Source organism: Leuresthes tenuis, unplaced genomic scaffold, assembly GCF_036924035.1.
Source record: "Leuresthes tenuis unplaced genomic scaffold, fLeuTen1.0.hap1 SCAF_2, whole genome shotgun sequence".
NCBI lineage: Eukaryota > Metazoa > Chordata > Actinopteri > Atheriniformes > Atherinopsidae > Leuresthes > Leuresthes tenuis.
Window position 1 is genome coordinate 39,502,780 of NW_027325356.1, and position 72,089 is coordinate 39,574,868.

Below are 72,089 nucleotides of genomic sequence, written 5' to 3' on the forward strand. Positions count from 1 at the left end.
GATTTTTGACTCTGAGCTTAGTTTTATTCCACATATTATAAACTTAACAAAGATAGGTTTTTACCATCTTAAGAATATAGCCAGAGTCCGCCCGTTTCTCTCTCAGGCCAGCACGGAGGTGCTGATGCATGCTTTTATCTCTTGTCATTTAGATTACTGTAATGCCTTGCTCTCTGGTCTTCCAAAAAAGGGTAATTTTTTTTTTTTTCCCCCTTGTCCTGTTCAGCATTATGGCAGCAGAATTGTAGTCTGAATACCTTTGATGCCAAACAGATTTGCTTTGCCAAGGGAAGTTTTATAAATGTAAAGCTCCCCTTGATGTCCATTTATTTATTTCTGTTTACAATATATGACATGTAATAGAACTGAACCGGACCGGGGGACAAGGAAAGAAGAAGAGGAAAGAAGGGGAAACAGAACAAAAATAGAAACAAAAACCAGACAACCAGCTGTTACACCTGTAAAAAACAAAACAAACAACAATCCATGGCCTCTGAGGGGAATACAGCCTTAGCACCACCAGGAGCACCTGAAAGCAGACAAGAAGAGAAAAAACAAACACACAACCAAACAAAAACATCCACAAGAAGCGGTAATCGCATACAACACAGCTGTGAATATAGATGAATTGAGACGACTACCTGAGCATGATAATACATCAACTGCTTAGCGACCATGCTACTGGGCTAATAAATGTGTGTGTGTGTGTGTGTGTGTGTGAGAACATGCAACACCCATGGCACAGGACCTACATGGTTACCGTGCTTAGTTATGAGTGTATAAGTGTACAGAGCCACAATCCACAGCCCCCCCCCCAGCAATCAGAAGCAGACAGAGAGGGCCACAAGACCCAGGCCACCAGCAGCCCCCACGGAGCACAGAACCCACGAAGCCCACCACAGGGGCAACCACGCATCCACCCAGAAGACTGCAGAGGAAGCCCCCGGTAAGAGCCCCCATAAGCATAGGGCAGAGGCCCTCCGGGAGCCAGGGGCAACAGCCCACCGACCCCGCCAGGCCCCAGACATGGGCCGTGCACTGGCCCGAGCGCCCCCAAACCCCCCGGCAGAGGCCCCACCCAATACCCAGGAGGGCCAAGCGCCCCAGACAGTCACACAGTGGGTCAGCGCCTGCCCCAGCGCCCCTGACAAGTGCCCTGGGAGTCAAGACGTGCCCGCAGGTGGGTGAAGTCGCGAGCAGCGGGGAGAGGCAACGCCGCCCCCCCATCGGGAGAAGCACAAGCAGGCCAGGTGACAGCAAGTCCCAGATCTAGGCCCAATCATCACCACACACACTTTCACGTCCCATACATCCACACGTCCTCCCTCCCTCAACTCCGCTGGGGTGTAGCGCAGCGGGCACACCAGGGGGCCAGCAGCCCCCCAGCCACCACAGACCCCGAACCAGCAGAACAATTAATTAATCCTCTTGGCCCCTCCCGCCCCGAGCAGCAACCAGGAAGCAGGGGTGTGGGAAGAAGACCCCTCCCCTCACCCTTCTGGCTCTTCAATATTTTCTAATAGTGAGCGATTAAAATTGAGGGGCAGCCAAACTTGTAGAACTGGGAGCGTGGCCCTCTGGGCAGCCTACATACCCAAAGAGCCCCGCCCACCAGATGCCACTCAGTGTAACCACCCCCCAAGACCTAATGTGTGTGTGTGTGAGTGTGTTTGATAAGTAGTGATGTCTAAGGTGTAATTAAAACAGGGGCGGGGAACTGCAGAGTGCAATCAAAGGGAACCACCTACGTGGCCCCATCCACTACACCCCACCGAACACACACGCCCCCAAAACCCTTCATGTGTGAGTGTGTGCTGTGTACAGGAGCCAGAAGGGAGAGGGGTATGGGGATATACACCGGGGGAGCTACTCTCCCCCGGAGAGGGCAGCCAGGGACTGGCTGCAATAGGCATCCCCGCTACCTGGGAGCCAACCCAGGGCAGGAGGGGCTGATGTCCACCAGGCTCGGGGCCTGCAACGACCATATTCCGGGAGCTACTGTACCTCCAGAAGGTACCCATCCCGCCTGACCCCACCCCGGAGGACCTCTACAAAAAACAAACAAACAACAACAAAAAACAAACAAACAAACCACCCGGTCACACCAGTCTTGGAGGTCCCAGAGCAACAAGCCTGGCACCAGGACCTGCACTAACCCACCCATACTGTGGCGCGTCCAGGACAACCCAGCCCCCCCAGGCCCAGCACCACAACCCACGCCAGAGCGGCCCGGGTAATTTTTAATCTTCAGCTACTCCAGAATTCAGCCGCACGTGCTGACAAGGACCAGAGTGCAGAAGCACATTACACCAGTTTTAGAATCACTCCATTGGCTCCCCGTACGTTTCAGGATCAATTTTAAGGTTATTTTACTCGTTTTTAGATGTCTTCACAGTCTTGGGCCTTCTTATTTATCTGACTTACTTTTACCATATCGACCCTCACGGACCCTGAGGTCTTCCAGCACTGGCCTTTAAACAAAAACACGTGTTTGATTGAAAACACACGGGGAGGCGGATTTTAGTTATTATGACCCCCGATTGTGGAACAGCCTGCCGGAGAACCTCAGGGCCGCAGAGACTGTTGATGTTTTTAAAAAGACGCTCAAGACTCACCTTTTTAATCAGGCTTTTATTCAATTTTATTGATTCTTTTTATTCCTTTTAATCAATTTTTTTATTTTGTTATCATATTAAATTTTTGTTCTATATTATTTTAATTATATGTTTTAAACTCCATGTTTTAGTTAGACGTTTTAACTTCATGCTGTAGTTACATGTTTTACCTCCATGTCTTAGTTAAACAATTTAACAATATGAGCTGAAAAGCTTTTTATCTATTTTGTTCATTTTACACCTTTTTATCTCATTTTACTGTTTTAGTATTTCAGTTTTTAGCTCCAGTGTTTCCTCATGGGGGCCTACCACACTGGGAGCTGCTTTTGGTCCACTGAGGGGTGGGGTGCTGTCCTGTGAACTGCTCTGGCCCGGGTGGCTGGAGGACTCTGCACCTTGGTGTGGGGCCTCTTGTTTGCCCGGGTCGGGACTGTCTCTGTGGTGGTGCTCCCCGTGGTCGTGGGCCGGGTGCTCTCTCAGTGTGGTCGGCCCCCCCTAAGGTAGCTCTTTCCTTGCCTTATGTCTGGGTGCCTGGCCATGTCTCTGTCTGATAGGTGCAGTGGGTCTGAGCTTGTGTGTGTGTGCGTGTGTGTCTGTTTGTCTTCATGTCTCTCTGGGTATTTATGGGGGTGGGAGGGTTGGTATGTTTTATCATTGTTGTTTTTAGCCTCTGTGAGGCACTTTGTGTTGCTTTTAAAGCATGAAAGGTGCAATATAAGTAAAATTCTATTTGATTTGAGAAATTTGGCTTACCCCAGTCACATCACTTCCGATATTTTCAGATTTTGTTCGAAAAGGTTACCATCCTTTCCCTGAGTTACCTCCAGAGACTACCCTGGATACTCTTCTAGCCACAAAGGCCGGTCCTAGGGGGGTCATCACAACGATCTATAACACATTAAACAATATGTATCGCCTGTCCACTGCCAATGTTAGAACTCTCTGGGAAGAAGATCTTGCCACACCCCTCTCTGATGACCTGTGGAAATCAGTTTTGGAGTGAGTACACTCATCCTCCTCATGTAGTAGATATGGCCTCATACAATTTAAAATGGTCCACCGTGTTCATTCAACCAAGGCCAAACTGGCTAAGATTTACCCCAATATTGATCCCACTTGTGACCGGTGCAAATTTGCACCAGCAACCTTAATGTATATGTTTTGGGCATGTCCCACTCTCCGTACATTCTGGCTTGCAATATTTAACTCCTTGAGTGATGTTTTCAGTATGGTCATTGATCCACATCCCTTGATAGCTTTATTTGGTGTCAGACCTGAGGATTGTGAGTGGCCATTAAATTTGCACAATGTGGTGGCTTTCACATCCTTACTTGCTGGTCGCCAAATATTATTAAATTGGAAGAGCTCGAAACCTCCGTCTCACGTTAAGTGGATTAGGGACATTTTGTTCCACCTCAGGTTGGAGAAGATCAAATTCACTTTGAGAGGCAATAAGGACAATTTTTTCAAGATTTGAACACCCTTTCTGGAGTATTTCGACAACATTATGGATGTGACAAATTGGGACTAGGAGAGTGCATACTTCCACATATTTTGGTGAAGGTGTGTGTTGTTTTTTTAAAAAAAGTTTACACAAAATACACAACATACCATTTATCACAGCCGCTTGTCTCCTTTTCTTTCCTTTTTGCCGCCTCTAGATTGTTGTTGTTGACGCCGCTGCGTTTATATGTCATACGACGTCTTCTCTGGTGATGTGTTAAATGGCTACCGTAATAACTGGTGTTACTTTGAATCTGTGCGCATTTCCCCCCCATTCAGTGTCAAAATCGACGAATGACATTTTCGGGGACAACTTTGTCCAGGGACAGGTCACCGAAAACAGGGACTGTCCCCGGAAATCGGGGACGTATGGTCATTTTATTCTAACTAGGAAAATCGTACTGGTCAATTTCAGCCATTAAAAAAATCTCTATATCACAATTTGTCTAACTTCAGATTTAGGGCCTTTGGACAGGATCTCTTAGTCATTTTGTCATTTGTTTAAACAAAGACTGTAAATATTACCATATATGAATATCACTGGACCATAACACAAAATGGACAGATGCACACAAAATGGACAGATGCAAACTTGATGTTAGCCACATACAGCTAGTCACCAACATTAGCTAGTAAAGTCAATTATCCACACATGCAATCTTCACTATTTTACTCAAATCTATGTAAATCTATTTTGACATTAACTAATGTCGTTATTTAGCATAAAATTGCTTGCACATGTAAGCTAGCTATCAACTTGGTCATGTTAGCCCTTTGTAATTCGGTATTTTAAGGCACAAAACCAAAACAGGGGCTTTCCGCAGTGACTGGCGGACTTTTTACTCTTTTAGGTGTTGTAACAACTCTGGATGAGTACTTTTTACACCACATATATTAACTGAAAATTTACCCCAACACTGGGCAAAATGGGGCGGCTTCTTACACTGGCTGTTGTTGTGATAACTCTGAAAGAGTCCACAACCTCTGACACTGCATATTTGACACTGTGTAGAGAATCTTTAGTAGAGGTGTTAAAGGTACCTACATCCTTTACTTAAGTAGAAGTATAGATACTGTGGTTCGAAATTACTCAATTAAAAGTTGAATTATCAACTCAATATTTTTACTCAAGTAGAAGTGAAAAAGTAAAGGCTTAGAAAGATGCTAGTATAAATGTAAAGTGAAAAAGGTGAAAAACTGTATATGCACTGCATATCTGAATAAAGTATTTTTCTATTTCTATATCTAATTTTAGATACACTAAAAAAAATACAATTGCTCAACTTAAAATAATTGAGGCAACAATTTGCATGGATCTTTTTAAGTATTTCCAGCTCAATTACTGTTGAGTAGATATAGTGAGACTTTTCAAGTTGGACAAACTCATTTTTTTTTCTATGTCCAATAAGCTTTAATTTTACCTATACAAGTTTAATCACATTGTACCAAGTTAATTTTAATTCTAGTGTTTTGGTCAAATAAAGTTACCAAATTACTCTAAGCTATTCTAACTGCTTTTTTGCTCAATTCTACAAAAAATATTTTACTTAAAGGGGAACTCTGGTATTTTTAAACCTAGATCTTATTTCTGGCATGAAATACGTTTATCTACTCACCGAGAGCAGTTTTGTGAAAGTCGGCGTCCTTCAGAAGATATTTAGATTACTCGAGATCCATATAACGGGAGAGAACGGGGGCATTGACAATACAGCCTCTACATAAGGCATTATCTGTCTTTATTTCACCAATATTTTAAGGCGAATGAATGAATGAATGAACGCGTACTATTGCACTGTTGGCTCATAGCTGCTGTGTTGTTGTTATTGGCGGCTATCTGGGGGCTTATAGAGGGCTTTCAACACACTCGCCTACTGGGATGATGTCATCGACGCGCGCTACTGCAGCACAGCTTATTTACTCCGTGCTCTGTGACAGTCGGCTAACTTCACACGTAGTTTGCTACTGATAGTTTTATCCAACATAGTAGGATATTTATTAGATTTTGACGACGTGGACGACAACTTTGAGTATGACGGGCGTGCTTACCGGAGTGAATGAGCTGTGCTGCAGCGACAGGCGTCGATGACGTCATCCCAGTAGACGAGTTACTTTTCAATAACTTTGGGTAGCTGAGGTTCACAGCATGCATCAGGTCCATTAACAATGCACAGGTTGTGGGTAAGTCCAGGTTTTGCAGAACTTCTGTTCCGTCAATGACAATACTTGCTCTGGTTGGATCAGATACTGTGGCTCCTCTAGTGACAATGATCTTCAATGATCGGCTCAAAGAACTTCTTTATCGTTCTTTTAAGTGAAAGATGGGAGCCAGCTCACGTCTGTCCGCAAGCTGCTTTTTTTTTTCACTTTTGGAAAAGTAGCTGCAGGTGTTGGCTCCGGGTGTCACGTACATGCTGTGCAACCAATCATGTGAGGATTGACAAGGATCATACCACCAAGCAGGGAGGGACGGGGGTAGGAGCGCTGAGATGGTAACAGGAGGAGGGAGAGGGAGAGACACGCTGAAGGAGAGAGAGGAGTGAAGACGAGAGAGAAGTGTAGTGCAAAGAAGAGTGAAAACAGAAAAAGAAGTAGTAACACAAAGAAGTAACACGTTTTTTAAACGTACAAATATGTTTATTTAGAACACACAATGGATTACATCATACGACTACCAGAACCCTTCGTTTAGCCACAAAAGTGACAGGAACGTTGGTGCGAGAAAAGGGAGGACCCAGATGCAAACTTCAAACTCGAAAAGGTTTATTCCAAAACCACAAGGCAAAAACAGAAAGTGCGGCTGACCCGGATTATCAAAGATACTTAACGTTTACAAAACAAGACAAGACTATGACTTACAAAAAACAAGACTATGGAAACTAAACGAGACTGTAGACTTAACTTGACTATGGTACTGTGAGGCGGAACCTGACTTGATGTGCATAACAAGGCATGAGAGGTTAGTCATAACAAAGAGCCAGAAAACAAGAATAATCAAAACATAGAGCGTGACAAAAAGAAGCTGATTTTCAAAGTTGTAATCCATACAAACCCGTTTTGGTGTGAAGATCAGTCTTGCTGTATTGAACAGTCTCCTGCAGGCTGCAGAGGCTGGGAGTGCTGTGTTGCGTCTCAATGACGGATTTCAGACTGTTGGGAAAGACTTAAGTACCTCTCCTGTATCACCTGGACACCAAAGGTACATCTCCAGCTTTTTGCCATTTCCTTGGCAACTGGTGTGTTTGACTGCAGAAAAGAAGTCCTCCTCTTCTGCAGAATGGGGGTTCTCAGATTGCCTTTCAACATCGTGGTATTTCAAGTGACATTTTATGTACTCAAGGCCTATGAAATTACATTGGATCATTATTGGATTACAATACTTAAATTGCAACAGTAAATGATGGCGTGATGACTGACACACTTTATAAGCTTAGAATTAAGAAAGGTCAATATATTTCAAATGCAGGCTTTTCCTCTATTGTTATCCTTAGCCTACTCAATTCAACAGTGAAAGTCTTACCAAGTTTCAGGATACAGTCATCGAGGTGAAATAAAAAAATATCGACAAAGCTGACACTGCAAATAACTCGAGCTATAGAACTACCAAGCACCATTGAATACAGTAAAAACATAGCAAATGTATCTAAAACTCTATACTTTGTTATAGAGTACTAGGAAAACATAAAGCATACCTGTATGTGTTTTTTCAAACGGTACGGGGAGTTTTAGAATGCTATAAGCTTGTGCCGCTTCGGTGTGCAAGGTTCTCAGCGCATTCAATATGAGTTGTCTTTTGTTCTAGCGATTTCAACCAACTCTTGCAGGGAACTGCTAGAACAACTGCTTGAATCACTGCTACAGCTTTTCTCCAACACCAACATACTGCCTGTGGAATCCCTTCAACGCTCAAGCGCAAAGGAAGAACGTGCTCTGTATCGTTGGTTACATCAGAACCAATGAGATCTCTGGATTGCATAGTTTATTGCGTTTGAATCTAAACACAGACAGTCCATTGGATGTCACATGCGGGAAGAGACAGCGATACCACTAAAAAAAGAAGAAAAAAGAGAGAAAGAAATAAAAGTAACCATCCCGTTTTTTAAAATGTGAGGAGTAGAAAGTACAGATAATTGTGTTAAAAAAATGAGTAGAAGTAAAAAGTTGCGAGAACAATAAATAATCAAGTAAATACAGATACCAGAAAATTCTACTTAAGTACTGTAGTATTTGTACTTCGTTACTTGACACTTCGGCTCTTTAGATGATCAAGCTCAACTAACCCTAACAATGGAGAGCTTACTAAGAGATACTAAGCCCCTGGTTGTTAACTGGGTAAATCAACTCAGGTTTTTCAATTGTGGGTATGTGTAAAACACATAAAACAAGTGGGAGTGGCATCAGGTCACTATTACATATTTCTAGCAGACAGAAAGGGTGTTGACTTTGTGATTGCCTAAATTGATTTAATAAGTATCACTAAGACATCAGCAAAGCATAATTATGTAGATCTGATAAAGTGCAAGTTTGTATTTTATTACATAAATGTGCTTTCATGAAGCATGTGACTAGGTTTTGGTCTTATTCTGTCAGATGCAAAACTAACTGTTACAGTTGCTCTTTGTATCTAAAACAGGGATGTCAAACTCAATTGTACAAGGGGCCAAAATTCAAAACACACTTTAGGTCGCGGGTCGAACAGGATAAACATTTATTTAACACACCAAAACTAAATGTTTTTGGAACATAAATATGAATAAAAACAGACAGGAATATTATTCTGAAACAAACATAAACCTTAAATTACTTCTATTTAATTTTTTGCTCTGCATAAAAATATCTTGTTAAATATAACATTCAAATTCCTTTGCTCCTATGTCAATGTATATAAAAAAAAAAAAACTTAAATATCCCAAAAGATTTTGCTCTCCTTAAAAATATCTCCTGTCGAAATTATACAAGTTAGAAATATGAACATGCTACAAAACCTGGAAATATACATAAAATGTGTGCTTTTCAGCAATAACAATTTAAATCATTCAGTTTTCTTTGCTCTTATGACTCTGATCTCATTATATGCTCTGATCGCAGCCGGATACCTGGCATCTTTTTTTGGCAACAAGTTCGTTTAAGTTTGGTGTAAAGTCCTGTGTTGTAGAGATTCTCAGGATGGACAGCAGGTGCTCATCAGTGAGACGACTTCTGTGTGCTGTTTTGTTAATCTTCATCACTGAGAAGAGCTTCTCACACAGATATGTGCTCCCAAACATGCACAAGGTTCGAGCCGCATGAAGACGGAGCTGAGGCATTGATGTAGGGATGGAGTGAATGAACTGTGTGGGTCCTGCAGTGTCGTACTTTGCCTTCAGTGTCCCATTACACTGCAGCTCAATCAGTTCCATCTGAATCTCTGCTTGTGCAGTTTCAACATCGACGGCAAATGGGTTGCGAAGCAACTCAAAACTCTTTTTTTGTGCTTCAAAGTCACTAAAACGCCGTGCGAACTCAGCGCGTAGTGTGCTCAGTTTGTCGGCAAAGTCCGTTTTGGGGAACACATTTGTGCTGATTTGGTTCAACATTACTTGGCAACAGGGAAAGTGAGGCAAGTTGCACTTTTGCATTTGTGTCTCCCATAAAAGCAGCTTCACTTGAAATGCCTTCACTGCGTCATACATGTTAGTAATCATGCGGTCACGTCCCTGGAGCTGCAGATTTAAGGCGTTAAGATGAGCTGTTATATCAGCCAGAAACGCCAACTCACACTTCCATTTTTCATCCCTCAAAACGGTGGAGTCTTTTCCTTTACTGTCCATGAACTGACAGATTTCGTTGCTGAGCTCAAAAACTCTGTTGAGAACTTTCCCCCGACTTAGCCAACGCACCTCTGTATGATAAGGAATGTCGGCAAACTCTGAATCTATCTCCCGCATAAAGGACCGAAACTGCCGGTGATTTAACCCTTTAGCTCGGATAAAGTTTACGGTTTGCGTTACAGTGCTCATCACATGGTCCATCTTCAGGACTTTGCCACATAGTGCTTCCTGGTGTATGATGCAGTGATATGCTGTTAACTCACCAGTACAGTTCTCCTCCTGCATCTTCACTCGCATCCTTCCCACTAGTCCACTTTTTGCACTGCACATAGCCGGCGCTCCATCAGTTTTAAGTCCAATGAGTTTGTCCCAGGGCAGTTTCATGTCGGTTACACTTTGACATACGTTTTCAAAAATGTCTTTTCCAGTCGTTGTCCCGTGCATCGATTTAATGTCCATTACTTCCTCCGTTACGCGCAAATTGGAGTCCACTCCACGGATGAAGATAGCCAGTTGTGCAGTATCAGTCATATCAGTACTTTCATCCACAGCAAGAGAGTAGGCAATAAAGTCTTTGCTTCTTTCACTCAACTGTGCTCTTAGATCAGTGGCCATCTCACAAATTCGATCAGTAACCGTATTTCTACTCAGACTTATATTTGCCAGCATCTGCTTTTTGTCTGGACATAACACGTCGAACACCTTGATCATGCAGCTCTTCAAAAATTCTCCCTCCGTAAATGGGCGCGATAAAACTTGCTTTCACAGCAGCTTCACTTTGTGATTTTGCACGGGTAAAAAACGTCTGCTGGAATGCCAGATTCTTCTTTAACTCTTCTGTTTTCTGTTTCTTCTGCTCTGAATCCAGGTCTTTCAGGTTATCCTTGTGTTTTGTCTCAAAGTGCCGTCTTATATTGAATTCTTTAATTACAGCCACATTAGCTCCACAAATGAGACACACGGGTTTACCGGCAATGTCACTAAACATATACTCAGCTTCCCATCGGTTATTAAAGGCTCTGTTTTCAGAATCAACTTTTCTCTTCGGCATCGTGAGGGGTATCTTCGGCTAACGGCTATATTCGTGATATCTTGTAATAGCTAGACTTAATTGACGCGAGAAGTACGCGGCAAGGCAGCTGAAGCGTTGCATTATGGGATCTGTAGTTCTGTGCAGTATTGTGTTATCAGCGCTTCATATCGATGGGCCATGAATAACGATAATGTAAAATGATCTTGCGGGCCAGATATGATTACAAGGCGGGCCGGATGTGGCCCGCGGGCCGTGAGTTTGACACATATGATCTAAAAGAACAAACAGAAAATCAGTCCAGACATGTCTGAGTTTCTTTTATACGACAGGCTATGTAGTATGATATAAATATAATATAATATAATATTATATAAAGTTTTAGAGTAGCCAGTCTCTGTTAAAGGCTAAATATCTCTTCTGCTAGCATATCTCTCATGAGGAATCCTCTCAGTGCAAGTCAAACGCCATCAGTCTTTGACCTTATTTTTTTTTCTTTACTTTTGCATGCGTTGATCTGTTGTCTCAGAACGTAACCTATTGCAGACCAGGGGCCTATGTACAAAGGGTGCGAACGCACAAAAAAGTGGCGTACGCACTTTTTCACGTCAACGATCAGATGTATCAAGAGTGAAATGACCGTGGAAATGTGTGTTGCCTCACACCAACTTCAGGGCTGGCATACACACTTTTCTATAGCCGTTGATTCTTTGGCGACATGTAGAGGTGATGTTGGGAAACTGTTATAATAAATAAATGTGAACACAATTTGTCTTCAGACTGAGTGATGTGCACATCAGAGACACATGAACAATTAACACTGATGAACAATTAACACGTGTCTGTAATTACATGAGTGGATATAAAAGCATGCCCAAAGTGGTGCAATGCATACTATTAAAAACAATGGCTGCTTTAGTGTTATTAGAAGACATTGCAATTGGTGCAATTCAAAGAAAGCGTGTGTTCAGGCACAGAGAGGATATGCTGGCACATGATGATAACTGGCTCAGCAGCCATTTTGAGGGCAATCCTCCTGGAACTGTGCCAGAGCTGCGGCCGGCGTTGGAGAGCAACACAGCGAGGAGCCATGCGCTGCATGAATTTCTATATGTCAACAGAAAACATTTTAATTTGATCAATGTACAGATCATATGTGATACGTAAATGCAATTAACCAACATTGTGGAGAGGTGGCCTGGTTCAAAAAACGATTCATAAATTCTGAGTAACAGCACTGTTGGGAACAGACTACAAGCCGACACTGTACACGATGGGTGGCTCCTTGGTAAGTAACTTTGTTCAGGTAATTGTCCCAATATTATTCCCCGTGACGTGCATTGTGTATGTGCGCCACCAATGTCTAACCCGCCGCACTTCTACAAAAACTCTGGAACGCCTTGCCTCTTTCACTAAAGTACTCTGAATATGTGGACTCCTTTAAGAAGCAGCTGAAAACTTATTTATTTAAGCAAGCTTTTAGTTAGACAGTTGTGACCTATGTCTCCACCTATATTTTATTTATTTTTATCTTGTTATGGTCTTTTTCGTCTTTTATGATTTTTTTATTATTAATTTGTTTTATTGATGGTGTTTTCGTATAACAATTTTTTATGTATTTGATTGTAAAGCACTTTGTGATTTTTTTTTTCTCTGAAAGGTGCTATATAAATAAAGTTTACTTACTTTATTACTTACTTACTTAGGTTACTGTATGAATACATTTGTTGTGAGTTACACAAATACATAGGTATTTACCTTGAGGGTAATCAGAGTCACCCACATGTGCTGCCACCACCCCTGAGAGAGCAGTGTCACCCGTAATGCTCTCGGTTTAAACAGGGTGGGCCCCTCTTCTCCTGTAGAATGTATACTGTCTCTTTAAGGCCAGCCAGGTCGAAAATCTTGGGAGAACAATTAACTTGCATGAGACTTAATATTCGCATGAACAGTAACCAACCTGACTCAAGTGATGGTGAAGGTGTGTGTTTTCCCACGATTGTGTGGATGAGGAGAACCAGGCGAGCCGTGTACTGCAAAAAGAGGGATTGACACAGTAAGAACAGTTAAAATGTAACTGAGCCGATCGACCGGCATTTGTGACTGAAGACTTTGTGTTTGATCCTCGCCGGTAGAGATCAAACTGCCAATCTAGATGACAACGGGGTCAGCAGGGGAGACATAGGGCCATGTGTGCTACGTCCAGAAATATGGCCACTCCTGGGGCCTCATGTACAAAGGGTACGTACGCAGAAAAAAGTGGCGTACACACTTTTTCACGTCAACGATCAGATGTATCAAGAGCGAAATGACCGTGGAAATGTGCGGTGCCTCATGCAAATTTCAGGGCTGTCGTACGCACTTTTCTACAGCGGTTGATTCTTTGGCGACACTTACAGGTGATGTTGGGAAACTGTGATAATGAATAAATTTAAACACAATGTGTCCTCAGAATGAGCGATGTGCACATCTGAGACACATGAACAATTATCACTGATAAACAATTAACACATCCATGTGTCTGCAATTACAGTTAATATAATATAAAAGTATGTGCAAAGTGGTGCAATGCATACTATTAAAAACAATGGCTGCTTTAGCGGTGTTGGAAGACATAGCAAATGGTGCAATAAGGAGAGAGCGTGTATTTAGAGACAGACATAATTTGTTGGCACATGAGGACAAGTGGCTCATCAGCCGCTTTAGGTTCCCGAGGGCAATCCTCATGGAGCTATGCGCAGATCTGCGGCCGGCGTTGTAGCGCAACACAGCGAGGAGCCATGCGCTGCCTGTTCGTTGGGGTTCCTGGCAACCGGGGCATTTCAAAGGGACTGTGCCAGTCGACCCTGAGCCGAGCCATGCCAGCCGTGTGGGACGGGATTATCCGCATCTCAGCCAGGTATATCAAATTCTCATACAATGCAGCTGAACAGGCCAACATTAAAGAGCAATTTGCAGCGACAGCTGGTTTTCCTAATGTAATCGGAGCTATCGACTGCACACACTTTGCTATAAAAGCGCCATCACATGATGAATTTGTGTATGTCAACAGGAAGCAATTCCATTCCATCAATGTACAGATCATTTGTGATGCGCAAATGCACTTAACTAACATTGTGGCGAGGTGGCCTGGTTCAACGCACGACTCATACATTCTGAGTAACAGCATTGTTAGGAACAGACTACAAGATGGCACTGTGCGCGATGGGTGGCTTCTTGGTGAGTAACTTTATCTGTGTAATTGTCCTAATATTATTCCCCATGAAATGCATTGAGCATGTGCGAAGAAAATTTCTATCCCGTCTTCACAGCATCATAGTTGGTGGTTAAAGTTAATAACTTCCTGTTTTTTTGCTGGTTAAACAACAGCTTAAGATCTTTCTAACAAGTCCCTGATCGTCTCTGTGTGCAAATCCTGATAACCCCGTGCTTGTGAAATGTCTCAATGAGTCTCACCTTTTCCCCAGCGCACTTCTGCTCTAGATTACTGTATGAACACGTTTGTTGTGAGTTACACAAATATAGGTATTTACCTTGGGGGTAATCAGAGTCACCCACATTTCCACACCCACCACCCCTGAGAGAGCAGTGTCACCCATAGTTGTGTCGACTCTCTGTTCAACTCCTCAGCATTAAAGGCACTCTTACGTTTGCTGCTTATATCGTAGGACAGCGTGCCAAAGAGCACATTTTTGCGGGCCTCCATTTCAGAAAGTAGCACCTCCATCTCACTTTCCGTTAAGTTATTCTTTTTTCCGTTTTACGCATTCTTTATTCTTTATTTTCTGATCGTGCAGAGAGGGGAATCGCAGGTGCAGGGCTCATTTAAATATGATTTGCATATTTAAGTAGGGGCGTGGACAGGGAGGAGTCGGGTACTCCGACATGTGAGCTCAATTCCACGTTGATTGGGATGTACAAACGAAATGTGCTTGGATTCATGCGTGCGCACACATTGATACATCCGGATATTTTTGTACGTTGGACGGCATTTTGGTTTGAGCGTACGCCATGTTTCAGTAATAAAATCACGCAAGTCTTTGTACATGAGGCCCCTGGTGTCTTTTGTCTGTTTTTGTACAGACAGTAAAGTGAAAGTTAGGAAAGAGAGGATATTGTATTATTTCTTTTTATTTGACTGTGATAAACATTTGCCTCAAAATTAAAAGGTTAATGCTGTCCTTACTCGAGGTCAGTTGGGGGAATAAAGATCCTACAAAATTATATTTATTTTTATCCGGTCCAATGCTTAATGATAATATCGGACCGCTTCTTTTTCACTTCTGCTTGTGTGCGCTTCTTGTGACCCCACAGCATTGACAGCCTCACACACGCTCTCTCACCCACTCCTCTTGCGTTTGTTGCTTATGCCAGTGGACAGCGTGCCAAAGAGCGGGGCTAATTTGAATATGATTTGCATATTTAAGTAGGGGCGTGTACGGGGAGGAGTCGGGTACTCCGACATGTGCACTCAATTCCATGTTGATTGGGATGTACAACAGAAATGTACTTGGATTCATGCGTACGCACAGATTCATACATCCGGATATTTTTGTGAGTAGGAGGGCATTTGGGTTTGAGCGTACACCATGTTTCAGTAGGAAATCAACTCAAGTCTTTGTACATGAGGCCCTAGGACTTTAACATTGTGATTATGTAAAAAGATTTATGTTGTGGACCACAACACACACACTGGGGATGGGATGGTACGCTTAATCACACGATATGATGCATCTCGACATGCCAGGGTCATAATACGATACGTCACGATACGATATAAAAAAAGATAAAAAAATATTACTGCGTAATTACAACTTATTTATTTTTGTTTCAGTTGCACACAAACACAATGCCTAACAGTTCAAACACAAATAAGAACACTCCCTTAGTGCTCTATCCCTAGGTTAACTTATCTCAGCTTCTTTTAAGTAATGGCCCTGGCCTACGACTGGTTCTTCTTCAGAAAAACTAATATATCAACATGTTCTGGTGTAATCAGTGATCTTTTCTGTCTTTCAATACTTTTCTTTTTATACTCCTCTCTCTGACACCTCACACAGACATACACACACTCACTCCCTCTCTCTCTCTCTCTCACACACACACACTCTCTCTCTCATTCACTCGGATTGACTAATTAAAAAAAAAAAAAAACAATCGATATGAGAATGAAGTTTCCAGGCTGTGGCCTACACATGTACAGTTACACATGCACAGCACTCCATTTTTTCTCAATGAAAGTTAGTATACCTGGTTGCGTTGCAAATGAAATCCTGCAGGTTCATTCATTTGTTGTGTACGGAACGATAACTTTGCATAGCTTACACACAGTGTTAGTCTTGTCAGTTACTCCATTGCCATTTTTGTCTCTTTTAATCGGAAAGCCAAAATACTGCTTCACAAATGACCTGTATCCGAAATTGTCGGATACAGGTCCAATGGGAGCAATTTCGACCTCATTCGGCTCCATTGTTTGGCGGTTTGAGGGCTAACCAAAGAAGCTGGTGCTAATGTTAGCTTGCCATTTGAACAGTGTCGTTGTCGCAGCATGCACTGTGACAGGCTGTGACCCAGAGCTATGGAGTAATACAACCAGATGGCGCTGCCAGCCTTCCACCATAGACTGTATGCCTGCCACACATACACTAAATAATTTGTATACTTCACAAATCATGTGGCAGTGCCATCTAATCTTCATTTCGCAACTCACTTTCTCGTCCCATCCCTAACACACACATTCCTCACAAAAAACAATGTTTGAGAAATGCTTCTATACTGATGAGTTAAATCTACCCCATGAATTTAATCCAGGTTAAATTTGTCTATTATCAATATGACCTTAATTGCGTTTCTTGTCATAATACCATTCTAGATTTAGCATTTGTGTTTTAATTTAATCTTAATGTGAATAATTGTCATCTTAGATCTATTATGTCATTTTTATATAAATTGTACTATCAAAACTCAGGATAACTTAGTCTTGTTTTAATAATCTGTAAAGCAGTTGTTTAAATCAAATTGAGATGTTATGATATGAATTCCCACAATGAGCTTCAATTTATGCTGAAAATCTCCAAATTAAAGGTTTTTATGAAGAAAATGAGAGAATTTGTGTTGCAATACAGTCAATGCAACTGAGTCTTTCAACAAAAGAATGATCAAAATCCATAGTTTTACACTTATCACAATCATGAATACACCATAACTCTTCTGGAAAAAATCTGCCATTTTTTTCATGAATGAAACAATAAGTTCAATAACATCAGTAGCTTTAGCATCATCATCATCATCAGCAGCAGCAGCAGCAGCAGCAGCTCTCCCAAATGGACCTTCACAAAATGGGTATTGATTGATTCTTCCCAGAGTGGTGGTGATAATGTGACGAGCGGCAGTCATTTCCCAGTGAAATATCACTTTGGCCCTCCAGTTAAGCCTTTATCACGAGAGTATCTGAGTCTTACTGGAAGTACTCCACCGACCTTAGGGACCTGTCATGCCAATGAACCAGTGGATCAAATGACATTCAGGAAACTGTCTGAATGGAGAAATGACTCTGTCGTATCTCCAAAAAATAACAGTGACATGTCTTGGTTGGAGATGGTGGAGGAAAGGATTAAAAAACTAAATAGCTAAATTTGAAAACGAGTCAGTTAAATGACTATCAATAGAGCTGACCCAAATTTTTTAGGCTGGTGTTTAAATCTACAAACAATGTGTGATCAAAAGAACATAGCTGATGGTAAATTGACACTAATTATATAGTGCTTTTCTGGTTTTAAAGTGCTTTTAACACTATAAGCCACATTCACCCATTGACACACACACTCATACAGCACTTCTTAGTTAATACAGTATTAGTGGCTACACAGTTTTTTTTCCTTTCTTTATCACACACAGCTTAATGGATGCATCTGAGGCAGCATGGGGTTCAGTGTTTTGCCACAGGGACATGTTGTCCAGGGAAGTCAGGAATTGAACCACTGACCATCTGATTGATAGATAACTGCTCTTCCTCCTGACCTATATAAAGCAGAAAATGGTAGTTGGAGGAATTCCTTCCAAAAGGTTGCATGACATGACAACCTGCTCATTCGGTTAATCATCACAGTGCAGGTTTTGTATACACTATCATCTACCTATATACAGATCTAATCGAATATTTTAAGCAAAAATTAAAACTCTTATTCTTTGGTTGTAGGCAAAAGACTAAAATTTGGATTAGTTGAGTGAAAACAGTCAATTATGTTTGAAGGGGATATATTATGGAGAAACCCCTTTTTCCTGTTCTTGGGAACATACTGTATATTAGGGTGTCTGAAATCACTAGAAAGTTCCTTATTTAAGAAGCCAATCTGAATTTAATTTCTAAGAGTTAAGAGTCTAAGAGAGAGCTATGAGTCAACCTTTGAGTCCCACTTACTTGCATCGACTGTGCGATTGTGACTGAGTTCAACAAGTCAAAACTATTTAAACATTTCAAAATATGTCAAACCACCATTGCATATCCTAGCTCTGTTCAGATAATAATGCACCCTGCTGAAAAAGAGATCAGCATAGTGTGTGTGAGGGTCTCTGCATGTGCATGCATGCATCTCTCATCTTGGTCTGTTCATCTCTATGTGTGTCTGTGTGCTCTTAATGCTGATTGATGTATCTCTGGCTTAGTCAGCCCTTTGGCATAGGTGGAACAGGTGTGACTCTGCCACAAAGTGCAGCTCAGACAAGCCATATCATGGCACAATGAGGTCATTGTGCAATGCACACATTCCTGCACAGGGCCCTTGGACTTTTATATTCTGCAGGTAGCCATCTGTGTATGTGTGTTGTTGCAGGTGAGGGGGGATTTGGATGAGATTTTCTGGATGAGATTCTCTGTATGAAAGAGATGTGGGCTCCCCAGCTGCACATTCTGAGAAACCTCCAAGGCTCACACACACAGACTCAAAGAGGAACAGATGGGCCAAGTGATGACTCTCAAGCATTGCTAAATCAGCATCTTGTGTGAGAGAATGGGTGTCAGGTTAAATGGGACTGGTAGGGTTCTTTTTACAATCATGTCCCTCTTTTCTGATACATAGGTTTGTGCTGGGTCATGTGGACCCCAGATCCAAGCTTGCTTTGCTGGAGTTGTTGTTTATCTTCATATAAAGTCCCTTTGCATGCCTTTTTGTTTTTAATTACTGTTATCTAAATGAAAATTAAGTGAACTGAATTAAATACATTAATTTAACATGAATGTTAGTTTGGAGATTAAGTCATCTTGTCTGACTCGTGCAACAAATTCGGTGGCATCTGTATTTGCTCAGATCTTGGCTGACTAAACCTCTGTGTCAGGAGACACAATAAATTCACTGCGTATTTATTTTTCATTCTCTCTTTTCCTGTTTGCAACAAGTTTGTGTCATGTTGTCCCTTTTGGTAAGGGGAGATGAGCCATGTTCTGTGTATCTGGGTGGGTGCATTGTGGAGTGTTACCCTGGGGTTGGGAGTATGACTCGGTCCCTCTTTGCTGCTTCACAGCTTAACCAGCCTTGACTTGCTGTGTGGGGACATGTCTGTACTACACTGAATGGATGACTAGGAGTATCTGCTCCCTGTGTGTGTCTCTGTGTGTGTATGGATCAGAGTGAGTGTAAGGCTGCAGGCTGACTACTGGGCTATGCTTGAAAGACTTCTGGCATGTGCTGGTGCCTGCATTTTTCACCCTTGACTGAAAGCATATGCTGTAGCACAATCGAGACAGTGTTAGACAGGCTTGACGTGAGGGACTCAGGCGTCTTCCTCCACATCTGGCAGCAGTTGGCCTTCATTCCAGGTGAGTCACATCCCATGGGAAGGTGGCGCTGCTGCAGCCCTCAATGCTAGGCATCTGGAAATGTCTTGATCCGTGCCACAGTCATCTTTACATGCATTTCCAATTTCTTCTTGTTCACCACCACCATGTCCTCCTCCACCATTTGCCCCCAGCCACTCACTGACCCCTACTGTGCCCTGATTACCTCCACATTCCAGGTGACAAGATTTTGTCAGGCCAACTATCTGAGAGCAAAGCAGCACTAAATTAATGCAAACAGAACAAGGCCACAAGGTCAGTTTTCCAATAAACTCTCAGAACCTGGTATGAGGTTTGATCAGTAGAAAACCAAACAGAGCTGCCAAAACTTACTTGGAAAGTAGAAATAAAGCTGACAAACAAATTGTCAGTTGTAACATCCATCACAGTTCAAAGTGACTTGTCTGATATTCACTGTTTTTTGGTCTTAGACTGAGAAAAACATGAGAAATCTATGTAATTATTTTGCCACTGAATGCTAAAATATGCTCCCTTTCTGGTCCCTAGGTTTGTGTACAGACTGATGCTGAATAGATATTGTACACAGGAATTATTTCATATTATTGATTTTTTTTCTTTTGTGGCAGATGTTCTACTGCTGCATGAAAAAAAAACTTATTGACAGTGATGAAAATACATAAGATTGCTGTCCACAAAGCCAAAAAATAGGCTAAAAGGCACAAAAACTGTCCAGAGAGCTGAATGAATCTGGAAAGACAGCTATGCACATGTAAACCATTGCAGAGTTATTTCACCCACTGTAAATATAATACTCTTGGATTAGATAGCTTAGATATGGTGATCTAAATGTAGAAATGACACATGCTTATGCACCAATATAATTGTGAAGGTATTGGTGGTTGTGTGAATATACATACTACATAACTTGAAATACAAATATAGGAGAGATGTAGTTCTTCAAACAGATATTTTGATGGCTGAGAACTTCTCTGAAAATCAGGCAGATCCTGTTTCTTGTCCTGTTTGGCTTTAATCCTTTTTTTACACAAGTCGAAAAAATACACTCACACCTGGATTTTGAATCTAGTATAAAAGTGTAGTAGTCACTGCTTTTTATGAGCTTCCTCTCAATAGTGCACTGAACACAGCACATGATCATTTTTATTCAGGATGTTGTGATTGGGGCTAAGAAAATGGACACAGCTCAGTTTTTCCTTTATTGAAACACTCATTTAACGGATGTAATGTTTCACATGGGGTGGCTGTGGCTGAAGTGGAGGAGCAGTTGTCTGCCAATTGGAAAGTCAGGAATCGATTTCTGGCCTCCCTGCATCACATTTCGAAGTGTCCATGGGCAAGACACTTAACCCAGTGTGTCCATCAGTGTGTGAGTATGTGTGATAGAAAAAAAACAACAGTGTCACTGCATAAACTAAGACTATGAGTGTGTGTGGGAATGGGTGAATGTGCCTTGTTGTATAAAAGCACCTTGAGTGGTCAACTACACTAGAAAAAGTGCTGTGTAAGTGTAGTCCATTTACCATTTACATGAAGGCTCTGAAACTGATAGGAACAAGTCACAGACAAAAATAGAGGAGATTGATTATTTTAAAGTCTGTAAAGCCGACTAGAGCTCACTTTGTGTGGGGTTGATGTCCAGTCCCATTGAAAAATACTAACTTAATTATCTCAGAGAGTCATGATCAGGGGCGGTTTTTGCAATAGGTGAAGTAAGCAGTCGCCCAAGGTGCAATCTGTGAAAGAGTGCACCGCGACTGTTCTGTTTTTTCTAGTTCCAACAATATGTAGCAAGTTAAAATTGTACAGCGCATCATGCAGAAGACAGACGCGGATTACATCAGAGGCTTTTCTGCCACAGAGTTGATTCTCAAGTCAAGTGTGTGCTCAAGGAAGGATGGAAAATAAAAGGTCAAATAAGCTGTCAGGTGCCCAGTTCAGGAAAAGAAGGAAATAATAAGAAGAGAAAAGGACAAAAGTTAAAGGTATACTCTATGCTTCTATTCTAATTAAACGTTTTTAAGAGTTTTAAGATTTTCTTTGAAGATTTTTCCATCAACGTAAATATGTCGTATATGAAGAAGTGTGCTTTTGTGCGTGCATACATTCATGCATGCATGTGTGTGTGTGTATGTGTGAGTACCCCTCACCCTTAAACAGGAATATCATAACCAGCCTGGGTAATTCTGTCCTTTAGTCTGATGGCTGACTGGGAGACCCAGATGGTTTGAGGAAGACGAGGGTAAACTGATGGAAATAGCATATGTCACAGTGGATTGATCATGACACAAACAGATGTACATTGGTGGAAAAGAAGTCAGTGTCCATGTGAAATGGGTGTGTCAGGATAAGATGGCATAAGATAAATCTTACTTTGATTAATGGTGGCCTCCCCGTGGATTTGCCAGCTTCGCTAGTATGTGAGTACAAACTGGTTTTCCATTTATGTGCTCCTGGTCAAAAAACTAGTACCCTTCCCCAGCACACATATACACACTCATAAAGTCACACAGCTGCTCTCAGAGTATGTTTAGAAAGGAAGACGTCTCATGTTTCACTAAAAAACACAGAGAAAGAGCTTGAAAAAAAGAAAGCAGAGAAGGAGGAACAAGTGGTAACTCACTTTAATTGATCATCTTATCTGATTTTGTGTGCTATTATTAATCAATAATTGAATCCCTTCAGTACATGTGCTTCTAAATGACATAAGACAACATTCTGGAATACTAAGGATACACTGCATATCACATACAGTGACGGGCAAAGCGTATGCCACATGTTGTGTTTGTGCATGTTTGTATGGGTGTGCCACTTAAAGACCTTTCTTCGTAGTGTTTGGCTTTCTCAGATATGACCACGTTTCTGGGCTCTAAAACACAATAAATAATAGGGATGTGTAACAACAATACAATTCATTAAAAACTACTGGCATTATATCTGTCTTTTTTCTGGCTCAGTATATTTTTTCTGCCCTGACTTTCAATGAAGAAAACAAAGTCAGAAAATGTCTGCAAGGAGTCCGACAAGCAACCACTGAGATGGATCTTGATTGCCGAAAAGTTTACCTGAATTACTCTATTCTGCAACTACAACCTTCCTAATGAAGCACCTCTTCTCTCATGTTGAATTGATAGCCTCAAAGATGTTCTGTCCACCTGCCATCTAAACATGGATCAGTTCAGACATAAAACAGCATACATAATCCAAATTTTTACCTTTCTTTATTTATGTCAAAAACTCCTCCTGATGCCAGCTTAGGTCATGCTTGGTTGACAGCAAAGAAAGTACCCTTGATCCAGAGCCTTTCAACTATCATCGACAGTACTTTAAATGGACAAATTCAATATTATCAATGACTTGACTATTATAGCTAAGAAACAAATCCCATCCAGAACAACTTGTTGACTAAACTGGGTAGCAAAAAAGCAACTAAAACCAAAAAAATGCCTTGCTGATGTTGGGAGCTGGAAACTGTTTGGGTTGAAGCAACTGCTTAGCTAAGATTGTATGATATAGATGATATAACTTACAATGGCAGTTAAAAAAAAACAGCTTGATAGACGCTTCCAGTAAACCTGGCATTTTTTTTCATACTTGTGGATAATCCGACCACCCAAAATTTATAGAAACATTCCAATACATGTAAATTTTTTTTAGGAAGAATACCAGAACTTTTATTAATTAGTTAGAAAAGTTATTTTCTGACATTTTGTATTTATTTTGAATTTTTATATGAAAAGTGAGCAAATTCTTCTCTTTTATTTGCTTTACCCTTATCAACAGCAGAGTGTTACAGTTTCTAACATGACAGGAGCTTTGAACACCAACAGACAAAAGTAAAAAATCATTTATTTACGACATGAAAGTGATACGCTGCTACTGGGCCCAAAGAGCTGAGATGGTGTGGGGAAATTAAGTATAGTATTCAGGTAAAGGTTTGATCCAAGAATTGCAAAAAGACATTACTGACTTGGATGGGTTTTCTTTGTGAGTTTGAATTTACAATTCTCCTCAGAAGTTGGTAGTGGTTGTGCAGAATGGCTTGCAGACCGGTGAATGACTCTTGACTGCAAGTAAACAGGTAACATCAACATCCAAGCTCTGCAAACTCAAGATCTTGAAAATAAAAACTTGACAAGGAGAAATTCAAACCAGGGAAGGGTATTTCCTGAAATGGAGAAAATACGCAAGTTACAAAAAGATCTTCACAGACCTCGAGCTGAAACTAAGTCGGCCAAACAATAGCACATGAAAGCAGACAAGCAGGCACAGACTGGAGAGCAGACACAGGCTTAAGAGCAGGAGGCAATCAGTCCAGTTACAGATGAGCTGCACGATCAATTGGCCACTTCAGGAGCCACGGCTGTGGAAGCCAGGAGCAGAGGGGAAAAACCAAAAGAAAAACCAAAAGAAAATCTACAGATGCTAACATAGGAAAATCTCTGTTAACAGTTTATATTAGAACCACTTTCAGCCAATGAAATATTCAGTATTTAACAATGCAACAACAAACCTTTTGCCAGTCTTTTCAATAACTGTTCCTGTCTTAACTTCCTACAATTAATGTAGTAAATGGTGCTGTCATCTAATTGTGCCCTGACATAGGCCACCATTGCATACTCGAAGGCCCATGGGTGGTGCCAGAGTCAGTGTCAAGACAAAGTTGCTGCAATACCCAGCACAGTCCCCATCACAACCAGTCCACAACACAAGCCTGATGGTGATCTGTCTCTGACTCTATGCTTTTCTTTCAGACTAATGCTTTAAAGCTTTATCACCTTCCAACACCACACCACCACCAAAAGGCACTGGCAAGAGTAAAAGGTAAACAAGAAATGGATTACAGAGTGTAAAAATAAAATACTCTAAATGATGTATTCAGCTATTCTTACTTCAGCCTATTTCATCTACAATAAGCATCTGTACCAATTCTAAAGTAAATGCACAATGTTTATATGTGTGTATTCAGTGCAATTTATTCCAAAATATCTCTTACCCAAACCACAAACCCTTTCAGTGACAGAATCTCATACATTAACACGCTGTTCGTAACCTTAACTGATACTACAGAACAACACAATATCTCTCTAGACTAGAAGCCTATGAGAAGATTATTGATACATTACATCTCCTTCTTCTTCTTCTCTCGGCCTCTCCTTTTTGTCAGGGGATCACCACAGTGAGTTAATCTTGCATCATTGATTTGGCACATTTTATGCCGAATTCCCTTCCTGAAGCAAACCTCACCATTTATCCAGGCTTGGGACCGGAACTAGAAATACACAGGCTCGTGCTCCCCAGTGGCTGGAATTGATGCTTTACATACTGTAATTACACACTTTACTTTACTCACTCTATGCAAAAATAAATGAATTTCAGAAACATAACTTCACAGGAAAAATGGCTGACATTTTACTGGAGAAAATAAATACTGTATATATTAATATATGCTATGTAACATTATATACATATATTTCTAGTTTCATATGTATATACATATACATATATATATGTATATTCCTTTTTTGGGGGGATGGTGGTTCCACTTGCCACTTCCATATTTTTTTCAACTGGGAAGTAAAACCAAAGGTGTGTCCTGGCTAGTGTCTTATTTTGGCTAAAAACAGGTGATGCTCTCTCCTGTATGTTAGAGTGAGAAGGAGCACATCAAAGCTAAAGAGAGGCAGGGGGATTAGATGCAATGTGGTGTTTGTTTGGAACAGAGTTTGAGGAAAAGTGGAAAGTCCAGTGGTGGTTAATTGGTGTGTTAAGGTCTGAGGTCATGAGGATGGTAACAGGAACAAACCACTAAGCCCTCAGCAACATATAGTTGTTGAGCCACCACAGAGATGCTGCTAAGTCTAATCACAACTAAACACTATGAAGACACGCACAGACCCTTTCTTTTTTTCCTCTCTGAGTCTCCCTCTTTCTCTGCCATCATTCCCTGTCTCTGAGGTGTTGTTGTGCCTGCAACCCAAGGCCACAATGCGTCACAGCAGGTAAGGCCTCCAGTTGAAAATTACTTCTGAAAATTCCCTGGAATCTCACATTACTGAAGGGACTCAAGATCAAGCAAAAGCAGAACTGATTAAGAAGTAGTGTATTTGTTTTATTACACAGCTCTCAAACTGGCTCAAATTAATCATATATACCAGGAAAACAGAACTGTGTTTGTTTTAACCAAACTCTTTGCTCTTGACTGTAAGTTCATAAGTATCCAGAGGGTACTACAAATAGACTCATGTAAAAGAAAAAGCGGAAAAACAGAGAAGTCCAACAGCAGTCTCTCAGCAACGCTAAACAACACAGCAACACCCTGTGTTGGTATGATTGAAATGGTACAATGCCTTTATTTCCCTGTTTTGTCTGAACACATTGCAATCTTAAAACTGTAACATTTATTAAGATGATATTGTATGGCCATGAAGTTTCCAATTTTTAGCAAAAGTAGGCTCTCAGCCTCTCAGGTTGGTAATGCATGGGTAGATCCCTACATATCTACATAAAAATAAACAGATAAATAAAATAATAAACAAATAAAATCCCTCTGCCCCAACCATCCCAGCCATCAAAGGCCTAACTTTTGTTTGCAAGTGACTCATTTTTTAATTACCTTTCAAATGACACCATGAAAAAGCTTATGAAAGGTGCTGTTCACTGTTCTCTGCTGTTCAAGATAATTTCCCCCCTCTCATTTCAGAAAGGGGGAAAAACATTTTTTTTATGTATTAGTGTTTTAAACATTGTTTTTCATTTTGAAAATTATGTGATAAAAACAGCTTTTCCAAGTGAGTAAGACTTTTGACAAGTTAATAATTTAATACATAATTGTCCCCTGTTTTAATAACACATGGAAAGATATATAGACATGGAGAAAGGAAAAAAGTATGAATGCTTTTAGTCCTATTTAGAACATCAGGTAACAATTCGCTTCAACCTATAATGGCTGAAAATAAATATTGAATGAACAATAACATCAACATTTTTTCACCACTCAAAATAATTTTTATTTATGTTTTCAGGATGAAAAGTCTCAAAAATAATCTTTAGTCTTACTTCAAATTTTCTTTTTCTAAGATAGGAAAGAACATTTATGGAACATAGAAAAACACGTTTTCTACAATAATAATTTTGATTAAACTTGGGTATGGGTTTCTCAGTACTTCCCTATATGTGTGATGAGCCACAGTTGGATTTGTTTAGTAGAGATATCTAATTAATATGAAAGCTTTGTGTTTATTTCTGTACTAGTTAAATTGTCATTTGATGGGACTGATGGAAATTGGTAATTAGATTGGTATCCTTTTCTTGCAATTTTTATCTATCAGTGCTATCATGACATATTTTTACCTTGAAGAGCCATATGTTTGATTAGTGGCCTTGAGACCTTGTAGTCCACTATCCCTTTGTGGCTGGTGAATGTCTCTGTCCTGCTGAAAGATTCCAGAGTTTACTTTCTTGGCCTCTCAGGGTTTCTGGGTCACTCGTTTGTCATTATGACCTTCGACCCCTAAAGGCTAGTACGCCAGGAGGAATGTCGGAGATGTTTATCTTTGCTGAGACTGATGGTGTCCAGGTGGCTCTTTCCCTTTCCTTCTTTCTGTCTTTTTTTCTTTTTCCCGTGAGTCAGGCATTTTGAGAGCCCAATCCCTTTCTATTGCAACTGACCAGCCTGATCAATATTGTAGAGGTACAACATCATGGTGTTGGGAACAATGATTTGAGCAATTTCCTCTAGGATCAATACGTTTTTCTGATTCTGATAGGCAGGGCTTACCTTCCCATTGGAAACCAGAATATACAAATAATACTTTGATCTCCAAAGTTTTAATCTAATTAATTTGTGAATTTGCATTTGTGTGTGAGAATGTATTGTATGTGTATTGTTTTGTTCAGAATGCAGTGAGAGAGAAAGAGCTATTGATTGACTTTGGGTCTGAGTTTGATCAGAGCACTCTTATCCAGAACTCGACTTCCCAGAGTTTGTTAGCCATCCGAGAGACAGCTGAGTTGTGTGGCTAGACAAAGAGATAATTCAGTAATATGTAATGGACCCCCACATCCAGCTCCCTCCACCCTCCACTTCTACAGGGTGCCATCTATCACCGTCACACTGGACCTTCCCAGTGTCTCCTTGCTGGGTCGGCATCTACTGGAAACTCTTGGAAAGTTGCCTGTCCTCTCTGGCACTCAGCCCCCACAACCCCACCTAAAAAGTCCATTAAACAGTGTGTTGTAATGCAAACAATAAGGCTGAAGAGACCGAAGGCCAGGTGTCGGGTGCGTAGGGGATGAGTGTCTAATGCAGCCATTATGGGTGGCGGGTAGGATGGGTGGATTATCATAAAAGCATCTCCCCTCCCTCTAATGTGGACATGTCTGGTCAATACCAGACTCCTGGGAGGGGATGGAGGGATGGGTGGATAAAGGATGAAAGGAAAGGTAGAAGCTCTGCTTATTAGTTGAGCTCTGTCGCTACACCACAGGATGGCAGCGATTGATGGAGAGATGGTTAGGAGAGGTTAGGAGAATATATTTTTCAGGCACTTGATGTGCATCTTAGTTATGTAACAGCTTGCATCCAAAATCCTACCAAAAGCGAAGAAATATATCTATTCAAAGGATCATCATCACATGATTAAATATGTCACAAGTAAAATCATTTAAAAAATGGTTCCTAAGACACCACAATGTAGAGCAAGTGTGAGGACTGAGAGACTGAAATATTATTTAGCAATTAAAAGCCAAAATTATCTGATTCATCTAATAAAGGATCCATCAATAGAATCCTCTTAATCCAATTCTGGGTTTCGGGGATGGGAGGCTAACACACCCACTCCAAGGGTCAATTTAGAACAACTGATTAACCTCACATGCATATTTTTGAATGGTGTGAGGAAGCCAGAGGTCCCAGAGAAAACACACAAATACTTGGGGAGATTTTCAAACTTCATACAGAAATTGAGATTTGAACCAGGAACCCTCTTGCTGTGAGAGGATGGTGCTAACCATCACAACACCATGAAGGCTGTCACCAGAATGACTAGCATTAATCTCCAAGTATCATGTTATCTTATTCAGAATTTAATATTTCTTAGGGATCTGTAAATGTATATTTACATTTAATAAATGTATAGCTTATGATGACTCAATCAGGCGTCGGAATATTGTTTAATTTAAGTTGTGTTTGTCAGGCTCTTTTATGTGTGCTACAGGTGCCCAACAAATAGAAAATGGCACTTACCTACTTTATTTAGACTAGGTTTTACAAAGTGTTTTATAATGTATTTCTCACTCACCCATTCACCACACATTCATACAGCTCTTCTTATTCTATAGATGGCGTATTGTACTTGTTTTTGTTTGACACCAGTTTACAAACTGTACTAGATGTACAGTTACATCAAATACTGATACTTTTGACATATTTCTAAATTACTAAGCATGTTTCTAAATTACTAAACCATGTATACATTTAATAATATTGGGTTTAGCTACAGATGTTGCTAAAAGAAATGTTAAATAATGTTTATGCTTAAAACTTTATTCTACCATAGGCAAGCATCTTGAGTAAGATGCTTCATCAGAATACCAAGTGGTTCAATCCCTTTGTATTTATAACATTTTAAAAAATCTGTTCTGTTATTCCATTTGTCATAACTGTCATACCATTTCCCTTTAGTTCAAGGTTGCAGTAGTTTTCACCAGCAAGCTCAGATAGGAATGTGTACTATAGTATAAAAACAGCAACAGAGAGATGAATAGTGTGGATGGATTTCATTTTGAAATGTGACACTTGAAGACAGTGTCATAGAAGAAACTAAGAATTAGTGACATACAGTGATTCATGACATCGCATTTGCCATATATGCACTGACACTGAGGTTGGTATCAGCAGTATCACATCTGTCTATAATTACTTCAATATGCTCGTCAGTTTAGTTATTAACTGCAGAAAGAATAAGATATTAATAGTAAGCACTGATTTCTAATGGTCTGAGTCTTGTAATGTTCTTACATTCATAACAATAATAACAGTTGAATTTCAGGAAATTTTGTTATGGTGTTCTGTGTCTGGTACAGACAGTTTACAGTGAACAGTTCCTAGTTTGCCCCCCTTCATTTACCGTCAACTCCACAGTGAGTAAAGGCAGGCCTATACTTAGATGATACACATGATGTATACACACACACAAATCTATTCACACCCTTTCACATGCATATAGACACATAGAAGACTGTTTCCCTTGTTGAGTGAGTATGTTGTGGCAGGTTCTGCATGACATGGTAGTATCATGCAGAACTTGTCACAACACAAAAAGGAAAGATAACAGCCAGCTGAACTTAAAAAAGTCCTGACCAAGTCTGAAAAACAAATGTTTGCATCTGAATTTATTTATATGGCAATAAGTAATGGTATAGTAAAATTTCATATTTATACAAATCTGTATTAAATCCCCAACTTACATGATTTAGGACAATACGAATGCAAAAAAACTGAGCTGTCAGTAAAAATCTAGCATTTTTCATTTCGGGGAGCAATGACTGATGTATGATTTCAATGTTTTTGAAGCTCTTTTTTACATAAATCAAAAACCTAAAAATCTTCATGGGGCTCGGTTGGGCATAGCCACATGACGTGGGTCACCCTTCCGACGGGCTCACCACTCGTGGGAGGGGCCAAGGGGGTCGGGTGCAATGTGAGATGGGTAGCAGCCTTGGCGGTCTGATCCTCGGCTGCTGAAGCTTGCTCTCGGGACGTGGAACGTCACCTCTCTGTTGGGGAAGGAGCCAGAGCTGGTGCGTGAGGCTGAGCGGTTCCGGTTGGGTATATTGGGACTCACCTCGACGCATGGCTTAGGCTCTGGAACCAGTCCTCTTGAGAGGGGTTGGACTCTCTTTCACTCTGGAGTTGCCCGTGGTGAGAGGCACAGAGCAGGTGTGGGCATACTATTTGCCCCCCGGCTGTGTGCCTGTACATTGGGGTTTACCCCAGTGGACGAGAGGGTAGCCTCCCTCCGCCTTCGGGTGGGGGGATGGGTCCTGACTGTTGTTTGTGCTTATGTGTCAAACAGCAGTTCAGAGTACCCACCCTTTTTGGAGTCCCTGGGGGAGGCACTGGAGAATGCTCCTACCGGAGACTCCCTCGTTCTGCTGGGGGATTTCAATGCTCACGTGGGCAATGACAGTGAGACCTGGAAGGGTGTGATTGGGAGGAACTGCCCCCTCGATCTGAATCAGAGGGGTGTTATGTTGTTGGACTTCTGTGCCAGTCATGGACTGTCCATAATGAACACCATGTTCAGGCGTAAGGGTGTCCATATGTGCACTTGGCACCAGGACACCCTTGGCCGCAGTTCGATGATCGACTTTGTGGTTGTAGCGTCAGACTTGCGGCTGTATGTCCTGGACACTCGGGTGAAGAGAGGGGCGGAGTTGTCAACTGATCACCACCTGGTGGTGAGTTGGCTCCGCTGGTGGGGGAGGATGCCGATCAGACCTGGCAGGCCCAAACGTATTGTGAGGGTCTGCTGGGAACGTTTGTCAGAATCCCCCGTCAGGAGGAGCTTTAACTCTCACCTCCGGCAGAGCTTCAACCATGTTCCGGGGGAAATGGGGGACATTGATTCGAATGGGCCATGTTCCGTGCCTCCATTGTTGAGGTGGCTGACCGGAGCTGTGGCCGTAAGGTGGTCGGTGCCTGTCGTGGCGGCAACCCCAAAAACCTGCTGGTGGACACCAGTGGTGAGGGAAGCCGTCAAGCTGAAGAAGGAGTCCTATCGGGCTTTCTTGGCCAGTGAGACACACAGCTGGAAGCAGCTGATGGTTACTGACAGGCCAAGCGGGTCGCGGCCTCGGCGGTTGGTGAGGCGAAAACTCGGGTCTGGGAGGAGTTCGGTGAGACCATGGAGAATGACTTCCGGATGGCCTCGAAGAGATTCTGGTCCACCATCCGGCGTCTCGGGGGGGGGAGCGGCTCACAGTCAACACTGTATATGGTGGGGATGGAGCTTTGCTGACCTCAACTAGGGACGTTGGGAGTCGGTGGGGGGAATACTTCGAGGATCTCCTCAATCCCACCGACACGTGCTCGGAGGAGGCAGAGTCGGACAGCTCGGAGATGGGGCCTCCAATTTCTGGGGCTGAGGTTGTCGAGGTGGTCTAAAAGCTCCCCGGTGGCAGGGCCCCAGGGGTGGATGAGGTCCATCCTGAGTTTCTCAGGACTCTGGATGTTGTTGGGCTGTCTTGGCTGACACGCCTCTGCAGCATCACGTGGACATCAGGGAAAGTGCCTTTGAACTGGCAGATTGGGGTGGTTGTTCCCATCTTTAAAAAGGGGGACCGGAGGGTGAGTTACACCTACAGGGGTATCACACTCCTCAGCCTCCCTTGTAAGGTCTATTCGGGGGTACTGGAGAGGAGGATCCGTCGGATAGTTGAATCTCGGATTCAGGAGGTGCAGTGTGGTTTTCGTCCTGGGCATGGAACAGTGGACCAGCTCTACCCCCTCAGCAGGGTCCTGGAGGGTGCATAGGAGTTCGCCTAACCAGTGTACATGTGTTTTGTGGGCTTGGAGAAGGCGTTCGAACCATGTCCTTCTGGGAGCCCTGTGGGGGGTCTTCCAAGAGTATGGAGTGCCGGAAACCTTGATAGGGACTGTTTGGTCTCTGTATGACCGGGGTCAGAGTTTGGCCCGCATTGCCAGCAGTAAGTCAGATATGTTTCCGGTGAGGGTTGGACTCTGTCAGGGCTGCCCTTTTTTACAGATTCTGTTCATAATTTTATGGATGATTTTTTTCATTTTTAAGGTTGGAGAGGCAAATGGAGAGACGAGGGAGGAAGAGTACATGGTGAATACCTGTGCAGGCTCTAGTCCAAAAATCTCCACCATGGCTGAATGGTGCACCCTTTTAGCCCCTTCCCAGATCTCTGCCTATCCAAGCAATCTGTGGACAGGCTTCTCCCGGAACATGTTGATCAAATCGCTAGCCACCTACAGTCTCTCCCAAGAACCGACCCCTCCGTCAAATCAGTCATGAAAGATCATGATAGCTTTCTGGAGGGTCTGGAAGTCTGCCGGGTCCAAGGTTTGTTCAGATCCTTCTGTCACGGAAATGCGATTTAGACGTGGAGATGAGAGGACCCGAATGCAGATATTGAATGAACACTATATTTATTCAAAATTTAAACAAAAGGCAAAGCCACAATTCCAAACAGCTAAACAGAGCAAACAAAACCTGAGGAACAAACAACCTGACTGACATAAATAACAACTTGACTTGAACAATGAAAAACTTGACTTGGAAACATAGGTGACAGTAAGGATCTGACAAATGACTATGAACAACCGGGAGACTAAATAGTGTGGGGAGAGTGATTGGTGACATGGTTCAGCTGAGGAAAAGTCAGCACAGGTGAAGGGAGTGGAACTAATGACCAGACCAGAGGGAGCTGAGGAAAAAGGTGAGGACATGACAAAACTAAAGACTAAACAGAAACAGAATATGGCAAAAACATAAAATGCAGAACATAACAGTAAACATATTTGGTCAGTTGTAGCAAATTTCATGCAAAATTTTGGAAGTTTGCAGCCTTTCAGAATGTTACCTACTATATTGGAATACATGGCACTGTAAGATACAATGCAATAACATTGCACATGTATTGCTTTCACACATACATCACATTCAAATCCTTCAATACTGTCAATCAAAAAAGTGAACTGTATTACAGATACACTAGAGCATTTTCCTGTAAACTGTTCAAGATACTAGTTTCAGCAGTGAACGAATTTGCTGCTTGTCTTTTGTCATATATCATTGTAGATGTCAGCTTTAGACTATCAGGCAACAAAATAATGGCTGTCCCTTCACTTGGAGAAGGTTTGTCATGTGACAAAGAAAATAGTTAACAGAGTAATGAGGTTATTAAAATGTAATAAACTTGTCATTTTATATATATTATGGTTGTGGCAGCATTTACAGATACATTGGAAGGTAATACAGTCAAATAAAAATTACTCCCTAAATCATTCACATCTCATGTTAAATAAAGGCTCAGTCAGCCAAATGTATCACGAAACAGATGAGTGCAGCTGTGCACATTGGATATATTTTACTTGGCTTCATCACATTAAGAAAGTGTAAAGGAATGTATAATTCTTTCCCAAAGCTAATCATCTGCTCAAGTACTCAGGGCCCTTATATGCTTCCCTGCAGGGAGGCTAATGACAGACATCTAAGTAGGCAGTGTGACCTGTTCTGCTGCACATGGAGTTTATTTGTCATGGTTTTAGCTGTAGCTTCCACCCTCAGCCCCCAGGGTACGATTGTGCCTCTGGTACTCCAACCTAGGAAGCAGTAATCTGACAAGCAGTGCCGACCTAATCCAGGCTAGATCTGGGGCTGTGTTTGGTATGCATCCCCTTGGTATAGAATAAATACAAGGCTAGTAAGCAGCTCTGCTTGCTTGAACAACCGCAGGGAAGGCTTTCCAACCTTACCGTACATGCCTTGATGGGATATCTCTTATCTGTATATGTAACCTCACAGCATTTTGGGCTTTCACAAGTTATAACAGCTTTGATCTCATTTGGAAAGTAATGCAGTTTTAATGTCTGACTTTAAGGGCCATTTGCTGCATTTTTATCCGTTAGTGAGGCAGCATGGCAAATTTCTGAATGTCAAGTTAAGGGGTGTTGCTGGCCTTGAGGTTTAAAAAGCAGGTTTATGATTGGAGGGTTAGCAGGTTCATTCCTCAAAGAATGTGGGTGGAGAAAGTGGATGAGTAACTTTTGCATCTCTAAAGCATTTCAGTTGAACTACCTTTGAGGAAGGCAATAAGCACACCACTGCTTCAGTGGGCAAAAGAAAAGAAAAAAAAAGATTTTTCAAGGAAAACATTTGAATGTAAATGTGGTACAGTGACTTGCTGGGAATGGTGTTTTTTGGTATCTTCTACCTAAAATAGTCTTTAAATAAAAGAAAAAAATAGTTTGTTTTTAACTTTCTTTTTTAACTGTCTTCACATGGCAGACTCTTGCTCTCCCTTCTGTCTTCAAGCTGCCACTGGTAGAGCAGACCAGATTTACCTGTTCAAACTTGCTATGTAATATGTGAATTAGCAGATGCTTCTAATGGCTAAAATCTTCAAAGCTTACCTTGTGTTTTATAGAGAAAGGACTTTGTCAAGTCATCAATTCACATTTATTTACATAACTCCCGTGACCAAAACACTGTACATTAAAAAGTAATTAAGGCATCACAATTTTTTTGTAAAGGACAAAAACTTTCAAAAGAATTCAAATTAATAAATAAAGCAAAATAAAGAATTTAACTCTTATAAGGCATTAAAAGTCAAGTAATAAAATACATAAAAATCATAAGTGTTAAAGTCTGCCGAACATGCAGGGGCAGTTGGTTCCATAATTTTGGGGGTAACAGCAAAGAACTGGTCTCCTCTGTGCTCTAATCTTGATCTCGGGACAACTAAAAGCAATTGATCTCTGAGTGATTTAGAAGGCACATGTGATTGTCAGAATAGGTCAGAAAAAAAAAGTGATGAAAAGGTGCTAGCCCATGAAGTGCCTTATAAGTCAATAAAAAATAAGTCTTATAAACAATAAAACCTTAAATTCAATTCTAAAACGTACAGGGAAGGTGAAAGGAACCAAACACTCGGGAGATGTGCTCACACTTACATGCATTTGTTAATAGGTGAACTGCAGCATTATAGATTAACTGCAGCCTTGAAAGGGAGGTCTGGCTAACATCAACATACAGAGAATTACAATAGTCCAGCTGGGATGTGATAAAACCATGAATAAAGTCTTAAATACTAAATGATTTGAACCTAAAAAGGTTTGAATTTAGATAACATCCTCACTTAAGTTAAGAAATTATTTCTGACCACTGACTTGATCTGTTTCTCAAATTTAAAATCAGTGTCAAATAATATCCCAAGATTTCTTTTTTTACAAATGATTTCATATGATGTTTAAGGCTTCCCAGATCCAAATTAGACGCACTACACACACCAGTGGATCTAAAAATCATTATTTCAGTTTTGTTCTTGTTAAAATTCAAAAGTATGTTTTTATGAGAGGGATTCTGACATTGGTTTTAGGAGCTTCATCAGATTAACTGCAGATAAGATACCATATTTACTAGGGAATTATGACTTTGTAAGAGAACAACTTACCAACATCTCATAGACAAGAATTGTTTGTAGTATTTCTTAAGAGGTACCCTCAATGTACTCTTTAATCAGCACTCTCAGTTATTTCAGATTTTTTTTGTGTTGTTAATTTATTTATTAATTTATCAGTAATTCACAGCTACTTTTGAAGCACATCCATATTACCATTCAATTGGTATTTATTTTGGTAGAGCTAGATTTAGAGTTTAAAGAATAATGGAAAATTTATTCTTATCAAACTTTTCAAATATTGTTTTCCATGAAATCACGTTATAGAGTCCCATGTTCCTGATTTTAGTTTGGTGCTCCTCTTTGACCTAATTTAGGACTTTTTGCCAGAAAAATTTAAAATGTTACCTTTAAATTTAAGAAAGATTTGACCAAACTATCACAGATTTAAAGAATGATTGAGAGCCACATGTCAGTCAAAAGCATATTGTTCGAGATAAATAGTCCTAAATATTATACCAAAGTGTCAGTGAAGTGTTTTTAACTGTCACGTTACTATATTCACAATCATGTGCAATCTACAGTTGTTTCCTAATGTGAACATCTTCCATAGCTATTCTTTACCCCATGACTTGCAGAGTAATTGGCTGACACTGGAAGCTCAGCATCCACCGCACTTAATTTTTGAGGCTTCAAAAGTTAGCATATGTGTGACTGTCTTTCTCTATCTCGTTTGTTTTTACACCTCTGTCAAATCAGCAGTTGCAGTGATCAGCCACAAGGGCTTCAATGTCCATGTCTCCATTGGTCATAGCTGCTTATGTGGCATAAGAGGGACCTATATAATATTAGGTAGGGTTTTTTTTAATCATGTCCCTGATCAGTATGTTAAACTGAATTTAATAATACCTAATCAATCCAAAAATGGGAAGTTACTTTCACAGCAAAAAAAATACAAACAAAAATTAATAGCAGTTATCAATCATAACTCATTATAAAAAATGTAAAGTTATTGCTGTAGGTAGAACAATAAACCAAGTGTCATTTAACAAACAACAAACACAGATCAACTAATGGCTCGCTTTGCTGATAGTTTCAACTCCAGTGTTTGTTCACATTGGTTTATTTTCAGTAAATTTAATGAGTAAGTATTTATACTTATTATGGTAAGTATAGTATACATATTTATATTTCATATTAATTTTTGATGACATATATGTCTTATCATATGTCTTAGCAAGATGTCATAATCAACCGATATACTCTTTGTATTTTCCTTTTGTATTTACTGCAGTCTTACATGAAGGTCTTCTCTGCAAACCAAAACCATTCCTCATAAATTGCTGCAGACACAAAATTTATCATTTCACAATTATTATTCACATTTTCATCATTTTACTCCGATGTCATAATATTTTTCTTTGTGACCTCAAATGACGACATTAAATTTTGATTATTTGGCAGTTAAAGTTTACAATACCCCATACTCTAGATGACTCTTGGTCTTTTCCAAAAACACATATAACCAGCTTTGACACCCACTCCAAAGTTCATTGCGCATATTCTTAAAGATAACTCAGATATATGTTTTGTCATGTGTGAAGTCCTCTTCCTGAGAAATATTCAGCACAAACACTTACACATTCCTGACGGCACAAGGCATAACTTGTTATGGAGGCTGTTCACAGAGCTGTGTAAAGGTAAATCCAGACACACACACACACACACACACACACTCTGAGCTGTGTGCACCGAGAGGGGCAGCGTTGATTTAGGGTATTACTCAGACATGGAAGGGGAGAGGGAAAAGAAGGAGAGTCTCCCCTGACGGCATTAGGAGAGCCTCCAGCCTTTGTGATTCCTTTTGATCAAATCTCTGTGAAAGATGAGTGTCATGCCCTCTTCCAGCCAGCTGTGAGGGGACTGCCCTGTGACTCTGAGTTGGTATACATGTGTGTGTCAGTGCGCACGAAAGGGCACGCACACCTCTCTGAGTGCATGTTTGCGTGTGTGTTTTGTTAGCAGGCTGGGGAGGGAGCAGGCAGCTCCTGAGGTGAGAATGCCGAGTGGGAGGATCTCATTCCAGTCCCCTGTGCCCAGTTTTAACACACACACTCAGACACACACATACGGAACATCTTGAGCAGTTTAGAACAAGTCCATTGCAACATTAGAGGAGAGAAAGTAGAGAAGGCATATGTGTATGTGCATCTGTGCAGGAAGAATAAAAGTGACTTGCTTTCTTTTTTTTTCTTTTGAGTGAGTGTGTGTGACTTTGTGTGTGTGTGTGCTTGTGCGTGTGTGTGCATGTGTGAGCATGTGTAAGAGAGAAATAGAGAGGAGAGAGAAAAAGATTGTGTGTCTGTTGTTGAAGAAGACGCTGCCGGGAGTGATGGCTCTTTTGCCTTAGCACTTGTGCAGACAGGAGAGTTGGAGGCAGTTGTTTTGTGGGACGCGCAGAGAATGGCAAACTCCATGGTATCCTTGGAAACATCCAACTAAATGGCAATGGCTGAGGTAAGATAAAGGCTTTTTACCTCTATTTTCAGTCATGTACATGATCATGATGTGTTAAACGAAGACAGATTGGATAGAGTTTTTGTGTCTTAGAGTGGTAGGTTGAGGTAGTGCAGTCATACATTTTGTCTGTATGCTGATTTAGGAGAAATTTTGACATTTTATTACTTGATCAGCATTTATCTGTGGATGATCTGTTGGACAGGGTATCACTGGACATTTTTGTGATTCAAATGTCCAAATTTAGTTCTAGGACATCACAAAAGGGACCACTTTTTGATAACCTTACTTTGAGAAAAAAAAATTGTCCAAAACATTTATTTCTTGTGAGAAGTTTTCAGATTTGAAATGTCCCCCACAGACAAGCATCTCTACAATTTTATCTAAATTAGTCTAAAACTGAATGAATTAAAATTCAAACTAGAAACTATCATTTTAAAACAAAAGCAATTATGGTTAAGAAGTTCACAGTTTTTTTTTAATTAGTTGTTAACTGACAAATCCAGAGACAGTTTATGAGTTATAAACAGTAACAGAACACAAAAGTTACCCCTCTAAAGTTGCACAATCTCTTTTCTATCTCTTTTTTCCCTCTGCTCTACTTGATCTTCTAACTCTATGTTCTGTATTTTACTTTTCAGTTGTCAAGATTAATTCAAATTTGTTCTATATTTCTATTCCATAATGAATTAGTACATATAGATTTAATCATTTTGGACAAAGGGCAACAAATCAACAAAGAGGTGCAAGCCACTCTCCACTCCACTCCTGGGCCTGTTCTTCATCCACCTGACTGTCAGTCAGTCTGTCTGTAGTTAGGGATGCAGAAAAGCCTACACTGATAGCCTCCAGGCCACTGGCCACAACCCATTGGAATGGGTTGAAAGGTGTTATTGCAGTCATAATGTAACAATTACCTGACCTGTCAACCTGTCATTGTAATGACTTTGTCGATAGCCACAAAACACAGGTGTGTCATTACCTGTTGTATGATAGTTCATGTCAAAATGTGGAAAAAAAACATACAAACAGGCTGAACTTTAACTATCGCAACGTGTGGAAAGATTTAAGCTCATGAATAACACCGTGCATGAGGCACAGCTTCCATCTGATTGATAAAAAGAATGAAAAAACAAGCTTTCAATTTTTTAGCTGATTATTTCATGCTACATTGTTTCACCACATATTCAAAAAGCATTTATATATAAGTATGAAACACATTTATTAAGACTATTCGATTGAATCACTCATTCAGGACTGCAATATCTAGAATTATTAAGTCTTCTTTTATTATATATAGATACACAAGGCAACATAGTCAGATGAATTTCTGTAATCTAGCATATTTCATAGCAGTGAAAATAGATGGAATTATATATCTATTTTAAAGTACCAAGACATTTGTAAGACAATTTATATAATTTTTTATTTTTGATTGATTAAAGGAATTCAATATATTTTTCTACCTGATATATTTCATGTTCCTCTACTATGTTTTCTTTTCCAATTTCTGATGAGTGAGAGGCCTTTATTTATAGTGTTTAAGTGTATTTAAGTGTTTTGTGTATAAAAAAGAGTCAGAGATGTGAGCACAAGGGCCCTTTGTGGACTTTTCTCTAATTTCTCTTATTCTTGTAAATTCTATGATATTCCTATCATACTCTTTCTGTCCTATTTGTCTTAATTTTTTATAATTTAGAATTATTTTTCAGTCAACGTCTCTGTTCTAACTTAGTACAGTGGTCAGGAACCTGTACACTTCCTCAGCCTTATTAAGTTCATGATGGTCTGTCCATGAGAGAATGAGGGGTGAAGGATACGTTTGAGTGTGTATCTGCTCCAGCCTTTCACCCCCTTGAGCGTCTCCTTGAGCTATGATCAACCCCTCCTGGCCCCAGCCTACCCCCTTAAAACCCCAATCTCCACACACACACACAGCAGCCACCCTTTAAATCTGCTCTGCGTTGCCACCAAAAGGCTTGTAAGGATTTGTCTGCCAGATGTGACAAGATTGTCAAGAGACAGGCGAGGAGAGAGGAAGATTTGATATTAATCAGAGCATAGCTGGAAGCCAAACTCTTGTACTCAGTGTACTAACATGTTCCCCTCATTTAGTCCCTGTCTTAGCCAAAAACAGAATCTTTCTTAACAGGAAGCAACATACACCAGAAATCCAGCAAAACTTTCACTCACCATGTCCTGTCCCCAACACAAGCTTATTTCTTTGTCTTTTTAGGACTAATTGTATTGCATTGTAATGTTTTCGTAGATAAACAAGATTTTTTCCTCATGGATATACAGGCAAAATGTGTTGTTTTTTGTCTAATTCAGTGTTTTAACATGTAGTGGAACTATTCTAAAGTACCTGCTTATGATTGATCATTGGATGAGTTTGAAATAATGATGTTTTCAATCTGTCTTTGTACTGTATGAACGCTTAATGAACTCACCCAGGCTTTTACTGGTTTTGTCTTCTCCTTTTGAGGACCAATGTGATGTCAAAGAAACACACATATATATATATTTTGTTTAATGTTAGCTGATTTAAAAAATTGAAAGGATGGATTGTGAGCTAAAACTATTTATTCATCTGTCTGTACTAGTTATGCTAAATTTGAAAAATCCAAAAATCAGTGTGAGTTTAGTTCTTAATTTTCATATAATGTCTTTTTTTACATTAATGGAAGCTAGTTAATACAATATAATACTTCATCATAAACAGATGTCCTGCAAATGTAATTACAGTTACCTTTTATAGAATTATTATTTTGAACATTTCTTAATCTGCTGATTATGTCTCAGTTAATCTAATAACATTTTGCAGTTAAAAGTACTTAAACAAGGAACGTATCTAGCACATGATCCAACCTGAGGCTATTTATTTTCCTTTTTTCGTATGTATAATGAAAAATTCAATTGTGTCTTAGAGTTCAATTGTATTTTAAAAAATCATAGGAGATTATTTTTTGTCTGATCAGTAGTCATTTTGGCTGCTGTCAGTAGTTGATTCTAATAAGAGGTGTACTAGCTCTATCACAGAGAAGCCCCTAACAGCTTTATCATTTCCTTGTTGATAATTGAAAAAAAAATCCAAAATATCTACAAGACATGAATCATATTAACTTTAACTGCCAAGTTGTGAGGTTGTAATCTCCTATAAAACTAACTTGTAGGGTCCTCTTTTGATTTCTAATGAATGGGGTTCAAGTTGAAAATCAATGATAACAGTAGTTAATGATAATAATTAACCACTAATGTCATATGTATTCTTATGCAAAAGTGCCATTTCTAAGCAGTTTTCTTTTTTTTTCAGATGAGCTCATGAGGTGTAAAAGTTATATCTACCAGAAATTCTGTGCATGTTTGAAGTTTTCTGTTTTCAGCTAAATGATAATCTGTATAAAAATCAAAAATTGTCTTTGATTGCCTTGTCAACTGCTTCATGATAAAATAATGATAGTAATAAAATCTGACCTTCTCTCATTCAGCAATCTCAGAGCTAGTAGTACTCCCATTATAATTCACTCTTTGACACCAGCACCATTTGTTATGTAAGGCTACTGCTAACTGGTTAGGTTTCCAGCCTAATGAGGAGTTCCTTTGCGTCCCCTTACTGTATCTGTCCAAGCAGCTGTTCACCTCTGTTGATTTTTAAAGTTATGTAGAAAGGTATTTCAGGTGCCTGAGATTGTCAGCTTTCACTCTGCATTTTCTTCATCTCAGACTTTTATCTTTTATTGACCTCACCTTCTTCCTTTTTAATCTCACTTCATGGTCTCTAATCAGCCATCCTACACAACATGATCTGCATGCAGATGTGTTGAAGTGCAACAAATAGATAGCCAGAATAAAAACATAAACATCAAGACTGATCTAAGTTTTCAGATTAGATTAAAAAAATGCTGAGGATTTGCAAAAGTAGTGCTATCAATGCCCTACAAAAAACGACTAAATTGAAAAACTATAGAGAAAAAGACATGGCCATGTAGGTTCTTAGTATCAGGTGCAGAACAGTTACCTGAAAAATGTATTTGTATCCCATAACACTTGCAGATATGTTTTAACATGCTTGAATTCACATCACTTTCTATTATGTTGTTTTGCACCACATACACACACACACACACACGTTTATTTAATGACCAAAAAGAAAAAAGAGGAAAAAGAAGAGTAGACAGCTATATGGCATCCCAAGCCCCAACCCAATCTTTTTCTCTCTGCCTTTGTCACAACATGTATAAATTAAGATGATAACAAGAAGATTAACTGCTCAAAATTAGGTGAAACTCTGAAGTGTTTTTGAAGCAAAAGCTAAGCAATTGATGTTGATTTCTTAGTATCACTGATGCATAACAATGTAGGCACATATCTCAAACACCACACTCCATGTACCTCAAGCACATTACTCTATATAGCATTTTGAAAGTGAAGCCTGTTTGAAAACCGACAGATGGTGTATTCATGCTGTCATTTGTGATTGTAGCAATTGTGTAAAAGAAACAGAAAGAAAAGAGAAAATAAACAGACAAAAAACTAAATGTTCACATTATAAACATGTAAACTCTTTGTATTAATTAGGAAGTATATTTGGGTTGCACGCGCGTGTGTGTATGTGTTTGCAGTGGCAGCAGAGTATATCTTAGACATTAGATAAACTAGACCTTGTTGTGTCTTGGTGCTCTGTATTGTTGGGATTATGTTTCTGAGAGATGAGCAAAGGGGTTTTCCAGTCCAGAGAAAACAATAAAGAGAAAACCAGAGCAAATGAGTAACACAAAAATAAAGGTTACTAAGCTGTTTCAAGGCAAGGTAGCTGCTGTTAACTTCATCACTGGTCAGTTTATTTGCTCAAACAATGAGAGGTTATTGTAAGGTTCCAGACTACAAGGACAAGCTCAGCCTCAAGCTCTGAGGGAATGACTGACTAAATAAGGAGGAGGAGGCTGCGTACCCATCCACCCACACTTTCTTTCTTTCTCTGCCTGTGGTGAGGGAGTGAATTCCAACAAGGAGCCAAGCATGCAGCTCATGTATACTAAAACTCAACTGATCATGCATTATAGATGCAGAGGGAGAAAGTGCCGTATCATAGCCACCCAAAGGTTTTCAGCATGTACCACTAACAACAGTGTCTTTGATCACAAAGCTGATGATGCTTTTCCCCCTGTTCCTGGTGCATAAATAATATTTTTTTCCAAGTCAGAGATAATAAGAAGTGCAGTCATTTTTTGTGTATCAGTGTGCGGGAATTTTCTCTCAATTTTCTCCCTGCTGAATCAGCAGCTAGTCATTAAACTAGGCTTATTATAGCCACGGACTGATTTTGAGTCTTTGTGTTTTGGTCCAATAACTCATCTTTCCAACGTCATCCTGATATGTCTTCAAAATGATTTTCACAATTCACAATTCAGAATTCACAAGCCAATAAGTTTATAGAATGAATCAGCATGTATGTGTTTTATTGAGACAAATTTGGTCTACTGATAAGAAAATTCACTCCTGAAATTCCTCCACTTGTTCGTCCATCTCCATCTATGAAATTTCCTTATCAAGTAGTAAGTGAAGTCTTTTTTGTGCTTTAGTTGGTATTTGGAAAGTTGAATCAACTGCTACCATTTTTAAACAACTCTTGCATTGGCATGGTAACTCATCATGTCAGATATTGAAAAGGGTTGAAATATGAGAAGAATCCACTCAGGCAGCTTCCAAACCAGTGCAGGGAAATCTTTGAAGTCAATTTTGCTACTTCAATTTTTTTCAAAAATACACATAATATGACTGGTGCAACCGCAACTTGCTGACACTAATGATTATTATTTCAAACATCACTCCTTTTCAAGCATGGGTCCTCCACCTGGGAGCTTGAGGGTTATATACAGTATCTCAGGTGTTCCTCGAGCAGTGCTTTTCTGGACAGAGATCCATGATGGTTTTTTCCGGGGATCTGTTGGAGCCACTTTCCCAGTTTGTTGGTCACAGCCCCCAGTGGTCTGATTACCACTGGTACCAATGTTGCCTTCACTTCCCACATCCTTTAAAGTTCCTCCTTCAGCCTTGGTATATTTCAAGCTTCTTACTTCTTCCTGATGTTGCTGTTACATGTAATTACCACATCTACCACTAGTGCATTCTTTGTATTGAATGCATTTGTCGACCACCAACAATGTCTGGTTGGTATGACACCACCAGTTTATGGGTCTGGATCATGAATTCCTATAGGATCTTAGCTCTGTCATTTTCCGCTACTTTTTGAGGGATCATCCACTTTATCTTTGGGACTTCAAACCCATATTTGTCACACATGTTTCTGTACACTATTACTGCCAGTTTCTATGGCATTCCATGTGTGACATACCTGTCTTCATCTTACACCTTGTTAATATGTGCTGGATTGTCTAGGTGCCTACAGCTGGGGTCCTGTCTGGTGGCCTCTATGGCTCTTGTGCTCAGGGCCTGTTCTTTAGCTACCATGATTAGTGCCTCTGTACTGTCTTTCAGACCAGCCTTTTCCAGCCAGTGCTAGGACTTCTCGATATCAGCCACTTCTTCAATCTGTCGGTGGTACACGCCACATAGAGGCCTATCCTTCCATGATAGTTCATCCTCTTCCTCCACTCCTTCCTTAGGTTTCAGCTGCCTGAGGCACTCACTTAGCAGTTCATCACTGGCGGCCATCTCTCCGATATATTCCTGGATCTTTGTTGTTTTGTTCAGGCTAGTGGCTCTGATGCTCACTCCTTCTGCTTAGTGTACAGTATTAGGGGGCTGGACTTGAGGTGAAACCCTTCATGCATCTTGAGGAGCTTTCTGTTCTTGATATCAGTGGTTTCTATCTCCTCCTTTGGCCAGGTTATTATATCCATGGGGTATCTGATGAGTGGCAGGGTGTATGTGTTGATGGCTCAGACTTTGTTATTCTCATTCAGCTTACTCTTCAGGACCTGCCTTACTCTTTGTAGGTACTTGGATGTGGCTGACTTCCTTGCAGCTGCTTAACCCTCTGAGGTCTACGATCACGCTGGCGTGATCAGATCGCATGACGTCATTGCACCTCAGACCCCAGAGAGTTAATGGTTCCCATTTGCGTGTGGGAACCCAAGATGTTTGTAGTTGTCTTGAACATCTGCTATGATACTTTCTGGTAGTACCACTCTTTCACTTGGCCTTAGCCTTTTGCAGTATTCATTCTGACACATTTTTCTACTCTGAAAAACCTTCCAAAGCCCTGAATATCCTGGTGAGTTAATGTCTCACTCAGTCTTGGCATACAGGTTGATGTTGTAACCCATGTAGAGGAAGTGGTTGATGGTTGCCCCACTTGGAATGGATATCTATAGCCACTCTTTGTGATGATGTGGCTGAGGGCATTTGGGCCTATGCAGAACAGCAGCGATGACAGAGTATCTCCTTGGTAGATGTAGTACCTGAAGGTAACTTGAGCCGTTGGTGTTGAGTTGGCCTCCAAGGTTGTCTTCCACATTCTCACTGAATTCTTGATGAAGGCTCTTAGTGTCCTATTGATTTTTAAGAGTTCCAAGCATTCCAGTATCCATGTATTTGGAATTGAGTAGTATTGAGTTGTATTGAGACTTTGTTGTAGTCAGTTGAATAGAACTGCCCCCTTTCTGGTCTTTCATGATCAGGACTGTCCGACCTTAGGTTAACCAGACTTGACTGGTCCCATCTATTAACAGCTAATTCATTTGTGCTGCTAAGTGTTCATGGAGTGCACTTTTCTGTACTGCTGTCTTGGCCAGCACACTCTCTCACATTCTCTGCACATTCTTGTAATAATTTTATTCCAACAATGTGAGATTCAGTGTCATCAGTATGTCCTGATCCCCCATTACCTTATTAATCTGGGCAAAGTTTTAGGCATGGGTTATATGGAGGCGTGCCCTGACTGAGAATCTAACCAATGATCTTCTGTTCCATGTAAACACACACACACACAAATGTATATGTATAAATGTGTGTGTATGTGCATAATATCAGATATTATAGACATTATCTGCAGGCACAAAAAAGAAAGGATTCATGTTGTATTATTGTTTATTCTATATTTAATCTTAATTTAAGTTACATGAGAATAAAATTTGCAAATGTACATCTTATGTAAATTTCTGATGTTTTTCCTCTTTTCTTTTTACAAATGATGGTCATTACTATCATTTACAGGCTATCTGCTGCACTTCGGTGAACTGTAACTGTGACAACTTCAAGCCTGGGAAGCTGAAGAGGAGACAGTGTGAAAATTGCAAGCATGGATGGGTAGCACATGGTAAGAGCTCAATTGAAAGTTTACTCTTACAACGCAAAGTTCATATTGTCTTATTTGTATTATTGTACTGTTGTTATAGTTTCTCCTTAAAGTTGTTCCTTAAAGTTTGTCAGAATAGTTAGCACCACAAAATGGGGTCAATTCAACCTTGTAACAGAAATCTCTAATTTTAGAGATTTCAGAAAATACATGGGAGAATCATTTTGACTCATTTTTCATTCATAAATTGTATTTGTATTTCTTCTGTTTCTCTTATGTACTTCTCTATACTTTTTTTATCTAATCCAGTAAATTCTGACTCATTTATTCTAGCACTGAGCAAACTGAAGGTACACCATATGTACCAAAGCAGCCAGGTGGAGATTGTGCACTCCAACGTGGTGTTCGATATCGGCAGCTTGATGTTGTATGGTACGCAAGCCATACCAATCCGCCTCAAGATTCTCCTGGATCGCCTTTTCTCTGTCCTTAAGCAGGAGGAAGTCATCCAAATCCTTAATGCACTTGACTGGACACTGCAAGACTACATACGGGGATATGTGCTCCAGGTGAGCCTTTGGAAAAGACACTTCCAAGTACTAATGTATTCTTTAGAACTACATTGTATTATATTCTTACACCGCATCCAGAGTGTCTTTCTGAACACTGGTACCGAAAAGTTTAATATTCAAAGAAAGGCTGTATACAAAATCTTCTCATTATATAGTGGACTACATTGTGAGTTTGTAACATGTAGAGTTGACTCAAAGTACCTCACAATACACTGTGAAAAGTAGTACAGATCAATGGTCACTTATCTAGAAAATATATGCCATAATGCATTGCACCATACAAAAGATTGCTTATGTTCAAGCTGACCCGCAGCAGCACTAAAACCTAATTTCTTCATGACAAAACCTCATCTTTATAATAATGATATATTTTTTGCAAGAAATAATTCAAGATATTTTCAACTAACATTTCTTAGCTATATCAATTTGTAAACCAAACCAGTTATTGCTTAATTTATTGAGATAAATTTGTATAAAATACTCAAGCTTTGTTTAAAAGTCTTCCTTCAGTATGAAGCCTACCACATAAACATTTTTGTAAAATACTGTTATTTGCTGCCAAGAGGGAAACATAAAGACCTTTGGATAAAGTATTATACTGAAGACATTTCTTTGCAAAAATGACCTGGATGCAGTAATTGTGTGCAGCACAGTAAGGTTGTTTTGTCAGTTATTTGTCACTTAACCATAACATTGTAACAGTATAAAATCCATAATAAACATCTGTGCTTGCTGGTAGTATCTGACATCTTTTTGTACAGCTTGAGATCCTGTAAAGAAGTTCTGAGTCCACAAAACTGCTTGTGTTCAAATGACAGTTTAAAGTTCTAATGTAGACAGCTTGAGCTGTGTTATACAAAGTCGAAGTTGTGCTTAAAACATCCTGAATCATGCTCTGTTGATAACATAAAATGGAATTATTCTTCTCTTCTGAATATCAGAGTGAAATCCGCCATAATCTTTAGCGTTGTCTTTGTATATTTAATTACTGATTATTCACACAGATCCAGAAGGTATTTTGTTTAACTGTTTCCAAGGTTATAAAGCACTACAAATATCCATTGACAGTGTCTTTACACAATGAGTTTATGCATAGTATTGAGATGAAGGTCATCTATGTTTTGGAAACACTCCAAGCCCATGATTTAAATGACTGCAGTTAAGTGTGTAGAATTTAGGGAAATTGACTTTGAACTGTACAACATTTATATGTGTGTATAGTGAGGGTACAAGGCATCCACCTACTGAAAGATAGAGAAATTAAAGTAGAAGCATTTCTGCTTTATCAAACATAGGATTGTCCACTGAAAACATGATTATGCAGCCTGAGAGCAGGTGAGAAGAAGATCATTTCTGAGGAAGATGAGGGATGAGGAGGAGGCAGAACCGGAGTGAGGAAACCATGGCTAAATACAAATACAGCTAAAAAAATTAAGGGAACACATAACAACACAATGTAACTCCAAGTCAGTCATACTTCTGTGAAATCAACCTGTCCAGTTAGGAACCAACACTGATTGTGAATCAATTTCACCTGCTGTTGTGCAAATGTAACAGACAACAGGTGGAAATGGAAGGCAGTTAACAAGACAACCCCTTTAAAGGAGTGATTCTGGAGGTGGTGACCTCAGACCATTTCTCTGTTCTCACCCTTTCTGGCTGATGTTTTGGTCACTTTTACATTTTGTCAGTCCTCTCACACCTGGAGGTAGCATGAAGCAGTGTCTACAACCAACAGAAGTTGCTCAGGTTGTGCAGCTCATCCAGGATGGCACATCAATACGAGCTGTGGCAAGAAGGTTTGCTCTGTCTCTCAGCACAGTGTCCAGAGCATGGAGGAGATACCAGGAGACAGGCCAGTACACCAGGAGATGTGGAGGGGATCGTAGGAGGGCAACAACCCTGCAGCAGGACCACTACCTCCTCTTTTGTGCAAGGAGGAACAGGAGGTGCACTGCCAGAGCCCTGCAAAATGTTCTCCAGCAGGTCACTAATATGCATGTTTCTGCTCAAACTGTCAGAAACAGACTCAATAAGGTTGGTATGAGGGCCTGTTGTCCACAAGTGGGGCTTGTGCTTACGACCCAACACTGTGCAGAGCGATTGGCATTTGCCTGAGAACACCAAGATTGGCAGATTCACCATTGGTGCCCTGTGCTCTTCACGGATGAGAGGAGGTTCACACTGAGCACATGTGACAGACGTGACAGAGTCTGGAGACGCCATGGAGAACATTATGCTGCCTGCAACATCCTCCAGCAGGACTGGTTTGGCGGTGGGTCAGTAATAGTGTGGGAAGGCATTTCTTTGGAGGGCCGCACAGTCCTCCATGTGCTAGCCAGTGGTACCCTAACTGCCTGGGTTCCTTCTGCTGCATGACAATACTAGGCCTCATGTAGCTGAATTGTGTCTGCAGTTCCTGCATGATGAAGGCATCAGTGCTATGGACTGGCATGCCTGTTCCCCAGTCCTGAATCTGGGATATCATGTTTCATCCACCAAAGTCACGTTGCACTACAGTCCAGCAGTTGACTGATGCTTTAATAAAGGTCTGGGAGGAGATCCTCCAGGAAAATAACCACTGCCTCATCGGGAGCATGCCCAGGCGTTGTAGGGAAGTCATTCAGGCATGTGGTGGCCACACACACTACTGAGCCTCATTTTGATTTGTCTGGAGGAATTTCCACTGAAGTTGGATCAACATGTAATGTGATTTTCCACTTTTATTTTGGTTATGATTCTAAATCCAGACCTCCATGGGATAATAATTTTGATTTACATTGGTCATTTTTGTTATTTTGTTCTCAACGCATTCTACTATGTAATGAATTGCAACTTTCAACTGTAATATTTCATTCACTGAGATCTAGGTAGTGTTATTTTAGTGTTCCCTTTATTTTTTTTTGAATAGTGCACAATTAGTGTATGGGAATGAGATGCCAATAAGTTTGTCCGCCATAAGCCTTGAAGGCCAATAACTTATTTTTGAAACCCTGATGAACCAGACCACCTTGTTACTGTGTTACCATCTGCTCAGGGAAGTTTCCAAACTGCACAGGGTAGATTTGTAAATATTATGTCTTTTGCTCCAGATTTCGACTCAAGCCATTGCCAAGCCAGCTGAAGCGTAGGCTGCAGGCACTTTGTCAGCACAAGATCTCCCTTCAATTACCACATAATCAAGTATTCAAGTTAGGCTACGTTTAATTCATGTTAGCTCGTCCAAGGGTGAAGGGTGGATATCTTCAACAGATATCCAACGAATGCTCTGTGATTAAATATTGATCACAGTTATGGCACATCGCTGCTTCTCACTTTCAAAGACCTGCAAACTCACATGTGATTACTGCTGGGCTTAGGGAGACAACCCACTTGATCAATGTGATGTGCTTTCTGATCATCCCTGATTTATTACATGCGCATGTAGTATGCTATGCACAGCTTTATTTTAGCAAACATTAAGAAGTGTGTATATGAGTGTATGTGTCTAACAATGTGAACACAGACATGCGTTAGTGCGTGTGTGCATGTGTGTGACTTCTAAACCAGGGAATGAATAAAAATGACCTGTGAGATTAATGTTTGTCTGTATAACAAGGGTTCTTAGGCTTTTGCACTACCCACCTGTATTAACACTCCTTTAGATTACTTTATTTAGCCGCCCTGTCAATCTGTTTCATAAGGTGTGTCACATAACCTATTCAGTGAATATGTATGAGGAATCCAACTTGAAATTGCTGTCTCCTCTTTTCCTTTTCACTTTACTTATATTTATTAATGTACTTCATAAACTTTCCTCTCTTCTTGCCTGTAGGATGTAGCAGGGAAGGTGCTGGACCGTTGGGCCATCATGACATTTGAAGAGGAGATTGCCACACTGCAGCAGTTCTTGCGTTTTGGTGAAACTAAATCCATAGTGGAGCTTATGACGTTACAGGACAAAGAGGGACAAGCAGTGTTGGTTCCTAGCACCCGCACCAGCTCAGATATCCGCACATTCATTGAGCGCAATACTCCATGCACTGCTGTCAACTTCTCTTCATCAAAAGTTGATAAGATAAGCAGCAATAGCATGCACCACTTTGAGAACTTTGTCAATAGCATGGCTTTCATGCTTCCATTCCAGCTGTTAGGCACTGTGCAGACACCATTTCTGGGATCATCAACAGGGCCATTGCAACGGAAGAACCAGCAACACCAAAAGCAGCCATGTGATGTTTCAGTGGAACACCAGAGTCCGAAACAAGATGATCTAGGGAGAGACAGTCTAAGAAGGGAAAATCCCCTTCCTCTTGCAAATCCTTCAAAGAGCAGCCTTCTAGGTTGTAGGTCCATCTCATTCACTGCTGATTTAGACTGCAGTGGAGAAAAGCAATTGGACAGCCTTATGACCAGCACAAAGATTGAGACCGAGGACTTCTCACCTAGTGACAACTATTCTGATGGACCTTCCACACCATGCACACCATCCATGAGCTCCGATGTCACACAAATGTCACCTGAGACAAAGGTGCGCTCTCTGGGGAATGGCAGTGGAGGGGTCTCAGGGAGCGGAAGCTCGCTGAAGAAGGGTCGTGTATTTTGCAATGCTTGTGAGAAGACATTTTATGACAAAGGCACACTGAAAATCCACTATAATGCAGTGCACCTAAAGATTAAGCACAAGTGTACCATCGAGGGCTGCAACATGGTCTTCAGCTCACTGCGCAGTCGCAATCGCCATAGCGCTAACCCAAACCCTCGGCTACACATGCCCATGAACAGAAACAACCGAGACAAAGATCTACACGGTGGCTTGTCTGCTGATGAGAGCTCTCAAGGGGAGAATAGGCATGAATATAACAATCCCATTTCCAACTTCTCTGCAGAAAGCCATAAGTCAGTGCCAAGTTACATGGTAAGTCATGTGGAGACTGGCCCAAAACTCAATAACTCATTCCCCACCACTAGCCAGAGTGGTATCCTCTTCTCTAACTTAAAAACGGTACAGCCGGTCTTGCCTTTCTACAGAAGCATGGTATCCCCAGAAGAACTTGCCAACACCCCAGGAACCTTACCTTCCCTTCCTCTTTTGTCATCTTCTGTACCTGTCAAACCCACCACGAGACCTGAACTCTGTATAATGGACCACATACCTAAGAAAAAGTCTCGTAAGTCAAGTATGCCAATAAAGATAGAGAAGGAGATGGTAGCACAAGATGAGCAGGTGGATAAGGGGTGCAGCTCTGAGGATGAGGTTTCTTTACAGGGCAGGGATAAAGACAAGTGTACTGGTTGCCAAGCAGAGGAGCTTATGTGTACAAAACAGTCTGGGGAACCGATGAAGGCGAGAGAAGCTTACACTGGTGAAGACAATGAATGGAACGTTACCAAACATTTGATGGATCAAACGTCAGATAAAGACACGATTAAGAGGGAAAACAAAGATTATGAGCCAAGGCAAACTGAAACAGGGGTCATCACCTACACATCATCCCCACTTGAAAACAGGCCGATAAAGAACTACTGTGACGATTTACTTTGTCAGGAATCCAATGGTTGTGAGGACAGGGAAAACAGAGAAAATATAAAGTCACTGTCTGCATCTGATAAGATTTCAAATCTCATAAGGGACGAAGGTGACCACAGGCTAAATCATGCAGCTGATCTCCAGCTCACAGATAGGGGTGGACTTGATGGTTGTGAAAATGATTATGCTTTACAGCTGTTTCACCTTGACACCAATGTTGACCTGCCACACCACTGTGACATATGCAGTAAGACCTTTAAAAACCCTTACAGCGTGAAGATGCACTACCAAAATGCCCACTTGAAGGAGATGCACATGTGTTCGGTGGACGGCTGCAATGCTGCCTTTCCCTCCCGCAGGAGCCGAGACAGGTGCCAGATTTTCTTCATGTTCTAATCAAAGTTGTCAGATGAATACAATTTACACTTTCAGAAGAGACTAAACTTTAAGATTTTGGTTTGGTGATTTTGGCAATTAACTGAGGGTTTCACAGTAGGCATCCCTTCTCAGGTCACTAATCAGCACTCATATGCCACTGAAACATATAGATTTGTTAACAGAAGGAACTGAAAAACAGATGCACTAGTTTAGTTAGAATATAAACAACAGACTCTTGTGCCCATAAGGTTAAACAATACTCTTTCTTCTTGTAACTAAAAGAATTTGTTTTAATCTACCCACATATTGACAGGGTTTTGCATGCACAGCACAGGGTTTCATCCAATTGTGCATAGCAATAATAATTATTATAAAAAACATCTTCTTGTGTTGTTTTAAAGTGTGATTGATGCACAGTGTGATTTTGAATGTTTTTGATCTACAGACACAGTGCAAATTTGAATCTGCACCACAAGCTGCTGACCAAAGACTCACTAAGATCGGCCAACACCATCTATTCACCCTCATCACACTGCAGAGACAGAGATTCTGTTGGCCTGGGTTACTGCCAAGACCAATGGGACAGAGATTTACCTAACCAAGATCCAACCAGTCACACCTCTGTCACCATCCAAGGACACAACCGCATGGGGTTGGTGTTTCCTATGAATAAAATGCCTACTGCACCAGACAGTACTGAGGTATCTGCCTTAGGAGACATGGAGGGACTAGGAGAAGAAGGAGAAGGTGGTGGGCATGGGGATGATGGGGCAGTTCTGGACCTGAGCACCTCTACCTCTGACCTGCCCCGTGGTAACAGCAGTGTTCAGTCTTCCTGGGACTCAGATGGAGTGGGTAGTGAGGAAGGGAAGCTGCCTCCTATGGAGGACAGTGATGAGAGCTGTGATGGAATTGGTGTAGGGAGACAGGGGAGTGAAGATTTGGCACTTGAGGGAGAGAAGAACCTGGGCTGTTATGGCGGAGGACAAAATGGGCTTCAGGGAGGTGTGGGTGGATCTCCAATAACATGCCACATCTGTCAAAAGGTGTACAGCAACAAGGGGACATTCAGAGCTCATTACAAGACTGTTCATCTACGATTGCTTCACAAATGTAAAGTCCCTGGCTGCGATACATCCTTCTCCTCTGTAAGAAGTAGAAACAGACACAGCCAGAATCCAAACCTCCACAGGAACCTATCTGCTACGTCAGGTGCCACAGTACACAAAGAGTAAGACTTTGAACTCAAATGCCAACAACTTTTTTTATTTTCTTTTTGGGGCACAAAGAGAAGACAAACCGATCATCACTTTTTAAATTAACATCTTAGTCCTCTCAGTTACACCATTTGGAATAAACTAGAGCAAAAGTAAAGGAAATACAGATAGGATGCCATTTGTTATCTCAAATGCACTTACTTTTGTAAAAAAAAAAAAAAGAAAAAAAAAAGCTTTTTCTGCAGTTCAGAGTGGATAAATCATCTGATAATCATTTGTCAGTCTTTAGATATTAAAACCTAATAACAATCAAAATATATGTCTGTGGGATAATTTGTACCTTAACTGGGTCAATGCATAACTGGGTTAATGCATGGTATTGATGTTATTTTATTCATCCCAGTTCAGTCCTTAAACATTTCATGCATATGGAATATTTTTTTCAGTTGTTTTTCCAAGTGACAGTTGAATCATGAAACTTATGCAAGTGATGTTTTGAAACGTTTTTGTTGTCAGATGTCTACATCTTCTCAGTGAAGCTGTGTATACTGAATTTATCAAATGCAATTGTGAAGTAGCTTCAACATGTGCCATTTCATGCATTTGAACAATGGATTTAAATAAGAGTTTTTGCTGAAAAATATAGTGTTGTGAACGTGACCAGTAAGTTATTGTATGGCGTCATACGATCTTTCTTTATTGTTCTATTTGTACTTTCTATCATACTGTTAATGCTGACCAAAGATTTTTCCCAGTTCACAGGTGTGAATAAAAACCTCTTGTAAGGAGTACCCAGTATTAAGGGGTTTGCCAAGACTCTGCTCATCTATTTTGTGATTAAACAGCTGTATAAAGATGTGGACTTGAAATTAGGAAATACTATTTAAAAAAAAAGATTAAAGGGATGAAAAAAAACATCCAGAAATTGGTGTTCTATCTGTTGTCAACTCATTGGACTATACTTGATTAAGGCACAGATTGCTCTTGTATTGTTTGTGTTGTCTTGCAGTAACCTGACTGACTGGAAAACCAGCATAAAGATGCTGTATCTGGAGGCTAGAAGCATGTTCTGTGAAAGAGTCGAACACTGATAATAATGATGAAAATAAAAGGTGTTTATAATAGGGACCACACAGATATGCAGATATGCAATTGTATATTCTGTGAACAGGATTACTTGTTATCTCTAAGAAAGCTATATATATATATATATATATATATATATATATATATATATATATATATATATATATATATATGTATGTATATTTTCTCCCTTTTTTCCTTTTAAAATAAATAATGAGAACATTGTCTTGTACATCTCTGATCATTTCACAATGGTGTAATGTCTTGCTTACTCTGTATTTCACATATTTTTTCTTTCTAAGTTGAAATCCAAGGCACAGATTTAAATTTCCATTTGTATGTTGTTTGGATTCACTAAAAAAAGAGACAGAGAAAAAGATGAAAAACTAATACTTGTCAATAGATGTTCACATGTCTTTTGAATTAATGTTACAATACCCATTCTAATAGAATATGTTTTCAGATTCCTTTCCATTGGTTTTATATAAATTAAGAAAGCATGAAATAAACATGATCTGGCCCTCATATATTGGTCTATACAGTGTTTGTAGAGCTTATGAGCCACATAAACACCCACACAGACGCACACACATCGGCACAGACAAACAAATGTAAAAGGAAAGCAAGAGCTAACGCATAGGTATAGAGATGAGCAGACTTCTCTGGAAACTTTCAACATCACAAGACAGTGACATATAATTTAAAGGGCTTAGTATGAAAAATTATCTTTTTGTGTTCAAGAACATATATTTGATGGTCTACCACTACACTACCAACTGAAAAAAACAATGAAAAAATTTTGGGGTTCATACAGCTGAAACATTACTAAACATTTGATGGACCAAACGTCAGATAAAGACATGATTAAGAAGGAAAACCAAGATTATGAGCCAAGGCAAACTGAAACAGGGGTCATCACCTACACATCATCCCCACTTGAAAACAGTCCGATAAAGAACTACTGGGACAATTTACTTTGTCAGGAATCCAATAGTTGTAAGGACAGGGAAAACAGAGAAAAGGTAAACTCACTGTCTGCACCTGATAAAATTTCAAATCTCATAATAAGATTTCAAATCACATAAATGTGTCAGTGAGACATGCAAATTTGCAGAGGAAACTTACATTGCTTTGAAAAATGATGCAGCCCATTTACTAATTATCACTGTCTTGCTTCATTTTTTGCTATACTGTACCTCATGAATCGGATGCTCTTGTTTATACTTTACTAATAGCATCAAATCTCATCAGTATTTATATAGTTTACTTAACTAAAGAAAGAGGGTAGCTAATGCTCTACCAGTAATTTGTTTAAAAGTTTATCACCAGCAAGGAAGTATGACTTCTGGTTTGTGTTCTTTCATTTTTTAGCAGTCAGAAGCCATATATTCTGATTTACCATGTGTTACAATGCATTATCAGTACATCACTGGTGAACGTTACAGAAACAAACAAAGATTGATGATGCTATACGCTGAAATGTAAACAAAACGCAGAGAGAACAGGGAAGTCAATAGTTTATGGAACAGATCTGTTACAGGGGATTATGAGAGTTCTCAATGGTGTTATTAACCAGCCAGTGACCATTATATCGTGTTGTGTATTCTAACAACTTCGGCCAGTTCAGCACAGATCTAGTGAAGTTAGTGTGCCTAAAAGAGGAACTGGTAGCTTACCAACTGTCAATGGACAAACTGCAAACAAGGTAAATGTATGTAATTCTAAATAAAATTACCATGTGTTTGTCTTTTTTTTTATTATTCATAATTTTTCTTTTTTTCTTTTTTAAGCTAATGATGTAATTTATGCTGTAAATCTGTGAAAAAAAGGCAATGACATTTTTTTTATTCTATTTTAATTCTTTTTTTCATATATATGAAGTTTTACCTTCGTTAACCATAGGTTAATTTCAAGATGTTTATCCTTTCATCTTCACTCCAATTCCAGTGAGGTATGTGGTTATAAAAATCTCACCACTCTGCCCTTCTTTTTTTGTATCCACACATTACTTGAGTATATTCCTCCCCTTCTTACATTACACTGTAATTCAGGAGAGCAAGCTGGATACTTAAGTTTACAAAGTTCTCCCTTTCTTACCCAATAATTACACAGTACAGCAGAGGAACACGCTTACAGGAGCAATACACATCTGATTTATACTATAACTAAACAAACAAAAGGGGTTTTGTTTGGATACAATCCAAGTCACAAACACTATGGTAAATAAACTTCTGAATGGTAAGAAAACGTGATTAAAAAGAAACAAAGTACATTTATTCATTTCATTTTTATTTATTTGATATTTATTTATCATTTTATTTTAATGTATATATACAAATATGCATGTATGTGGTGTGTGTGCGTGTAGTTCAGTTCAGTTTATGTCTGGAGACTACAGTATTTTTTTTTACTTAGTAGGAGCTGGAACAGTGGATAGCAAGAGTGATGGGGTCACAGGTGACATTATGCCCACGCTGGATGCTGCGTTTATGATGAATGTCTGTGATAGCAGTTAGTTGAATACCAGTGGTGCACACAGTAACTCTTACTACCTACTGTAGAGCCATTTGGTCAGCAGCAGTGCAGTTACCATAGCACACTGTGATGCATGTTGTTATTGTGTATATTGTTTTTGTGTATTGTTATTATACATTGTTATACACGTGTATTCAGGGTCAAAGTTTACAATTCTAGGTTACCCTGTCTGATGGTCTGGGGTCTGTAAGAAAGAAAGTCAAGAATTCAGTTGCAGAATGTTGAATGTGGATGATGGTTCTACACTTAAATTGTCACAGCTGCAGCTCATTCCCAATCAGCCCTGCATATAAGCCTCTTCAGCACTCACATCCTTGCCAGATTGTTCTACTGCATTCATTCAGTGTCTGGCTGATCTCTTGTTGCCGATCCTGCCCTCCTCAGACCTAACCTCCTTGGACCTGCCCTCCTCTCCTGCCTCCTGGTGAACTACCTGCCTTCTGGCCCTGACCACGTGCACTGCCTCAGCGTCTCTGGCATCTATCTGTTCTCCTGGCTTCAACTCCTCCACCTGGCCTTGGCTCTTCTGCAGCTCGCTCCTTGTCAGCACCTTTGCACCATTGTCTAGCTCTTCTGGCTCTAAACACCTCTCCTCGGCTACCTTGTCTCTCTTAAGGTCCTTCCCTTTACTCCGGGCTGCTAAAGAACTGAACTGTACAGATCTGAGGGCTCACGTACTTTTATAGCGTTTTTCAGTGCTTTATTCATACACATTCATTCACAGATGGACGCATAGGTAGAGCAATGTGGGGTTCAGTGTCTTGCCTGGGGAAAGCCAAGAGTTCCCAAGCTCTTCCTTCTGAGCTACAGTGGATATGGCATTCTCTGTTGATCTGTTGCAACAGTAGGTAAACTGATGTGAGTTGAGAGAAGGAGGTATGGTGGCTTTGATGTGATTCAACCCCAATCTCTCAAAACACTTCATTATGATAGGAATGATCAAATGAGCCCCCCCCCCCCCCCCCCCCCCCCCCGGCTTTTTACCTATTTTGATCCATTCCAACCTGTAATTTAAATGTTTCTTATTTTATGTGATGGATCTGCACAAAATGGTCTAAGTTGGTGAAATGAGAAAAATGTATATATATATTTTAGAAAAAGCCTGAAAGTTGGCATATGTATCCACACCCTTTGCTCTGAGGTCCCTAAAAAGTTCTGATGCAACCAATTACCTTCAAAAGTCCCATAGCTAGTGAAATTGAGTCCACCTGTGTGCAATCTAAGTGTGACATCTGTCAGTATAAACACACCTTTTCTGAAAGGCCCCAGAGGCTGCAACACCACTAAGCAAGAGGCATCACACCATGAACACCAAGAAGCTCCCAGAGCACCAAATGGAACGAACATGGTACCATGACAAACCTGTTAAGAGCGCCACCCACCAAACCTCAGAGAACGGGCAAGGAGAGTATTAATCAGAGAGGCAGCACAGAGACCAAAGGTAATCCTAAAGGAGATGCAGAGTTCCACAGCACAGACTGGAGTATCTGTTAATAGGACCATAATAAGCCATACACTCCATAGAGCTGGGCTTTATGGAAGAGTGGCCAGAAAAAAGCCATTACCTAGTGTTAGAAATAAGAAGGCACATTTTGCGTTTGTCTGTCAATGTAAATAGTAATTCTTCCCACAAGAGTAATAAACATCCATCCATCTATTTTCTATATCTGCTTAATCCAATTTTGTGTTTGTTGTTTTTGCTGTGCACAGTAGCTCTGCAGGAGCACCCTTAAATTTCGTTGTACCACCCCGTACAATGACAATAAAGACTATTCTATTCTATTCTATTAGGAGGGCAGTGGAGCCTATCCCAGCAGCGATTGGGCAAGAGGTAGTACACCCCGGACAGGTTGCTAGTCCATCACAGGGCCACACACAGACATACAACCATGCATGAGCACACTCACTCCTAGGGAGTCACCAATTAAGCTGACATGCATGTTTTCAGAGGGTGGGAGGTAGCCTATAGGTAGCATATATGGAGAGAACATGCAAACTCCACACAGAAAGGCCCTGGCTGGGAATCAAACCTGGAACCCTCTTTCTGTAAAGCGATGGTGCTAACCGAATAATAAACATTCAAAGTATTGTTTCTATAAAATGTCTACACACACAGGAATTTGGAACAATTAACTCAGAGGGTTACACAGTCTATTGAATAATTTACATACAGAATATTTTTAAATGTGTCAAAAACATTTTCAGAATCAGCATTTCAACAAAATTTGAGGAATTGAGAAAAAAAATAAATTCCAGATGCTGTTCCAGATTTTGCATGCATGAGTAATTGCAGATAAATGTACTGTTGTTAGACATTTCTATCTACCAGTGCTTTACCCCACAGGTACCCAGTACTTAGAATTTTATTATTATTATCATCATGATTATTGTTATCAGTTTTATCAATCATTATTATCATCATATTGTAATTGGTCTCATCTGATCAAAGACTGTGCTCCAGTCATTCACTAGACTTCTGCAAAGGAGTATGAGGGTAACATACAGGAAAAATTTAATAAAAATGCTGCACCAAAAAAGTAAAATAAAAAATCAGGTGGAAGATCTTTCAAATTATGTTTTGAGATTGAATAGAAAAATAAACTGAAATGTTGAGAATACGTTTGAAATATAATTCTGACAATAAAGTTTATTTGAGTACAACTGACATTTCAAATGTTCTTTTCACATACTGTGTTGTATTTTCAACAGGAGAAACCTTTTATCTATTCTCCTAATATAACCATAAGAACCATAAGAGTTGAATCAATTCTCAACTTAACTCTCAAAATAGTATTATTTTTAGTTGTGTTTTTAGATGTTTTGTATTGTTTGTTTGCTTTTCTTTTACAAATAGATATGAAGATATCAACAACCTTTTCATGACACTTAAGATTCACAAATTGTTAAGAGAATAAGTGCCTTCTTAAATTGTGTTTGATTTATTTATCATTTTGTATTTGAGAAGTTGACAGTTGTCCAGTTGACAGGCTGAGGATGGGTGTGGTCTGTTGAATGATTTGATACAAGTCAACATTGGTTTTACCCCTTAACTGCTACACCACCAAGCAAACAAAACAGAAACAGAACCACCTAAGAGATATTTTTAAATTTCAGAAATGAATAATTTGTTTAAATTGATTTATAGTGTTTTTATTATGATTTGATTTGTGTTTTCTTCTTCAAATGTAATAAATAGGGGGATACTAAAATGAGAGTCACAATCAGCAGTAATTAAGATATGCATTTCAGAAAATGATATTTTAGAGAACCACCCTCGGTCCTCATCATCCCAACCCACCAAATAAAAAATAAAAATTTTCAGTCCCTAAAGAGGTGAATTAATCATGATAATACTGCAAACGCAAAGTCAAAGAGCATGGATAGAAATGGACCAGGGACAGCATTAATAAAGAAGAGAGAAGAGAAGGATAAATCTGTTATACAACATTCCCAAGTGTTGCACTATTACAGAGGGTTGAAAGCTTTGCATAACTCAACAACTCAACCCACCTATCACATTTACTGTACATTAGTGAGCCTGCATAGCTGTTCTTCATCACTTAGGAACTGAAAAACCCAGTTTTGACAAGTGGCTCCCATCTTTTTCACTGGCATGTTGCAGAAATCTAGTACCACTCAGAGTAGGCACAATGGATTATTTCAGTCCGTTCTGTGTGCTGTATGTGGGCGACAACATTCAGCAGAGAAACTAGTTGAACTGTAAAGATGGAGCTTAGGTTTCTCTACAGAGTTGCATCTGTATCTGGATCAACTTGGATCTTTTTGGCTATTTTTAAAACAACACTAAAAAAGTTTGTGAACCCTAAAAATATGCGCTTCTGACTCGTTTTGAAGTATGCTGAACTTTTTTATGCACGTACCTAGATCTAAAACTACCCTAGAGTGCCTGGGGGCTGAGATACAAAAGTTTATGGCTTTGGTTTCCAGCCCCACGCCACACCATTTTGTTTTACAGTTTTGTTTTACTTAACATCTCACAACTGCAAGGGAAGCAGTTGTGAGATGCTACTTTATGTTACTTTAAGAATCAATGGTTCACTTTCAGAAACTGTTGAAGATGAAGTGGAAGATGAAATAGGACTGTAAGAACTCATTCCTTGAACAGAATGCTTAAACAAAATTGCTGTGTCTAGGACACAGAGGGGAGGTGAGGGAAGATACAATGACATTAAAATATAATTAACACCATACGCTTTCTTGTTTTTCACTCAAAAAAAAAAATTTCAGACTGAATGTGATGAGTTTGAAGAATTCTTATCAAAGTTTTACAAATCTATATAGTGATATAATAGTTATAAAAAAGATTCCTGGTTTGAATCTAGTTTAAGGCCTGTGTTTGTGACCAAAAACATGTATGTTAGGTTTATCTGTGTTTCTAAACTGATCGTAGGAGTAAGTGTAGACATGCATGTTGTATGTTGTTTGCACTGCACTGCATCTCATGAGGAGGCAGCTGGGATAGCCTTCAGCTCCCTCATGACCCTGAGCAGTGTAATGCAGGTGTAAAAAAATTAATGAAATTCTCCATCTGATCAAATTGCCTTATTTGAGGCAGACGAGTTAAGTCAATTTACAAGAATAGCATTATCTCCAGCCTGTATTTGATATACAGTACATTGGCTTGGGAACTTTTGTAAAATTCAGCATGGGTGCCTTGAAAGAAATGAGAATAGGTCCAAATGCTGCTATAGAATCGAGAAAACATGTTGCCTTGGAAACAAGTTGAAGTTGCCTTTATATAATGTCATGAATGTTTTCTATCTTGAATCTAGACTAGACAAAAGTATTCAATGGTGCATGCATGTGTTTTTGCCTTTATGAGTGCAGTAGAACAAAACATTTTAAAATGTGCTCTGGACAGTTGAATCAAGAGTTCTTTGTTTGATGTAGACCAAAGACAGCTTTTCAGGGGAAGACCATGACACCAGCTAGGCATTTTGGTTTGGGATTGCTTCATTGCCTCTGGGGCTGGGCAATTTGCAGTCATTGTGATTTTTGTGCCATGCTTTTATTTTTTGAGTGCTGTGCCTTGGACTTCCTGGCAGTTCCTATGACAGCTGGCTGATAATTTTGGCTTAACTTCTCAGTTTTAGAGCTTTTGTGTTTTGTGTTGAACTTATGTGTTTTCTTGTGCTTGTCAACAGAAGCATTGCCTGTTACAAAACAATCTCTCACGTTGGATCATTTAGCCACAGTCACCTGGAGCAACTATTGCCTCTACCACTGTCACTGCACAAACCCCTTTTTCTGGAAGAACCAGCCTTTGTTTCTGCACAACATCGAACTGGTCAGTACTTTGTTTTGACCCCTTAAACGGATAACACACTTTGATGGATTTTGCATCAGATCAAAGATATCAGCAGAGAACATTTGACTATGATTTCACAATTTCTATTTCAGAAACTGAGGGTATTTCATTAAGGTCTAAAGGACTACCCTGAATGTAAAGTTAGGAAAAAAAAGTTAAACGAAACCATATGAGTTGAAAAGTGATGGGTTGACCAAGCATTCATATGAGCTGAATTTAAATGAGGACATTGTTGTGATGTTGGTCATAACTATTGTTTTTATCAGTAGGAACAGTTTGAAAGAAGTGCTTTTCAAATGTGTAAAAAAATTAAGAAAAACTATATCATAATTACTCCAGTATTATTTTGGAATCAAAAAACTCTAATTGTCCTTTAATTGTGCAGAACTGTGAGTCCCTCATTCTCGTGCTTTTTGTGAGTATATAATAGCTTTCTGAAAGTTAGATATACAATAAAGTTATAGAGAGAGGGGTTTGGACAGTAGATGACTTTAGTTCTTCTAAATAATCTATAAGATTGGGGAGAAAAAAAATGGGAAAGAAAAATGAGGATCATTCACAAAAAATAAATAAATAAATAGGAAGCTAACATTAGGAAAGAGGATTTTTAAAGTTTTACCGGACAAGATATCTGTGGATCCCAAAATATTCATCAAAGCTATTTTCGTGCCCATACATTGTCTGCCATAAAACAGATCTAACATTATCCCATATCTATAAAATCACTCATTAGGCAATTTACACTAAAAATAAAAATGCAGAAATCTAATTTGATTTACAATCACCAGTATCATAGAGCCAGTCTGACATAATACCAACTTAATTCAACAGTGTACATAAATTAAAACCTGATTATAATCATAATTGTAATTTTCTACAAGGGGCATGCCATTGCAGAAATGAGAACATCTGTCAGAATCCCCCTGCTGCTTGAGTTCTGTGCTGGTTTAAATAACCTCTCCTCTACTCCTCCCCTAGGCTTCTGCTGCCCCCCGATGGTGTAGATAAATGTACTCACAGATTTCTCTGATAATGCTCATCAAGCTAAAATTAAATCTTCAAATCATCATACACATTATACAAAGATATCTAAAAAAATACAGTACAAAAAAATTCAAACTTAGAAATAAGAAAAATATTTCACTCCACTTATGCTTTCTATGGGAGCTTTCAGGGCTAAACTGCCCCTTGGAAAACACATGTAGCCATTAAAAAGAAAATCAAGAGAAGACATTTTTGCGAAACAGAAGACAATCATCTTTAAATTGTGAGCTTTTAATGACAAGAGCAATAACTGATAATAGTTATAATAATAAAAAATCTGGAAATAAAAAATAGCAATGTTTCATTCATTGCAAAGAGTAGATCTAGATCTGTATGAGTAGATCTGAATAGTAATCTTCAGTTTGGTATAATGAAGATTTTACTGTGATTGAACATATGTTGATGCAACATACAAGTCCATAGTTGGATTTATTTTTTTTAAAAAAGGCTTTGCTTCTGGTTGCCTTACTTTTTTGAGTTTTGTCAACTCTGATTTCATTAGTTGTGAAGTCTGTATTAAAGACAGAAAAAAATGTATAAAAAAAACCATCTTGTTTATTAAGAACAATTACATAATTGCTCTAAACATTTAAAAACAAGTGCTACATCAATTTAGGGTGGCAGCATGAGAATAATACACAAAGTTTGTTTCCAGCACATAATTTTAAATTCATTCATAATTATTTTAATAATTGCAGGCAACTGCAGCAGATTGTTCTTTACGGTCTGAACCATGGCTGTGCACCTGTTACCAAGCTGAAAGAAATTTTTTTTCTGAACAGCCTAAAAAGTGTGATTCATGTCCAGTGGATATTACCAAGCACATAAGACCAAACACAAGAGCAGGTGTAGAAGGCAGTTGCTGACATTCTGGGAAAAGCTGCTCCTCAAAAGGGTAATGCTTTTGTAGTCAGACTGGAGAAGACAGGTGCAAATATATTCTGAAACAGGGATGAGTATCCTGAGGTCCACTCCTCTGACAGACGTTTCCTCTACATCGGTAACCTATAGAAGACAATGATACAATGACTATAACAAATATTTAGAACTATACTCCATATGATTAAGATCTTTGGTTACTCCAACTCTGTAACAATACAAAAAGCTGCAGTGTGCATGAGAAAAAAATCTAAAAGACTATAGTTTTTATTTCAAGAATTGTTTTTACAAGCAAATAATCATCTATCAGTGTCCGGTCAATCAGAAGCCTACTTTCACACGTTGAGTGGCAGTAAATTTTTCAAAACAAAAGAGCAGTCAGATCTTGCTCTTTACATTACTATCCAAAGCCTATGATGAGGATAAGATGTGGAATCAGCTGGTGATCTTGGATTGAAAAAATTAAATTTCTTTACAGCGGACATGAAATGCTTCACTTGTGAGGTAAAAACATAGCAAAGATAAACCCTGTGCATTTCATGTGCCGCTGCTGTGGTCCAACAATAATCAGAAAACTAGTTTACCAATTTCAACACAAACTTTGAACATGGTTGTTACGTTCACTGCTGCCCCATCCATTTAATGTACACCTCTACTTTCATTCTTTTATTAGCATCTCATCACATCAGCCACAGTCTGTAACTAAACATGGCCTAAAAATGGCGCGACATAACAAACAAAAACGCGCTGATAACTTTCATTGGTGCAAGAGGCTCACGTGACCTCCACAGAGCTTACAGCTTCAAAATAAAAGCACAGAACAAAAATACATGAGAACACACAACCTAACAAACACCCCCACTTGTTCTCATCATCATAAACTAACTAATACATCATCATTTCCATACATTCAGTTCCCAAAGAACCATGCATGTTTTGAACTTAATTATTTTTTGATTTTGCTACAGGTTTTGTCAGTATGTCTGCAACCATTTCTTCTGGTGGGCAATAGACAATACTTATTTTACCTTCATTGAGTGTGGTGCGTATGAAGTGGTATTTCACATCAAAGTATTTAGACCTCTGTCTGTTCACTGGGTTTTTGCACAGTGCTATGGCACCTTTCATATTCTTCAATGAACCATTCTTTAATTTATTCTGTAATGAACCATTATTTCATTTATACACTCAATATATATATCTTACCCAAAATAACGTCACAGCCAGATTTCCCCAGTTCTGTGGTGATGCATCCGTTGACAGTTCCCTGTAAAAGTGTTGTTGTTGTTGTTGATCTAAATAAGAATGGAGAGACTTTGTAAATGGAAGCAATTGAGGTCCATTCCACCTTAACTCTTGAAGTGTTCTGAGTGATGCAGCTGATATGTGCCCATTTTCACCTGGATTCGTATACCTTTCAGAATGCACAAGCACATTTTTCTGTAGTGTTGTTGTTCTGCACAGTTGCACGGCTTTCAACAAGCTGTGATATCTTTGTCAAACTGTGCTCTATCTTAAAGGAGAGTGTCTAATAATTATGGTGACTTATTAACAGAAATGGAATAAAATTCCTATAACTGTGTTGTTAGTGCTATATAGTCACCCTATGAAACGAGTCGAGACGAGTTCAAAACTGTTGATTCATGTGAGTTTATGTGCCAAAACTACTAAATTATTCAGCATCATGTTATAGAGATCAGCTGATTTCAGTTAAAGTGTAATGCAATACTACAAGGCTTTGGAGATAATGTCAACCAGATACAACGCTTTGCCTGCTAATGCTATCCCTCTATCAGACTAAATACAAACAGCCTTTAGCCTTACGTAGCTAATATTATCTTTTATTACCACGCAGGTAGCCACCTGGGGCCCACAAAACACTAATTACAATGCAGAACAACTAATAGTGACATTCACTGTAAGTTATCTTTTCAAAGGAATATCGAACCAAATGTAACATCTATTTATAATTCATATTTCTAATAGTAACCTCAGAACTTGAGAAGGTGGCTGTAGAAGACATCGTGACATATTTGAGTGATGGATGTGTAGTTTCTGTAGTTTCTCCGAAGTGTGGAGTGTGGCATTCCATTCCCAATTGAAAATTACAGAATCTAGCGAATACCGTTCAAATGCACTCAGAAATTACAGAATCTGACGAACAGCGAAACTTCCACACTGCTCCTTTAAGAGCCAGACTTCGGCACCTGTATGTCTTTGTTTCATTGTCATAGCCTGCCAGGTTTTTCACTGCTTGTACAACATGCATGACATTTTGAGGCAAGATGTGATATTCAATGGTCTTCAAGGAGGATGGTTTTTTTTAACATTTTAACAGCTGTCCCAACTCTCTCATTTTTTTACGAATGTATTCATGTTTTCCAGAATCATATCCAAGCCTGTTGAACAGATGCTGACCATACTCCATGATACACTCATCAGATTTGATAGTAGAATAAACATCATCTTGAACCTGTGACGCCGGTGGATTAGCAGACCAATAGACAGATGCTGAGGATTCAATGCAAAGGGTTATTTAATGAACAGGGGAAGGTGGAGCAGAAGAGCGGGGGACCAAAATGCTAGAGGGGGAAACTCGAGAGGGCAGAAGATGATGGGGAGAGAGTCCGGGAGAGGAGCGGATCTAGAGTGGCAGGGCAACGCAGGGCAGGAGGTCTGAGGGACAGGAGGAGAGGGTCAAAAATAAGCCGGGAAACAAGGAGAACAAGGAAACCACCAAAAAACAATGGAGAGTCTCAAAAATCAAAGGAAGCAAAAAGGGTGCTGAATATTTACTGCGTGGTGAACTGTAAAGATCTAGTGATGGGTGAATGAAGAGCTGGTATATTTGAGCAGGAGGTAATGAATGGATAAGTTTCTGGTGTGCCCTGCAGTAGCTGCCAGAGTCTGGGACCCGCCCCAAGGAGGGAGGAGAAACACACAAAGAGGGGAGGAGAGCAACAACAGGGGCAGCACAGACACAGATGTAACAGAACCATGTTTAAAAGCTTCCAAAAGTCTGTTTGGACACCACGGGGTGGGGGTACTGCAAATGCACAAAGAGACTGGATCCAGGTTTTGCCAGGTTTCTTTTCTTCCTTTGGCTTAAACTTGTAGATCATTACATGCCTCCAAAGCACTTTTTTGATTAAAAAAAAAAAAAAAAAAACCTTGACACTAACTACAATGAAGAAAATCTTCAGCCTGAGACTTCTTTCCTGGTTGCTTCTTTCCTGACTTTCAGTACTAATATGTAACACCTCAACATTGTGTGCAAAGTTGCCCCTATTTCTCAAATATTCAAGCTGTAGCCATCTTTCTTTAGAACCTTTAGGAATAGCCTGTGCAACTTCTAGTTTGCTGTGATGAGCACGTTCTAAATGCCTAGCTATTTTTTTATGAATCCCTGCTTGTAGTACAAACACTACTGCTTTTTGTAGTAAATCCTTGACCCGTTCTTCTTTGACATATTGCTTCCAGCGCCTGCGAGAGCAGGACGCTGATCCAGTAGCTCCGTACGTGTAGTGTCGTTTTAGCATTTAGAGTGTTTATTTTTATTTTTCATTTTATTTATTTATATATTTATTTACTTATTTATTTATCTGTATATATCCTATGGATATTAGGTCTTCTTGTTAGCAATACAGTGGCAGACAACTTGTTTATTCAAGGGAGAAGCTGCTTGCACTCCAAACAATGGGATGAGACGGCATTGTTCACCCCATACCTGAGGAGCTGAGGAGGAGGAAGCAACGAGGCTGCAGAGCTGGAGCGAAGGTGAAGGCTAGTGGTTTACTGTGTCTCTCTGAACCTTGGCTCACCCAGAACACACCGGACGCTAATGTGGATGTACCTGGATTCACGACGATGAGAGCGGACAGGGACTGCAGACGCAGCGGCAAACACAATCGTAGGGGACTGACCATATTACATGCCCAGGGAGTTTTCCCACGCCATTGTTGTTTGTGTTTACGTTCCTCCGTGTGCTCACACCAAGACCACGAGGTCTCATCCATGCCACTGTTTCAAGGCTGCAAACACAACACCCAGACGCATTCATCGCCATCTCTGGGGATTTTAACCACATCACACTGGACACCACACAACCATACTTTCACCAGTTTGTAAGCTGCCACACCAGGAAGAACAGGACTTTAGACCTCCTGTATGCCAATGTGAAGGATGCTTACACGGCCACCCCTCTGCCCCCACTGGGAAAATCTGATTATAACCCGGTCCTGCTCACACCACACTACAAGCCAAAGATCCAGAGACAGTCCACAATCACACGCTACTTCAGGAAATGGTCTCCTGAGGCAGTGGAGGCTCTGAAGGACTGCTTTGAATCTTGAACATCCTGCAAGACACACAAGATGAGGTCATCGAGGGGGTCAGACACTGCACTACTGACTACCTGAACTGCTGTATGGATATTGTGGTTCCCATTAAAACTGTACGCTGCTTCCCTTACAATAAGCCCTGGATCACCAGTGATGTCAAGGACATCCTTAACAGGAAGAAGAGGGCATTCAAGGATGGTGACAGAGAGGAGCTGAAGCGCGTACAGAAGGAACTCAAGGTCCGGCAGAGAGAGTCAAAGGAGGAATACAGAATGAAGGTGGAATAGAAGCTGCAGTGGAACAACATGAGGGAGGTCTGGGATGGCATGAAAATCATCACAGGCAGCAGCATAGACGAGGGGGATGCTGGGAGAGCAAACCAGCTAAACCTGTTTTTTTAACAGGTTTGATACTCCAGTACCCACAGCCAGTGACTGCCAACTTCCCACCCTTCACACCCCCATCATGTCCATTATCACCTCAGACGGCAGAGCACACACACACAACAGACATTTCAACCTCTCTCCCCTTCACTATCACCAAGGAGCAGGGGCCTCTTGTACAAAGGGTACGTACGCACAAAAAAGTGGTGTACACACTTTTTCACGTCGACGATCAGATGTATCAAGAGCGAAATGACCGTGGAAATGTGCGGTGCCTCATGCAAATTTCAGGGCTGTCGTACGCACTTGTCTACAGCGGTTGTTTCTTTGGCGACACTTAGAGGTGATGTTGGGAAACTGTTATAATGAATAAATTTAAACACAATTTGTCCTCAGAATGAGCGACGTGCACATCTGAGACACATGAACAATTATCCCTGATAAACAATTAACACACCCATGTGTCTGCAATTACAGTTAATATAATATAAAAGTATGCGCAAAGTGGTGCAATGTATACTATTAAAAACAATGGCTGCTTTAGCGGTGTTGGAAGACATAGCAAATGGTGCAATAAGGAGAGAGCGTGTATTTAGAGACAGACATGATTTGTTGGCACATGAGGACAACTGGCTCATCAGCCGCTTTAGGTTCCCGAGGGCAATCCTCCTGGAGCTGCGGCCGGCGTTGGAGCGCAACACAGCGAGCAGCCATGCGCTGCCTGTTCCCATACAGGTGATTACCACGTTGGGGTTCCTGGCAACCGGGGCATTTCAAAGGGAGCTGGCCGACCGATCGGGACTGTGCCAGTCGACCCTGAGCCGAGCCATGCCAGCCGTGTGGGACGGGATTATCCGCATCTCAGCAGGTATATCAAATTCCCATACAATGCAGCTGAACAGGCCAACATTAAAGCGCAATTTGCAGCGACAGCTGGTTTTCCTAATGTAATCGGAGCTATCGACTGCACACACATTGCTATAAAAGCGCCATCACAGGATGCATTTGTGTATGTCAACAGGAAGCAATTCCATTCCATCAATGTACAGATCATTTGTGATGCACAAATGCACTTAACTAACATTGTGGCGAGGTGGCCTGGTTCAACGCACGACTCATACATTCTGATTAACAGAATTGGGAACAGACTACAAGCTGGCACTGTGCGCGATGGTGTGGCTTCTTGGTAAGTAACTATATTCGTGTACTTGTCCTAATATTATTCCCCATGACGTGTATTGAGCATGTGCTAAATTTCTTTCCCGTCTTCACAGCACCATTAGTCGGTGCTTAAGGTTAGTGTTTTACAGTTTTATTTTTTTTGTTCACTCTGGTTAAACTACAGCGTAAGATCTTGACCCCTGATTATCTCAGAGTGCAAATTATTCATGTTAATAACCCCGTGCGAAAAGTGTAAAATGTCTCAGCCTCACCTTGTCCTTGGCGCACTTATGCGTTATTTTGCAACAATAGTATGTGATACATGTAGAATAATGAATGGAAACTGTATATCCAGTTAACTTTGTCACCTTTCAATTTACCCCAGGTGACCGTGTTAAAACCTGGCGGATGACCCCTCTCACCAACCCTCAGATTGACCAAGAGCGGAGGTACAATGACCTCCATTCCCACAGTCGATCAGTGGTTGAGAGGACGATCGGTCTACTGAAGGGACGGTGGCGATGCTTGGACAGGACTGGGGGTATGCTGCTGTACAGTCCTGAGAACGTGTGCCAAATTGTGATGGCGTGTGGTGTCCTTCACAACGTGGCAAACCGGCACGCCATACCACTGCCAGAGCAGCATATCCCCCCACCAGATGAACCAGAAGCTGGACCCATTAATGTGTGTCCTACCCTGGAGGCCATTCGGGCCCGGCAACAGTTGATTTCAACCATGTAAAAGAGGCAAGCACGCAGAATTCACTTATTCACCAATGCAATTATTGATTCCCCAATATTTGTGAGGACATTTATTAGTTGATCGAGGCGATCACTTACGACCTGCGTAAATGATGAATGCCATCCATGCGTATTTAAGTGTAGATGCACGAAGATAGCAAATTTGCATACTCTTTGCCCAAAATAATACCATAAAAGGCTACGCTTCCTCTCTCCTGTGCCA

At 40.2% G+C, this 72,089-nt stretch overlaps 1 protein-coding gene and 1 pseudogene across 1 annotated transcript; one reads left to right on the forward strand and one right to left on the reverse strand.

The window, feature by feature from the left end:
* Positions 1-9,184: 9,184 nt before the first annotated feature.
* On the reverse strand, positions 9,185-11,234 carry LOC140302505 (general transcription factor II-I repeat domain-containing protein 2-like; annotated as a pseudogene).
* A 26,795-nt stretch (positions 11,235-38,029) lies between these two features.
* Positions 38,030-55,579, forward strand: bnc1 (basonuclin zinc finger protein 1). Its single transcript, XM_072381057.1, has 5 exons — positions 38,030-38,433; positions 46,612-46,714; positions 47,027-47,262; positions 51,080-53,145; positions 53,598-55,579. The coding sequence occupies exons 1-5, from the start codon at positions 38,419-38,421 to the stop codon at positions 54,385-54,387; spliced, it is 3,210 nt and encodes a 1,069-aa protein (XP_072237158.1). The 5' UTR covers positions 38,030-38,418; the 3' UTR covers positions 54,388-55,579.
* The last annotated feature ends 16,510 nt before the right edge of the window (positions 55,580-72,089 follow it).

Excerpts from the sequence above, each read along its gene's own strand:
- bnc1 (XM_072381057.1), top strand. Across the intron at positions 46,715-47,026 it reads GCATGGATGGGTAGCACATG|CACTGAGCAAACTGAAGGTA; the intron begins GTAAGAGCTCAA and ends CATTTATTCTAG. Across the intron at positions 47,263-51,079 it reads TACGGGGATATGTGCTCCAG|GATGTAGCAGGGAAGGTGCT; the intron begins GTGAGCCTTTGG and ends TCTTGCCTGTAG.